This window comes from Musa acuminata, chromosome BXJ2-4 (genome assembly GCF_036884655.1).
Source record: "Musa acuminata AAA Group cultivar baxijiao chromosome BXJ2-4, Cavendish_Baxijiao_AAA, whole genome shotgun sequence".
NCBI classification, from domain to species: Eukaryota; Viridiplantae; Streptophyta; class Magnoliopsida; order Zingiberales; family Musaceae; genus Musa; species Musa acuminata.
In genome coordinates, this window is record NC_088341.1 from 37,177,444 (window position 1) to 37,243,545 (window position 66,102).

The following is a 66,102-nucleotide window of genomic DNA, read 5'->3' on the forward strand; positions in this document are numbered from 1 at the left end:
AAGAGGCAGTGAAGTGGCAGACGTACTTCACCTGTCCATCGAGGAAACGGAAGATCTCTTACCGTGGTGAGGTGACGTTGACGACGAGGAGATGGAGCGCACGGCCGCCTCGGAGAGCGTGGGCGCCATTGCCACAGTGGGTCAGCGGCCGGCCAACCCGCGAGGCCCCGCGACACGCCCATCTACGGTTCTACTGCAGCGTGGACGGGTTGGTGGCGCCGTGCAAGGCTCCCCCGTCCAGGAAAGCTTGTTTCTCGATTGGACAAAAAAGTGGGAACCACAATGGGACCCGCTGAATAAACCAACAGTGCTGCGAGTCCCGGTGTTGGCGCAACCACCACGAATACGGAAGCTGAGTGAGTCCCGGGACGCGTCGGCCGGCCCTCTCCGCTCGTGAGCTGTCGGACGGCTGTGATCGAGACATCACGTCGATAGTGGGGCCGTAATGGGGCCCGCACGCTGGTCAGACGCCGGGGACTACGACTTAGGACCCGGGTGCGATGTCCTCGAATGCCACATGTCGACGCCCCAGTCACCGATGCGTCCTCGAGATTCGATCCCCTTTCCCTCCTCCCCTCCTCTCCTGCTCTGTCACGACAGCCTCTGACCTCGCTGGAAATATTTCTCCACATGGAAGAGAGAGACACACATGCACCCTCACTAGATTCTCTTACCCCTTGTACGTGGCTCCATGTTTCTCGACCCGTTCTCTCTTACCCGTTTCGAATCTAACCTGTGATTTGCAATGCGGGTGATAGCAGTGGGACCCTACGTGTGCGAAATCTCTCACGTGGCAGGTAGTCAAGCGAGTACGTAATCAACGCGTGGGCGTGCTATTGCCCCCAACTGTGTCATGCGTGATGGATTCCATAACGTGGGAGCCACGCTGTTCCTCCAAAGTCCAAATCGAGGTGGTAATCACTATAGTGTCGGATCCGGTGTCCCGCTACACGCGCGGTCCAGCTAACTCAACCGATCAGCATCACGATCCCGTTCGATGATGGGCGATGGTTGGTGGGATTCAGCGCACTGCGTCCGTCGTTTCCAGTGAATCTGTGCAGAGTGTAATCACAAGGATAACTACGAAGGTAGTGTCTTCTGTAGCAACTACATCTAAATTTAAGCTGACCTTGACTAAGAGAGCTCTGAGAGAGAAGCATAATTAATGCCGTGGTTCGATCCACTGCAACAAACAATACAGAGGGAAGATCAGATCGAGAAATGAAGAGAGAGAGAGAGAGAGCGAGAGAGAGAGAGAGAGAGAGAGAGGAGGCAGCGGATATGGATGGGGAGAGCTGTTGACGGAGAGATTAATGAGGAGAAGAAATGGAGTGAGGAGATGAGTTCAAGAACGTGGGGAGGGGACAAAGGGGAAACAAAAAAGAATAGCATATCAAGAGTTGAGGCCCACCCACCGCCAACACCAAACCCCGGCCACAGCCATCCCTTCCCCCCACTCTCTCCTTCCTTCCTTCCTCCCTCCCTCCCCTTGACTTGGCCAAACCCTAATCCAAGCGCCTCCTAAAGCAATCCCTTCCGCCCCTTCCTCCTCCCCAAAACAACCCCCTCCCCTCCGCAGGAAAGATGAATCGGTTGATGGAGCTCTTCACTTCCATTTTTGCAGCTTTCGATTCCTAGAAAGATTGGTATTAGAAAAGCAAGGAAGGAGAGACAGACCGCCGCCTTCCTTTTCCCGTCTAGAGTACCTTTTTCTACTCCTCATCAAAGCGTCCACCTTCGATCTTGGTTTCAAGAACTAGATCTCCTATTTGTTTGATCCGCACAGTTGCACTTCCTGAGGGTGCACACCAGCTAGTTTCGTTTTTTATAAGCAAAGGATAAAAAAAGAGAGAGGAACGGCGTTTAAGGAATTGATGGATCCAATTTCAGCATCCACGCATGGCCACCATCTCCCTCCTCCCTTCCATGGCCAAGAGTTCCATCCCCTCCACTTTCAGCACCTTCAGCAACAGCAGCAGCTCAAGGTCGAGGAAGAACACAGCGGCCTCCGCCGTGGCACGAAGCGCGACCATGACGACAGTAACAACGACGAGAATAACAATTCCAGCGGCGGCGACGGCAAGGAGCTGGCTCCAGCAACTTTCTCCGCCGGCGGAGAGGGGGAGATCATGCGCCGGCCGCGCGGCCGCCCAGCCGGGTCCAAGAACAAGCCGAAGCCGCCGATCATCATCACCAGGGACAGCGCCAACGCGCTGCGGTCGCACGTGATGGAGATCGCGAGCGGGTGCGATATCGTCGAGAGCGTCGCCAGCTTTGCCTGCCGCCGGCAGCGCGGCGTCTGCATCCTCAGCGGCAACGGCACCGTCACCAACGTCAACCTGCGCCAGCCTGCCTCTTCCAGCGCTGTCGTCAACCTTCGTGGCCGCTTCGAGATTCTTTCTCTCTCCGGATCTTTTCTTCCGCCGCCTGCACCACCTGCCGCCAGTGGCCTCACCATATACTTAGCCGGCGGGCAGGGCCAGATTGTCGGGGGTAGCGTCGTCGGGGCTCTAATAGCATCAGGACCAGTAATTATAATGGCCGCTTCCTTCGGAAACGCAGCCTACGAGAGGCTGCCCCTCGACGAGGAGGAACCTCTACAAGCTCAGCAGGGTGCTCTCGGGTCGCCTGGACTGGTAGGACAGTCGACTCCACCGCAGCAGCCCCAGCAGCAGCAGCTACTCGACCCCAACAATCCGCTCCTCCACGGCATCCCGCCAAACCTCCTCAATAATCTCCAGTTGCCAGCCGAGGCATACAGCTGGGCCACCGGCGCAGGAGGGCGCGCCTCCTTCTGATCCTAACAGCAATTCACCACCCACTTTGTGAAGAAACCCCGCAGGAGCTCATGCTGATGCCAGCTTTAGCCTCAATTCGGAAGATTCAGGAATTCTTCTCTCTCTTCTTTCTCTCAACTTAATCTTCTTTTGCTGCTTTCTTCGTTTCCTTATTTCGGTTCGGCATAGGATCATCATCCTCATCTTTCTTCTGATTTGGAGAAGCGTTGTACAAAACCATGAGTTCTCGGAGTTTCGACTTCGATGGCAGAAGATAAGCTTATGTGCAAAAGGCATGCATGCACGGTGGAAGAAGAGACCGAAAGAGTGATGCGCCGTCGCTTCTTATCTAGTATGCTTGCAAGGGAAAGGGAAGGAAGGAGGAGATCTGCAAGTTAACCCCGGAAAAAGAGGTTCAGCAATGTACTTCCACTCTTATTGTCAATTTGAAGTCTTCGAATCATAATTATGCTGCTGCATAGGTTTCTTGTATGCTACTCCAATATGAGTATCTTCTTGAAAGCTACTAATTCTATTACTCGATTCGAGTCCTCCATCATCACGCACACATGCTCTTGCCAAATTCTTAGTCTTTCTTTCAGAAAAGGAACACTGAATCTTACTACTTTGTGCACTTCTTTCTTTCTGGTTAGTCTGTCTGTTTGTGCTGTTGTGACGAAGAAGGCGGTCGTGGCGCAGACAGAAGCCTGTAGTTACGGGTCTGTAAGCTCTTTAAGCAGACAGTCGGAGGAATCGGAGCTGAGTCCCGAAGAGAGGGAGTAAATGAGGGGTGTCGTCCTGTTCTGAGGAAGCTGTTTCCCGAGGCCAACAGCTTCACAGTGCAGCGAAAACTACGACAGGCGTTATGCGTCTTGAGCTTCTCATCACCCGGAAGGAAATGTAGGAGGAATGAGTGGAGAGAGAGAAGGAAAAGCTGATGATCTCGTAGTTTAACTACTCTTCTTGTCCTCATCAAGTCCCAGTGGCAGCCTCTTTCTTCGTGCCGTTTCCTTGGAGGCTTTTACTCCATTTTGGATCTCGTTTTCCTCTCTTTTGGTTGCATCCATGACTAAGAGGTCTTCTTCATCATCATTTGCGTTCAGGTGCAACTTGTGTTGAATTTAGATAATTTTTTATCCTTTTTTAAGTCCCCATCTGATATGACAACTTCACATTTTAAGATTTTCTCGAGTCAAAAGTTGGGGGATTTATTTGTGTATAATGGACTTTGAAATTTCCATGAATGATTTGAAGGACAGGATACAGTGCAAGAGAGATAGGAGTTGGATCTATTAGGGGGTTTAGCTTAATGAAGTTTCCATATCAAACTGTTCTACAACTTGGATCAGATTAAGATTTGGATACTACTCTCTTGAGTATGGGATTTTGAGGATGAATGATTCTTAGGTGGGTGTTGACTTCAACTAAACTCCTTGGTCTTCACAAGAAAACATCTTTTATGACTTTCTTAGGTGGAAGCTTTAAGGGTTGCATATGATCTTAGGACATTTTAGGGTTTAATAGTCAACCTGAGCAAAAGCTTCATCTTCTTCAATGGGACACCAAATGCAAGTAAAACTGAATTCTCACATGTTCTGATCTGTAGTGCTTATATACTTCATTTGCTATTTGGTTGACTGATATTACTTTGAGGTTATGTTCATAACATTTACAAAATCAAACTCATCACCATTACCTGACAGAACAACATATACTATTAGAACTGAGAGTAAGAGAAAGTAGAAACCCTAAAAATTAAGAGATTGTTACACCAGAAGAGCAAAGGATTAAATATGCCACTTGAAGCTGTATATGAAGTCAAATATTTTGGATTCTAAAGGGGAGGAAAATTAAGAGAAAATGTCAGTTGGAAAGTAAGATGAAGAATTATCAACTATCAAGTTCAGTGTTTTAAGGATATTATGTTGTGGATTATCTAAAAAAGATGAGATCATGAACATAAGTTAGGACTATTTTGGGGAGTCTTTGATGTGAAACCAATTTAGTTTATATCTCAGTGAATAAATTTAATTAGTTTAGAGGTATTTTGCATATATCACAAGTTGTGATGTAACAATATTTACTAAGAAGGAAACAAATGCAGAAAGAAAAAGTCAGATTTGATCTTTCATTGATCATTGTAAATTTTGATTGGAAATATTAAATTTTCATCCATGGAAGCTTATCAATCAAAAAAATCATTATAAGAGGAAGATTATTTTTCAAATTAAGACTGAAATATAATTATATTTTTTTCGTATACTCGAGCCTATATAAAAGGGTCATACTGCATAAAAAAATTAATAAATGAATTAAGTTTATGGACATAATTTGAAACTATTTGGAGAGTTTTTTTGATTAAAAAATATAAATGCATAAGAATACAATATGGTTAGAATTAATTATCCTCAGATACAAATGACATAAGTGAATTAACAAAAGTGGTAAAAGGAATTTGTCTAAAATGTAATCTATGAAAAGGAAGCTTTTATATGTAATTTTGAACATTATAAGACAGAATCTAATTCAACTCCAAACACAATAAATAACCTTCAAATGATGAATGAAAGTTGGAAGATATATTGTCTTTATCTAAATAGATATTTATGAATGCTACTGGAAAACTTGAAATATGTTAGAATTATGACACTGTAATGGATTGGAAGTTTAGCTATTTAGGATCAAACAGTCAACAAAACAGTAGACAACTTTATCCTGGAGAATTGACAAATTAATTGGTAAAGATGTGTTACAATTGCAGGAACGATGAATATATTTATATAGAGTGTAAAAACAAATCATTCTGTCATTAACATAAGACTATGTTATTGGATGTATCTCCTACATCTGGAGAAGGTTTGGATTACAAACTAAATTTAGACCATGAGAAGATACTTTATAGTCACTCTTTTTTATGATTGAGAATGTGATATTTTTTATTTTATTTGGTTTTTGAAGGTTTTAACAAAAAAAAAACCTGTTTATCACTTTGAAATTAGAAGCCTCATACGATTTTGGAAGCAAAATGTTCCACTCTTACCTATTTCTGATTGCTGTGGAGATCATATTCCCTTGGAATCAAGATTGTTAGAGTCTCCCCAGCAATACCTTGGAACACAGTTGGTGTGAAGGAGGCTGAGGCTCGGCAGATGTTGTTATCCATGAGAACCCTACTGGGAGAGGCTCCATCGACAAGGGATGTTTTTGGCCGCTGTCTACTTGGTCAATTGTGACTAGAGAAATCTTTTGATGAGGCAAAACAAAGACTAATACCAAACGAGGTTCCATCAGAATTCTGTGTCATCCTTTTGAATCGATTGGATCAATCTCAGGTATGCCAATGAGAAGCAGCTGAGTCTTGGTTGCGATCATCCTTCGGTAGTTCTGTCCATCGTTTCATTAACATCAGTCACAAGCCTCGTTCCGATGGATTCTGATTCAACCGGGCCCCACATTTTCTTTGGCTGTGGAAGTGGGTCCGGTTCTGGGAGCGTCGCAGTAATTATGCAGGCTTGCTTCGACGCCTTACCGTTGACGTCGCTACGGCAGTCTCATTCTCCTACACGCACGCCCGAAGTCTCCCATCTCCCGGTAGCGTAGCTGTCCGTGAGAAGATTGGTGGGTCCCATCGTTGTGGGCCTTGGCTCACCTGTGTTGACCGAGACACCGTCCAGGAAACGTAGCCATCCCATCGGTCCACGGTCACGGGCACCCGAGATCACAGCACGCACGCGCGCCCGGTTCTGACGTCGGTAGACCAGTCGCTACGTAACTCGTGGCCAGGGGGGCCGCGCCACGTCCTTTCTCCGCGAACTGCCCGCCGTGGGTCCTAGTGATTGCGGGCCGCCTCAGATCTGGACCGTCCACTCCTGATGTTATAATACACGATGCTGTGGGTCCCTTTTGCATCAGACGTCGATTATCCAATCAACACATGGGTATATTCAACCGGGTTCACCGCACCGCACAAAAGCGATTCCTTTTCCATCTAACCCAACCTACGCGCGCCATCTACCTCTCCGTTCCTCCGCCTAAACTAGTTCGTGGGCTCCACAGATGGGACTCTAATCTCCAATAATATCGCCGGTAGGGAACGGGGTAGTTAGGGTAGAAATACTGCTGGGAGGGCCGAGAGCGTGTTGCCCTGCCTTCGCCCGCACGCTCTCCCCTCGCACGATACTTTTCGTTTCCTGAGTCAATGGTTCAATTCGTCCGCTGTTTTCTCCGATGCGCCCCGATCTCAAGATCCTAATCGCTTGACGCGGACAGATTGCAGATCTAGGAGAGCGGTTGTTTAGGCTTCGCCTTCGTCTCCGTCTCCTCCATCTGGGCTATATTTGTTTCTTATGAGACACAGGGCCGCCTCCTCTCCTCATGGGACCTCCTCCTTGACTTCTCGAGGCAAAATGAGGTAAGCTTCTCTAAATCTTCTCCATCTGCTCTTATTTTTCCGATTCAGTTTGTTTATGATGCTCTATTGTTATCATTATATATTCTTTTGCGCTGAGGCTTTGGTTGGCGTTCGAAACATTAGAATGTTTAATTGATTCGGGGCTTTCCTTGATATGACAAGCTTGTGGTAATTTCTCTGATAAAATTTGGTAACTACTGCTGAAATATTATTCTTTGATGCCATCTACAGCTTGATTATTTTCCTATATTGCTCTTTCCTTCTTTGCGGTCTGAGGAAGGGAAGCAAATGCATACTGGGACAATTGAGATAGAAGAACCAACTGGGCTGGTTTTAACCGTATATCCGATCCCATAACAAAGCAAATTCGAATGGCTGGAATTTTGTGAGTGTTTTCGTCGGTTTTCTTTATTGTAGGAGTAGACTCTGATGGTACTAACAATTGGTTCTCTTTCTGATCTTGATTCTGATCAAATATTCCATGATGACTAGAATAAGATCTGAACTACCCGACCTTGATCACATTTATCTTGGAATACATAGAAATGTGTAACGAGGTTGCCCATATTATAACCATGATATGAGTTAAACATCTGGGTGAACTCAACAATATGGCTGGCTAGGTAGGACAACCTATAAAGGTGTTGCGGGGATATCTTACTGTATCGGAAGTGTCTGAGAACTAACTGGTGCATCAGTATGGTAATTGGACATTCATCCAATCCCAAAGTTTTAAGATGATAAGTTATTGGTTAACACCAGTATATCTAGCCATATTCTTTAATCTTTTCACTTTGTAGTGCTAACACCTCTCACATGTCTTAATAATCTCAGCCTTATACAAGAGTTCCACAGCGCATCCAATAACTAGTCTTCCTCCATGAATCGACCATGCTATTACACGATTAACCACACAGACCAACATGGCATCAATTAAATCTTGCAAACTTGGATCGAGAATCAAACACATCTTCTCGCTAGTCCACGCTAGCCTTTTAAATTGCAGGTTATCCAGCATTAGCAAGCATTGCATTGAGGTTTAACTGCATAACGTGACTAAAACATATCAAACCTATATATTCATGGTAGTCTGCCACTCATCAAATCAGCCCATCCCTGTGCTCTAATACCTCTGGCAGGTAGATTTATATTTAAAAATGAGGAATGCGCCAATTAAGTTAGGGCATCAATATGGAAGTGAACATGATTACAACTTAAGAGCTTAAGCTAATATGTTACAAATATATCTGGGCCCATTTAATCTTTTCACCATGTGGAACTAATCCCTCTTATATGTTCTAACTGTCACTGGACAAGGGAACATGAGATTTAATTGGTATATGGAAAATGAATAAGTTGGACGGAACAAAACATAATCGAATTTGTTTCAAGAATGCCTGACTTGTAGGAGAACATTTACAAGATATCGAAGTACATTTAAAGCCTAATCAAAATATAGAAGTACCTGGAATTTGAATGGTTTCTATAGCTACTCCATTTGCATCTAATGTAGTAGAAGTTGTACTTGTTCTACAAACTGTTAAAAGAAGTTGAGGCATATATTAAAAAAATGAGTGTAAGTGAAGTTGAATAATAAAATGAAATAAGTTGTACTCTAAGTTTATGGAGCTTAGATGTTTGTAAAAGAGCAGAAAAGGGAAGCTAGAGTATGATGGATGAAGAAGTAGGTGAGAAGAATGGATATCTTAGACTCATTCCAAGTCCTCCGAACTTACTATCATCGAAAGAAAATGGATCCACACCTCTCACCAGCTGATTTAAGATGAAATGAAGTCAGCAACGACTCGTCTCTCTCTCTGGTGGATGTAACTTGGAAGTCTTGAATAATTTAGACTAGATTTTATACAGTAGATAAGTTGGTTAGCGGAAGATGATATACTAGTTGTGATGTGAATATCATATCTTGCTACTTAAATTTATTGTAAAAGAATTCATGTTTGCAGGTCTATGATTGGTGTAATCCTGTTTTTGGAACTATGATTGTGTGTTTTCTAGCAGGCTTCTATTTGCATTTTAATGACTGAATTTGTCTGCTAGTGGTTTCAAAAGATCATACTTTTATTGGTTTTATTGAACTCAAAGTTGAATTGCTTGAGGCTTTTTAGAATTGCAGGGATGAGTGGTTGACGCAATTGACTACTGTCCTGATAGCTGGTTCACCAATTCTGCTTAGTAGTTTGATATTGAGTTGCTGCCTTTACCACAAACATGTACTTTGTCATAACATGCCTACTTCCTACCAGTACAAGAATCAGATTATGAATTAATATTTCTAAATATCATCCATTGTGAATAATTTATATAGATCCATATTCAAACTTCAGAGTGTATTTAATGGACATGTCATCTCGATTCATCTCAGTGTCACACCAATCCCTTGCTGTACATGTATGCTTCAGTATCCAGCATCATATTGCAACTTTTGGCATCATATTCCATTTGTGCTATATAATGGTCTATCTATATAGGACAGAGTCATTTAATCTGACTCCTGGCTATTGTGTTAGTACCTTTTAGAAGCATTATTTCAACATGAGAAAGTCCAGGGTTTGGTAGTTTATGTTTTTTCATGTGTCATTTATTTACACAGTAAGTTTAAGAGGCATTGTAGCCATCCATAGTAGTGATATACCTGATAGAAGATGGTTGTAGTGACTTTCTTTTCTTTGACGATCGTTCATACTCAGAGGTATATCTTATTGCACTTTATTGTTAAAATGCCATTTCAGGGGAAAATATTTTGTTGCATGACTTTCAAAAATGAATTTGTGCAAACCATTCATGTTATTCTTGTTCCTTGTATCGACTGTTTCTTGATGTCATATGCATGTCACAAGATTAATATAGAATGACATTAACAGTTTTTTGAGCCTAGTTATTATTGTTTCTTTTGACAGATCAAGGAGAATATTTGGGTTCTCTCTATCTCTTATTCTCATCAACATGGCTTCTATAATGGAGCGTGCTGATGAGAATCTCTTACCAGCTGTTTATAAAGAAGTTAGCGAGGCCTTTGATGCTGGACCCATCGAACTTGGATATCTTACCTTTATACGTAACTTTGTGCAATCAGTATCATCACCCATGGCAGGTGTTCTAGCCCTTCATCATGACCGTCCTGTAGTTCTTGCTATGGGTACTGCATGCTGGGCTTTATCAACAGCTGCAGTTGGTGTAAGCCAGCATTTTAATCAGGTTGCTTTCTGGAGAGCAATAAATGGCTTGGGTTTGGCCATTGTCATCCCTGCACTCCAATCGTTCATTGCAGATAGTTACATGGATGGTTTGCGTGGTACGGGATTTGGATTACTAAATCTTATTGGTTCTGTCGGGGGCATTGGAGGTGGTGTTTTGGCTACAATCATGGCAGGACATGAGTACTGGGGAATACCAGGGTGGCGTTGTGCTTTCATCATGATGGCATCATTGAGCTTGCTAATTGGAGTTCTTGTGTTTCTTTTTGTTGTTGACCCTAGGAGAGACCCTTTAGTTGCTGTCGGTGCTGATGATGACACCGAAAGGTAACTATCATTTTTCAGGCTTCAATATTGTGTTTAGATATTGTTATTCTGATTCCTCTAGACTTGAAATTTTGTTGTGGTTTACACTTCACTATCTGATTTTATTATGTCCAATCATATATTAGAATTTAGAATTGCAATTCATTATGTGCAATGCAAGTCAAGGCATGATTATAATACAGCAGATAAGTTTAGTCAGTTAAGGATCTTTGTTGAAGCTTTCTCTGCACACTGTCACTAATGAGATTTTTGTTTGGGTGCTTGGATTTTAAAACATGAGCCAACTTTAGAGACCTTAATCATGGCATGAAGCCAGCTTGAATAGCATCTAATTTTTTTGGCATATTTTAACTAGATATAAAGTGACTGCTGTGAGTTAACCTAAAGATCTGATAAATCAATATGTGGATAAAGGATAAAGTCTGCAACCAAAACATGGTGTTTCAGTCCTGTGCTAATACAGTTAATGCTGCCTGGACAGCCTAAGAAATATCTCATGTTTAAGGAGGGCAAAGTCTGTTAAAATGGTGTAAAGTGAAAAGGTTAAAACAAACAGGGTGTTATTACTTTTATTTATATTCCCATTTATAGGAGGGGCTACTACTACTTCAATAACTAACCTAAATTTAAATATGACCTTTTCTGATCCTGAAACAGGTGATTTGCCTTAATATTTAAACATGGTTCATATATATTTTTCTGTTCTTCTGCCTGGTTCCTAAGACATTTGAGAACATAATTCTTGTTGATCCATCTTTTGACCCATTCTCTGATAATATTCATATATTGTTCACACTTGGAGTATTAATAATCAATTTTATGATTAGTTTATGTCTCCTTGTCATTTGAATCTAAGATTGTAGTGATTATTTTCTGAATGATCTGCATATATTTCACACCAATTCTACCAACATTTTGATGATTACTAGTGATTCTAAATACACTGGACTTAACTAGTGCATCAAACTGGTTTACTAGTTGATCTTCTAATTGTGTGTAATCTATGCTCGTTTTTCCAGGGCTAACCTGATAATGAAAAGTACTGTACCTCCATCCTCGATCTGGAGCAGTTCCTGGTTGGCAATGAGATCTGTAATGAAAGTCAAGACATTTCAAATCATTGTCTTGCAGGGAATTGTTGGTTCACTACCTTGGACAGCAATGGTTTTCTTCACAATGTGGTTTGAACTGATAGGTATAATAAAATATTTACATATGATCTGTTATTCTAAGTATCCTTTAGAACTTTGTTGAGTATATGAATTTTGAATTTTTGACAAGATAACTTGTTACTTTCTAATCCGATACATCTTAATCTTATCTTTCAGGGTTTGATAATAACAGCTCAGCTGCCTTAAACAGTCTTTTCGCCATTGGATGTGCTATGGGTTCCTTCCTTGGGGGGATGATAGCTGATCGATTGTCAAAGTACTATCCAGACTCAGGCCGAGTTATGTGTGCTCAGTTCAGTGCCTTCATGGGTATTCCCTTTTCATGGATTCTTCTTACTGGGATCCGGCCATCTGTGAACAACTGGAACGCTTTTGCTGCCACCCTACTCCTCATGGGCCTCACAATCAGCTGGTGTGCTTCCTGTGCCAACAACCCCATGTTTGCCGAGGTTGTCCCCCCGAAGCACCGTACCATGATTTATGCTTTCGACCGTGCATTTGAAGGATCATTCTCCTCATTCGCAGCACCAGCAGTAGGTATCCTTACTGAGAAGATTTATGGCTACGATTCAAAGTCGCTCAAGTCAGTTGGTGGCTCTGCTGAAGGAGCATTGGCACTCTCGAGGGGTCTATTTATGATGACCATCGTTCCTTTTGGTTTGTGCAGCTTGTTTTACAGTCCCCTTTACATTGTATTTAGGCGAGACCGAGAAAGCGCCAAACTGGTTTCTTCAAAGGAGCAACAACTATCATCAGAAATTGATTTTGTAGGCAGGTGATAGCCACAACTTATCGCATAGTGGCAAGTAGAACGCATAGCGTCTGGCATATCGGTAGGGGGTTTATTTGATATGAAGAATATCCGACCTAGCAACTTATGTATGTTCTCTGCTTGTCTTCGGATCAACTTATTAAACATATAGAGATTGTTGTTGAAGAAAGCTGCCCTTATCGGTGAACTCATTTAAATGTTGTGGGAATTCTTCAGTTGGATCCATTGTCAATGTATGTAATCATGCATTCATCTGAGTTGCAGGTTCTCATGCATGCATCAGAAATTTTAAACAACAACCATCTAAAGCACCATGTTTGGCCCTCATTTCCAACAAATGAGCGAGAGTGCCGGCTACTAGTTGCTTCATATCTTGAGAGTCGTAAAAGACGGTTAATTCAACGGTTGGTTCTTGTATTTATTTGTTCATCCTGTGTTGTATTACTGAATCCAGACCAGCATAAATGTTGCACGCAACATTTTTGATCCTCTTCTAAGCAGGTTGATCATCTTGGCATGATGACTTAGGACAGCCTCAGCTGGGCAATAATATTCTTTAGTTGTAATTGTATAACAGAGGCTGTATGTTTATGGATTACGCCCTACACATTGCTGTTCCGTTTCTTCTTCCATGCCGATACAGATAGATACATCAATGAAAGTGAAACTCTCAACTTTTGAATTGAATCTGTGTGCATTTTGTTGCAGGATGAAGTCCAAATGAGTATGAAATTTTCATGTTTGCAAGGAAATCCATGGCCTGAGATTGAATCCGAGCCCAAAACTTCTCTGATACGTACAGAATTCCACCAGTTTCTTCATCACTACGGAGAGAGAGAAAGGGAGAGAGAGAGAGAAAACCTTATCATCAACACTGTTGTTTCATGTTCGGCTTCTTAAGTCTCCTCCTATAATACATCACTATCGAGCTGGTCACCATCTTCTTCGCAACAGTCGTCGTCGTCGTCGCGGCCGTGTCGCGCGCTCCACCCCAAATCCTGCCGCTGATCTCGAACACGGCCGCGTCGCCAACTCCGACGGCCATCCCGCTCCGGATCACGGAGCAGCTCTCCTCGTAGCTCCTCCTCAGCTGCTTGACCTTCGCGAGGATCTCGTCGTCGGTGAACGACCTCTTCACCGCCCGCCTGATCCTCCCCACTAACGAAACCGAGGGGTCGAAGGACTCCACCGGCTCCTCCGCGATCTCCAGCGCCGCCCGCAGCAGCCGCACCTCCTCCTCCAGTGTCCATGCCATGACCAGCTGCAGAGATCGGAGCCTGAGTTTCTCCACGAAATGGAAGGCTTATATCTTGCGCTTGCGATAAGCAAGGCATCAATGTACGTATGAATCAAAGGAATAAACTATTCTATGGATTCCCAGTGGATTCTTCCCTGATATGGTGACGATGGTGGTACGATGAATGATTTGCTTCCGAATCCACGCTTCTGCAGTCAAATCTTGAGTCAACTCATTCCATCAATTGTCGTGTGCTGTCGATGCCTTATCGCAAGCGCTTCATACATTGCTGCGTATTCGCACCAATAAGGGCTGAGTGCACTGCTGTCCGATCAACACGAGAAAAGGGAACAAATTGCACTGCCGTCCAATCAAAGTAATTCTTATCTATTCCGATGTTAATCCGAGCGATGGGCAGTAAGTTTTCATAGTCCTCTCCTGAATCTGAATCTTTGGATTCGCAGATCTATTTTTGGATTTTTTTGGAACTTAATGGTTCTTTTTTCCATGGGATGTAAGATTGCATTGAATGAGTGATATCCTTCCTCTCGTGTGGTCGATTTTGATCCAACCTAATCCACTTTCCAAGTAAGATATATCATTGTAGTTTACCGGACTCATCTCGTCAAGCTTGAGGGAGATCTTATTGAGACTGGTCGTCTGAAACTACTTCTTCTTCTTCTGAATCAATCTTCTCTAGAATCTGAATCTTGGATTCGCAGATTCATTTTTGCACTGGGATTTTATTGGGTGGACGATATCCTTTCTCGTGAGGTCAATCTTATGTCGATTTTGATTTGACCTATTCCGCTTTTCAAGTAAGATATATCATCGTAGTTCATGATCTTGCTTCACCATACATACTCAAAGAAAGTCTTACCAAGACAGATAGATAATTCGAAGTCAAAATATAAGATAAGAAAATATTTGTTCAATCCCCCTAAAAATAGACAAAACAGATTCTTTTAGGTTACTTCAAATATAGATATGTAGGAGAAGAAATATGTCATGAATTAACTGAGAAGCTTTGGGCAGTGTGGAGAAGAGAAGAATGAGATGTCAATGATGAAGAAAAGAAATCATGGTGATGGACGACCATACCACTGGCGTCGACGATGGCAGACAACGTCGATGTCGATATAGTTGCATAACCGCCTCCGATAATGATAAAGTTTGCTCTCACCGTGATGCCATTTGCATTCATAAGGAGCATGTCGTTGACCTCATCGTTGCCCGTGTCGCGCTGCTCTTCATCTGCATTGGCACTGACGCATTTGTCGAGCGACAATTATATCGATGTCGACACAGATGGTGATGGCCACCACGACGTTTACAACGAAGATGGTGGCTACCTTGCCGCTAACCTATTGGATAGATTCCAACCTCGACCCCTCCCTCTTTGCATCTGCGTCGATGTCGATGCATATGCTGAGCGACGCTTTCATTGATGTAATTACTGAACAGCAAAAGGATCGCTTGGTATCTGCATCAACATCGACGTAGATGTAGAGCGACATCACTCGACATCTACATCTGCATTAGCACTTCATTTGTGTCGACGCTGGTGTAGTTGCCAAGTGGTATTGTTCTGCATTTGTGTCGATGTTGATGCAAATTTCAAACTACCCTTTCGTCGCTCGACAACTGCACCGACACAGATGCAAAACAACGAAAGAGTCGCTCGGTGAGAGGTGGTACTAAAACTGATGTAATGAAGCTCCAACGATCCCAACTTTAGGTCAAGGCTGGGATCTGCCTAACGAGTCAACAATGATGCAACCACCATCTGCGTTGGCGTCAACGACACCATCGTCCACCACCACCTCCAACACCGTCCGTCACTGAACATTAAAATTATCTTTTTACCCTCTATTTTCATATTTTCATCGATAAAACTAATGTCGTTACGATTAATGTACATAGATGTTTCACTTTCGTAATTATAAAGATGCGAATGTAATTTTTTAAATTATAAGAATCAAAATACTAGTGGTAGCTAACTACAAGAGATAAAATATAATTAGACCTCAAAAAGATATTACTATAGATTTTATAACCATAATATATATATATATTATTGCAATAACACAAAACACAACAATAAATGTTTTTCCCTGTAAATGAAAATCACAACAATAATTCATATATCACCTTGATTACTAAGCATAGTAATAAAAATTACAGTAATAATTCAATTATTAATATAATTATTCAATATTTTTATCCTGTAAAAGACAACCATAGTAGTAGTCCATGTATTGCTGCTGTTATTCAACCACAGTAATAACATACATATTACCGGGATTGAGTAACCATAGCAATGCTTTTACCCTATGAAAGTAAATAACATTAATAACTTTTTATAGTATAGACAATATACAAGATAATTTACCAATTGATAACAAAACTGGTAACAAAAATTGATTGTTACCAGTTTCAGAATTGTTGCAGTAATTTTGATTGCTTATCCAAATGTTACCTGATCGAAATAAAGTTACAGAATTAAACATAATGAGTTGTATAACTACCGTTATTTGACTGTAAAAAACAATAGAAAGTACGACACGAGAGAAACCACTGTTACAAGCTCATATTTCATAATTCCATGTGCTCTCAGCCATTAATTTTGGATACTTCTGTTGCTCTGCCAAATTGAATGATGCTGAAATCTGCAGGAAAAAAAATGATAGTGAAATATTGCATCAAAGAAAAATATTACTCAAACATAAATAAGAAAAAGAAAAACCCTTGCATGATGCAATTCTAATGCATTCAACCAATATAGATTACTTGGACGAGTCTCAAGAAGCTGATCGTCTCACCATGAGTCAACTAGAAATCTTAGCAAGTTGAGTTTCAAGTCAACTGAATGATTTTCTGAATTATGACCATAGCTATACCCATCTCTGATCCTATTACTATTGCCATAAACAAATGCTTAGCTACCAGTAATACAAGATAAAAAAAAGTGAAAAAAAATACTGATGCGAGACCATTTTAATTTATTTTTTCTTTAATAAATTTAACTAATTTAACTTATCTTTTGCAAATGTGACAAGTTGCTGATTGGAAACAACTTCTTGATTTTGCATTTGCTACCGTGATTGCCTATGGAGAAGAAAAAAGAAGATAAACAAAAAAAGGAGACAAATCCTAGGCTTAATTGGAGATCACAAAGGTTGTTTAAAGGTTCCATCCATAAAATAAAGTCTTATCATAATTGAAGAACTTGCAAAGAATGAAGGCTACCAATCAAATATCTTATCAATAAGAAAGATTAATTAAAAAGACAAATCTGAAAATATATCATCCCAGAAAAGGATGTAAGAAATAATTAATATACTTAATATATCAATAAGAAAGATCACATTCCTGATAGTGTGAGCTCATCATACACGTGTAACGTATGAAGGTGCAATACCTTTAACCCATGAGATTTAATCCTTGAGCTAGAATGGATCTAATAGTTATTTTTTTATCTCACCAAAATCTTTTATCGTCAACTATCATTGTCATCTATGCTTTCCTCCTACATCATATCAGTATCAGAGTGATTATCCTACATCATAGACACATACAGAGCAATATACAGAGTCTTCTATGACCATAAGATTTTGAATTCAGAACTGCCTCAAGACTCAAAATACAAGAGAGAACACAATTCATGTTATAAAGTAATAACATAAAGAACTATACTAAGTTTTAAAGTTTACCATCCAACAACATGTGTCAGAATCAACCAAAGGTTGATCAGTGTTGGTGTCAAGACTAAGACCAAGGTTAGGATCAAGGACAAGGGACCATGATAAGGTACAATATAACAAATTAGCTGGGGCACTATTGGCTAACACCAACAGCAAAATGGGGAAATCTATGGAGGTCAATGTGTTTCGAGGACAATTAGCATCTTACTGTAATTAATATTTCCTTTAGTGCTTAAACAGGGTTTCAAGTCATAAACATCTATCTTTGTGGAGACATGAATGCAAAGTTCCATCCTGATCAAATAGCAACCTACAGAACCTTCTTGCTTGATATGTTTAACAGATTAGGCATTCATTTTATTGAGGCAAAAACTGACCGAAGCAGGCCATAATTTAGTGAAGCAAATTGCAAGAAACAAAGTCAAGGTCATGTTGTAATGCAGTGTTGACATGAAAAAATATTTGAGGAATTGATCATTACCAGTTTGGCTATAAAGACACTTCTATTTTTTTGACCATTTGTTATAACAAAGAGGTGATATATAATATAGCCTAGTTGAGAAGATCTTCAAGTTGACACTTAATTGAGAACATATGAAGCTAATTATATCGCATCAAGGTACTGAGCATAGGTGAAATTATACATTTAAAATGAATTGGTGAAACAAACATATGAATGGTGGACCAGATCAATCACAAAGCATTAAGACTGGCGACAAATTGGATAGAAGAAAAGCTAAGTTAAGTTGAGCCAAAAAGTATGCAGCAGTATAACTGAAATGAAAACCATGAATATTTTAGAACATGCCACTAAAAGCCCTTGAAGAACCATTGTCTAATTATAAAGCTTGCCAATTTTACCTATGTTGAACTGAAACAAGAAGTCATAACCAATGGTTGCAATTAGCACCTCCCTCAGGACCTCAACTAAAGACAAATCTGTTGTTACTATCAATCTAGATTCCCTCAGGGATTCTTTGATGTAAAACCCTTCAGAATATCAAATTGTTTAAGTGTTAATCAACATATCACCCATATTTTTTCTTTAAGGAAAGGAGCCCTTAAGAAGGAAACTACAATCATCCATGTTAGACAAGGTGCAAAAGGTCAAATGCTTAAATTAGCAGATGTAAAAACAAAGCAAGGAAGACCAAACACCCACATAAAGGGATGAGAATTATGATGATGGGAACCAAAGATTGAAACGAGCATGATGACAACTTTGTTGAAATAAGACAGAGTGGATCTATAAGTAGGCTCTGAAGCTAATGAATCCTATTGATAAAGCTGAAAAACAAGTCAATTCACAAGGAAACAATTAAATGCACCAAAGAAATATAAAGGAATTAGTTTAAATTTTACTGGATTAAAAAAAGAGCTCCATTTGATAATCTTGGTTAGTCTTTTCAACGAGTAAAATCAAATTTCAAATCCAGTATTAACTGAAGCACTGAATTCAGGTTTCGATTAGTCTTTTCAACAAGTAAAATAAAATTTCAAATCCAGTATTAACTGAATTACTGAATTCAGGTTTGAAAGGGAGCTTGGCACAAGCAAAGAAGCTGCTAAAGCTTTAGTGACGATAAAGGACATCAACAATGATCAAACAACGCAGATATAATGTGTCATAGAAGTATGGTCTATAATTCAGATAATATGGCAACATTTGAATCATACAAATTAGTTTATGCAAAGATCAAATGTATTTATCAATTCCACTTCAAGAACAACTAAACCAGCATAAAAACTTGGTAAGTTGGTCATAGATTACCTTGAATGAGCTGTCCTTGGAGTCCCTATTCCACTCCAATCCGAGATTCTTAGTCGTGGTCTGGTAGGTCGCCTTGAGGGAATCACCACCCTCGAACTTCCTGGTCAAGGCGAAATCCCACGCGTTCTTCGACACATCATAGCACGGCTCCAACACCAAGCGTCTCAGCTCGCCGTGCGCGTACCAATATTTCACCTTGCAGTTCCCCGACCCGAACGCATAGTTCATCGATACCTTGTTCGCCGGATCGAACACCAGCGACCCGTCCAGCGCCGTCCGGTTAGCCGCTCTCGCATGCGTGTAGGTCAAGTTCACCGTCTTGTCGACCGCCTTGAACGAGTTCATGAACTGAAACCTCACATCCTGATCGGGGAAAGCAACAAAAATCCGGTCAATAGGTTCAAGAAATGGCGATCTTAAATCGTCGGAGGGGGCGAGAGTCGTTGCCTTGTTGGGGACGTTGTAGTCGAGGATGAAGGCGCCGGGCTTCTCGACGGAGAGGACGAGGCCTTCGAGGGAGGGGCCGCCGGCGAAGGTGGCGTCGGTGAAGGAGGTCTTGAGGCGGGCGTCGCCGGCATGCACGGCGAGGGTGGCGGTGGCGACGCTCTTGTCGACCTCGTACCGGCCCTTCACCGTCGCCTTCATCTTTGCCCTATCTATTGCTGGAACTGGAAATCGGGATTGCGAGATGTAAGGAGAAGAATTAGGAGGCGACGGCGGCGGCGGCGGCGGGGCTCTCCCCTCAACACATTGGTTGGTGGGGCTTGCATGTCTCGTGCAGGTCAGGCGCCAGGATATTTTCCCGCTCCCCAACAAAATCCACGTCACACTCCAGTGCAGGAGTCGAAATTTAGATGCACGCGTCCAACCACGGTAGTCGAAAACATTGTTTCCCGACTTGACTGAGACAGGTGATCTCTACGACCATTACCACACAGTGGATACCACGAGGTCGTATACAATATTTCTTTGAAATTGAATATAATTAATTTGTGTTCATTAAGATTTTACCGTTCTTTCTATAAGGTTTTTACCGATTAAATTATTTAACATCTTAAAATATATATATAGGCGCATAGATATTGTCCTTTTAAGTGTATTCTCTTTGAAAACTATCCAAGGAACAATAGAGATTATCTCAATCGACAATGGACCATTATGCACCAATTCATCCAACTTTAGGCTCTAATAAATCGATCTTTTTTAAAAAAGTTGTTTTGGATTTTTTAATATTTTTTTTACATGATTAGTAATACTTCTTTAATTAATCACTCATGTCATTCTCAATTTGTATGCTATTGAAAATATTTTTATCTTCATTAACTTTAAAAGTTTAACATCATCTTAAACTCATGCTCATAAACTATATCTCTTGGTATACTTAATTTTATTCTCTTTTAATCGATTATAATCTTATGGGTTATATAGATGATACCATCACTTATCCTTCATAAATATTCAAAGAGAATAATCTTAAAATTATCAATCCTAAACGTGTTTTTTTGGATCCATCAAGATCATTTTCTTAGAAGTATTATCATTACCTTGCTCTCCTCAAATCATTTCCTACTTAACCTCTATGAAAGCCTCTCATAAGATGTGATGCAAGTTTAAAAATTTCTAAGGGTATACAATTTATTTTTGACTATATGCAGATTATTAAAACTCAAATAGATATATTTGCTATGGTTGATGGATATCTTGATAATAAAAATATTATTTTTATATATTAAAATGGTCTTGATTCATATTACAAGAAGATCTTGAATGTAATTCATGTTTATGATAGTCCTATATCTTTTGAACAACTTAATAATAAGCTTTATGAATCTTAATCTTAAGTGAAAGTCATCACATTCTATTAACAAAACTAATTCTAACAACAAAAACAAAATCTACAACTAGTAAAACAATCATCTAAACAATAATTATGGAGATGATATGAACAATATCATAATTAAATAATAAAATTAATTATCAAATATGTAACATGTAAGGCCATGTTACTAAGAAATATCATCGTTTGTAAGCTTCTATTCAATTAATGTTTCAACCTTTACACCTATCATATTCTATATATCCTACCATACTATATACTCAGTTTTTATTACCATTGTCATTTGCTCAGCTGTTCAATCATTTCAACCTTCATCAAACTAGCCAGTTGATTATGAGGTTTCTTATCATGTCATACTGATTGACTTAATAATCTTTCTTCTCTTTTAGATTACGATGGTTTAAATGATATCATGATAGGTGACGGAAAATATCTCAAAATAACTCATATTGATTCTACAAACCTTTTTATCAAAATCTTTTTTACTCTATGATATTATTTGTGTTCCTAATATGAAGAAAAATCTAATATTTATCTTAAAATTATATTATTCTAATAATATTTTTATTAAATTCTTATCCTCTTTATTTACTGTAAAAGATATCAACACGGGAGCACATCTCATGGAGGGATTTGAAAATAATAGGACCGTGGAATGTCATCATTAGCACATCATCCAAACTAATCATACACTCCTTACTCAAGCTTCATTAACTCTTCAATTTTAGTCTTATACATTTTAATCACAGCCTACTCTAATTCTCCATATAGTTTTATAATTTAAAAAATTATTTAGATTCACTTATAATTATCTATAGTTAAAACCTTATACCCATAATGAATTGAATGCTCGATCAAAATTATATGTTTTTATTAGATATTCTAGTAATCAAAGTGTCTTTGAATATTTTGATCCATTAACCAAAAGAATTTTTATTTCTCATTATATTAATTTTGTAAGGGTCCTTCCTTAACGGTGTATAATGAACAACATATTATCTTATCCATCCGGTTGTCTCCTAAGAGTGTCACATATCAAGAAAATTCATAGCAAGGTTTGATTTTAATTTCCCCTATTTTATGTTCTTATTGTCCAACACATCCTAAAGATGTCATTGGCCTTATATCAATTAATTTGATGATTATTAGATCCAAAAATTAAATCTTTAAATCAAATATATATTTTTTATTTTCATAAAATTACCTCAAAATATTATTTTTGAGCCTTATACAATCAACCAAGCTTTAAAAATTTTAAAATAGTGAGCAATAATGGTTGAAAAATATAATGCTTTATTACGAAATGATATATGAGACTTAATCTCATCTCATCAAAGTCAAAATTTTATATCGTGCAAATGAGTTTTTCGTATCAAACGAAATCTTAATGGGTCTATTAATAAATATAAAATAAGACTTATTATAAATTTTTTTTATTAATATCTAAAGGCTTGGATTACAATGATACTTTTAGTTCAAACAACAATTTGTATCATCATCATATTTTCAAGGATATATTTATTAGGTAACCTTTAGACTTTATTGATTAGAATATTCCTCAACATGTATGTAAGTTACGCAAGGCTCTTTATAGTCTCAAGTAGACACCTCGTGCTTGATATCATAAACTTTGAACATATTTAGTCTCATATCTAGTCTTAATTGGATTTTATTTCTTAATCTAATAATTTGTTATTCATTTATTTTTATGAGAGTATAATCATATTTTTATTAGTTTATGCAGATGACTTAATTATTACTAGTAATAAACTAATAATAATTTAAAAATAAGTTTTTTTTTTATCAAAGATCTTGGATCTCTCATCTATTTTCTTGGTGTTCAAGTCATCCACATGACAAATGATCTTTTTTTTTTTTCCAACGAAAGTATATTTGCCCCAAAATGCTAAAGCCAATAGTATTTCTATACTAATCTTTACAAGAATTCCTCTTATCTTATAGTGTTAATCTCAATGACGACTAAGTATCGTCAAATTATTGGTAGTCTATAATATTTGATATTCACTCATTCTAACATTACATATGTAGTAAATAAATTATCTTAATTTATATACAAGCATATTGTCAATTATTGGACAACCGTTAAACATCTTCTCCGGTACTTAAAAGAGTATCATTGATCATGACTTATTTCTTTGAAAGACTCTTTTGTTACTTCATGCATTTTTATATACAGATTTGGCAGGTACTAAGGTTAACATAACATCAACTAGTGCTTATGTTATACTTCTTAATCATAATCTAATCTTTTTGAGTTTTAATAAATAATGCTTTATTACAAGACCTTCCTGGAAGGTTAAATATATAGCGATTGCTCTTATAATCGATGAATTTTGTTGGATTCAATCATTGCCATATGAATTATTTGTTATATTCTATAATCCTCTATCTATATATTGTGATAATATCATGACAACATATCTATATGCTACTCATGTATTTCACTTTCGAATGAAGCATATAACTATCGATTTTCACTTTATTCATGATAAAATTAAAAAATGATGAGTTACGTATCTCTCATGTCTCATCTTTTGATCAAATTGTAAATGCTCTTATCAAGTCTTTATCTCACTAGCAATTCCTTCTATTTGGTCCAAAATCGATTTCTCAGAACACAATCTTGCGGGAGCATAATAAGAAGGATATTTTTGAGGAAAATAAATCATACTAAGATTATCATGACCCTCTTAATATTTTAATAATATATTATAATAAATTTAAATCATAAAAAATATGATAAAATGTTATCATGATTATATCAATAATAAGGATCATGATCTCAACGTGATATCTTCCATTATGTGAAATGATTTAGATAAATATTTTATATTTATCATTAATTTAAAATTATATAATTATCATATAATTTCTTTCATCCTTCACTTAATTTATATTTATAAATTCATATAGAAATCCACTAGACAACTAAGAACTCCATCTGTTCTAAAATTAACACTTTTTTCACATTCAGTGCCACATTCTCCGAGGAACATATTCCTGAGGACCGAAGTGGTCACACAAGTATTTTTAGTGAGATCACTCCTGCAAACCCAGTAGTAAGTACTATTACTCCTTACAGCGGCACCCATTGTTTCATCCAACTTTGGTACATGGTTTGGCCATGTAAGTAAAGAATCCGAGACCAACACAACTCACGTTTTGAAGCCCAACCACACATATCTTGCTGCCACAGAGTCTTCAATCAAATCAAATCAACTGACCACTTCCACTAATTTGGTTGCGTCGGGTAACCTAATTCATCATTCATCTGACCACTTCCACTAATTTGCCATGCACATTTTTTGGTTATGTATATTATTAGTTTGATACACCCATCTCCCTTAGAAGGTATTTATTGACTGCATGTTTTGAGAGCAATTGATCATTCCCTATCTATGTATTGCTACCTATATGCACCATGAGAGGCATGGATACTTATGAAATGATATATATATATATATATATATATAAATATAGTGAATAAACAAAGAGGAGAGGAAAAGGGCGAAAATAAAAGAGGAGATGAGATATGTGATGACTTGGTCCAAGAAGCTCTTGTTATGGATCTCAGAACATGTGCACCATGTTACCCTCTCTTTTTCATTAATAATAATTATAAAAACAATAAAATTAAATATATCTATGTATCCCTTCCAAATTACTGAATTTTACATTATATATATAATAATTTAAAAAATTAAAAATTGAGACTTTGGTTACTACAATTAAATAATATTTTAGTGTTATGCTATTAAAATCCAAATTATTTAAATGACAATTAAACTTCACCAGTTGATAAGAGACTTTGGTTAATACTATTAAAGAATATTTTAGTATTGTACTAGGAAAATTCAAATTATTTAAATAACCTTAATTTTATATAATTAAATAATTATAACATTCTGACTTATAATAATAATAATAATTTTTATTATAGTATTAAAAATCAAATTACTTAATTATGATGGGTTGGTATTTACATGAGATATTTTTTAATGTTAATATTACAAGTTACAGTTACAGGGCAGATATGGTATTTCAAGGCTTGTGGGAGGATAGAAATGGAAAAGGGGGGTTTGAACCGGCGACTGGTGTTTGGGTTGGCATAAGGCATCGGTACTTTATGGCCGCGTATGTGTTGGAGCATATGCCGCTTGCAGTTCCCTCCCACCCCAAACTATTCGCGTGATTCCCAAACCGGACGCCCTCTCGTTCCCACCGCCTCTCCTCCTCCGTCTCCATCTCCGTTCCCTTCTCTCTGGTATTCTTCCCTGCCCCCGCTCTCAAAAATTAGAATATGTCCCTTTTCTCGCTTTTTTTGGGGTCATTCTTGTATTCTCGATCGGTTTCCGTTTAGGATTCTTGATCAAGCGTGTAGATGACGCATTCCGCATGCATTTTTCTTTTTATGGATGAGACGATGCAAGGCGTCGCGCTTCTTTATAGGGATTTGTTATTATTGGATGAGTTTTGGCATTACGTTCAACAAGAGAGTCATGATTGATTTTCCTTTATCTTGGTGGTTGGTTCTTTTCTTGCCAAAATTCAATTAGATCATCTAGTTAAGCAGTTTTTAACGTGTTTAGCGTCAGGAGGCAGAATGCTCTTTCTATTTTGGAGATCGAGGAGCATGTTAAAAATTTTGTGTTCTTTTTTATGCATCTCACTTGGATTGGTTGAGCTTGGAGTGTGCTTGCTTATTGCTGATGCAAGTTAGTCATTGTTCTGGTAGTCTAGGAGGCTAGAATAATATATTTAGTGGCAGATGGTCTTTGAAGAATTGTGCATCTTGGATTCGATTGCAGGCCATTTTTCTCTTTGACGATTTTGGTGTATGTCCAAAACTCCCAAGTAAAGAGAAGCTTCCTTTAGTTCTCCGAAGCACCTGGCATGGAAAACCTTCAATTGGAAGCTTTCCTTAAATCATAGTTTTGTTGCATACTTCATGGTTGTAAGGGTGTCTATTGATCTTAGAACATGAGTGTAAGGCACTCGATTGAGCATGCCACAGGAGTTGAAAGCTCTATCTCCCTCAGTAAGATCGTGACGAAATCAAAACTGATGCTCTCTAAGTACAATCAACAGTTTCCTCATCAGTGTTTGATTCTGTAATTCATACTTTACTTTCCTTTTTATAGCTTGAGTTCTGTGCTCCTTAGGACATGTTATTCTGCAGTTTTGTCAGTTTCTGGCAAATGTGGTTTCATCTATCCGTCAAAGGCGGTTTTGCTTGCTGTTTATTGCTGACTGAACCACTGTCATTTCCGAAACGTGTTATGACCAGTATAACAGTGGAATATGAAACATTCTGAAGCTGCTTATTGTGCAGGTCTTACGAACAGTCTGACATGCATCAAGAAATTAGGATTTTATTTCTTTAATAATTCACCTTCTATGACATAAATGCTTATGCATTTGTTATTATTTGGAATAGTATTTTGTTGGTAAAATTATATTTTCTGGAGGAAATATATAGAGTTTATACTTCTTGTTTATTTCCTTGTTGCCATGTATTTATCATTCATTTGGGTATTCTCTGTACAGGACTAAACTTGCTGTTTGGTGATTATGTGGAAGATGTTGCATTCTCTTTATTTGTTGGCAAATGTATGAAGTGTTTGGAGAAATTTGAAGTGCAAAATGATTATCTGATGGGAAATAATAAGCAATCTATGAGCCCATTGCTGGATACACTTAAAATGGAGAGAGTTAGTACAATCTTGAATCCAGCATATCCTTATCCACATGAACATTCAAGGCATACTATTATGGCAGTAGTTGTGGGATGTCTATTCTTCATCTCGTCCGATAACATGCATACCCTCATACAGAAACTGGATAGTAATGTTAAGTGGTGGTCTATGTACCTCTGTTTGATTGGGTTCTTCTATTTCTTTTCATCCCCATTTATTGGGAAGACAATTAAACCAAGTTACTCCAACTTTAGCCGTTGGTATGTAGTTTTTTCTTCTTGGGCAAAATTTGCTTTTCATCTTTCGATTGATTTGTAACATAGCTTTATATATTCGAGTGTCTTACACTTTAGCAATCTAATCATGCTGCAGGTATGTTGTTTGGACATTTGTTGCAGCTCTTTACCATCTTCCTAGTTTTCAGTCTATGGGGGTGGATTTGAGAATGAATCTCTCTTTATTTCTCACAATATATGTTTCATCAGTTGTATTCCTTACTGCCTTCCATATTATTTTTCTTGGCCTTTGGTATGTTGGGATTGTTGCTCGTGTAGCAGGAAAGAGACCTGAATTTTTCACCATTATCCAAAACTGTGCCGTATGTACTTTTCATATTCTAGTCAGCAACTTGTGAAGTGTTCTATTTAAAATTCTGCATGACATAAACTTGGTTGGTGTTGCCTCTTTCCCTAGTACAGGTTATAAGTATCGCGTGCTGTGTTTTTTATAGCCATTGTGGTAATCGTGCTATTCAAAGAGACAAATATTTGGACCAAAGAAATTCTTTGTATTCCATGTTATTTATGAAAAGTGAAGATGGGAACAGCTGGCTTTCAAACTTTCTCCATATATATGAGTTAAAAGATCAAATATGCTCATCTTGGTTTGCTCCAGTTGGATCTGCCAGTGATTACCCTCTTCTATCGAAGTGGGTAATTTATGGGGAGGTATAATGATTTTATGTGAAAAATATGCTCAACTTTTAGTTCAAACTTCAAATATTTCTGTTGTTTCAACTTCCAATTGCACTAATCATGCATTTCTCCAGTTAGTTTGCAGTGGATCATGTGCTGGTCCCTCAGATGAAATTTCCCCTTTATATTCTTTATGGGCAACATTCATTGGCCTCTACATAGCTAACTATGTTGTGGAGCGATCAACTGGGTATGTCTTAATGTATCTGTTATCTCTAGAAAGTTCTGGAGGAACAAATTTAGTCTACAGGATCTTGGCCTTGCATTAATAGAACCTTTCTCAGATTAGGTCTACTTTTGATCCAGAAATATATGAATTGCCTAACGAGTATATTGAAACTTGCTTGACTCCTTGATCTCCATTAGTCATTGTGCTCATTGACCCATATTTATCAAACTATCTTAAGCTGGTGGTTGTCATGGCCATTTGATGCTGGACAACTTTTGTTACTTACGTGTTGATGCTACTTTTTTGGTTTCACTATTCTTTCTTAGCTTATACTAACACAACGTCCATGCTTAACAGATGGGCTTTAACTCATCCTCTGTCACTTTCGGAGTATGAAAGGTTGAAAAAACAGATGAAACCTGATTTCTTGGATATGGTTCCTTGGTATTCAGGGTGAGATTTTCTTAAATATGAAGGATTTTCCGATTTGAGATCCTAACAAAGATGTTACCTTGGTTATTGATGCATTTTACAGGACATCAGCAGATTTATTCAAGACAATGTTTGATCTATTGGTATCTGTAACCCTTTTTGTTGGTCGATTTGATATGCGCATGATGCAGGTTAGCTTACAAGTGATATGATTTCACAGTATCTGTTTTCTGCCAAATTTATTAGATACAGATGAGACTTGGCCTTTACTGTTTCTCCCAAATGTGGTATGCTATACTTCACTAAGTTTACTTTGTACCACAGGCTGAAAATTGAGAAAAGAAACTTTGGAGCACATGTGGTTGTATTGACTTATTTGAAGCCATCATTTCCAAGAAAAATGTTAAATGATATGCAAAGCAGTATTTGTCGTACCTCAGCATACCGCTCGGTATGGGCGGTATGTACTGGTCCGATAAGAGATTGGTACGAGCATTACATATCAGTGTCATATATCGGTATATCGGTACGGCATTTACCATATCGATGGCTGGTTGATACACTAGTACGGACCGGTAAGGTGAACTATGATGCAAATATCCACTGCTAGCTGGGTGGCCAAAGTTTGAAATTGCGGAAGAAACCTCGGCTAAATGCATTGGTGAAAGCCATGTGCATCGATTCATCTATTTTTTTTAAATGTGTAGCAGTGGCACATAGATTGGGTAACATAATGCATAAAACTATGTCAGAAAAATTATTTCGGCAAACAACAAATTTGATATCATTGTTTAAACCTTTGCAGATAGATTAAATGACAGAGGTGACCAAGTAAGTGATTGGAAACCAAATTACTAGAATATAATCGAGCAGTATACTCTCATATCCATTAATTTGAATTATCAGTCTTCATTTTAAGGTTTGACTTTTGAGAAATTTATAACTCTTCAACTTTCAAATTGATGTGACGTCAAGTGCATTATTTTATGTTTTGCAGTTGACTGCTACTCCTGGGATCAATGTTTATAGTATAATGCAAAGACTGATTGGGTTGGTAATGAGTCCAATGGGATATACTCATATGAATCAACTAATTGGGTCAACTTGACCAAGTTTCAAGTAAACTACAACTTCTATAACAGATTATGACATCACAAATTTTTTGTTCTTGTCTTAATCTACTTCTCATGATTAGTTCATTATTTTTTAATTTAGTATGTATGCAATTTTCCCTTTAAAAATGTTCTTCTTGAATCTGAGCTCCGTGCTTGTTAAAACTCTTTTCTTTCTCACAAGTTTATGCATTATGATGGAACCAGGCTGCAATGAACAAAGTTCCTGATGAGGCTAAAGATGGTGATCTGCTGTACGACCACCTTAATGAAAGAGATGAGCTATGGTTTGATTTTGTTGCAGACACAGGGGATGGTGGAAATTCGTCATATGCAGTGGCTCGATTATTAGCCCAACCTTCCATTCAGCTTAAGACTGATAGTCCCATGTATGCTCTTCCACGTGGAGACTTGCTTCTTATTGGAGGAGATTTAGCGTAAGCTGGTCTAATCTTTGTCTTATGATCTTTAAGTCAAAAAATTTCCATTTATCGGAAGAGATCCACTTATTAAGTGAAACCATCTGAATATCAACTGAAGACAAATTTTAGAGATTATGACTTTAGTATTATGAACCCCGAAAGCCTGTCAGAAATTCTATATCAAATACCCAAACTTATGTTGTTCATTTGCACTCTTCGAATTGTAGCAGGATTTTCTACTTGAAAGCAATAGGCAAACATTATGGTCTGATATTGGCCTCAAAAGTTAAGCAATTGAAGTGTCAAAGTTTTTTTGAATATTGATATATTATTCATACTTGTAATGATTTGTGTTTCTTCAGTGACTCGAATTAACTTCTGATGCTGAATACAAATCAGTTTGTGTGGCTAAAAACTGACTGTTAAAACATCTATAATAGATGTGTTACACAGTGATGAATAAAATTAAGGTTAGTCAGCAACAACAACTTTTGCATCGATTATCCTGGGTGACTTTTTTAACTAGAAATGAGACACGAGTTGCAGAGTATAAGGGAGTAGCAGATGAAGCGGACCATTTCACCACATCGAAATGAATTGTCAAGTTAGAAAAACTAACAGTGGAAAACTTTTCTATTTTAGCTATAATTGCCACCTTTATTGTCTTTTAAGTTTTAAGTACAATTAGTGGTACACCCACACCATTCCACACAAGTTAATAACAACTTTTATGTCAATGTTCTTGGTCCTGAGTATGCAGTTTTAACGGTGGTTAAACTGTTATTGGTCATGATACCATGGATGAAGAATATTATAAGAATTAATGGTTAAAAGATTTAAATTGCAGCCTCAGTCCAAGATTGGTGCTATTGTGATAATCAAACTTGAGCCACTCATTGCTTCAGACTTGGAAGCTTCATGCTGCTGTAAATAGACTCATCTTGAGAGATGTTGCGTATGATTTTTTAAACTACATTGCATGTAGTGATGTGCATAAAATTTCCTTTTGTTTATCACAATTGTAGAGTAAAAAAACTATAAGCATTAAACCAATACTGAATCCAAAGTTATAATCATTCTGTTGAGCTAAGGTGGATGCTTGATGCTAATTTCTCTGATTTGGAAAATATATCCATTTTCTGTGCATGAAAAGCACATAGAATGTTGGTTGTCCAACTTTTCATGATAGAACAAGAATGTCTCCATACTTATTGTCTTTATAATTGTCGCATTTGCATTGATAAATATTTCTCATGCCAGTGAGTAAATATTAGAGCCGTATCTGAGATAAAAAAAAAGCTGAAAGGTAGATCACTTAATTGGTTGGAATCTTTGAAAATATTTAGTTCCTACTAATGGTTTCAGTTTTCAAGAATTTTTTAAGTTTCTCAAGCTTTGTGTAATTAATTTGGTTATTGTACAGGTACCCTAACCCTTCCATGTTTACATATGAGAAGCGTTTTTTCTGTCCATTCGAGAGTGCTCTGCAGCCTCCACCCTGGTATAAGGCTGATCATATAGCACTAATTAAGCCAGAGATTCCTTTTGGAATAACAGACTTGCATCAGTATGATGGACCTCAGTGCTTCATAATTCCTGGAAATCATGGTACTTTTTAAATAAAACCATATATCACATGAGTTCCAAAAAAATTGCTAAACATCATTCACATCTGGCATTTTGTTATTTCATAAGAAAACATATAGGAATGTTATTTTATTTCCACATGAGGTTTTTGATTTAGCTACCAAAAATGCATCTTATTTAGCACTATGTCGTCTTGCCAAGGGACACCAAAATTGATGTTAGATTTACATTTCTTTTTACAGACTGGTTTGATGGTCTGCATACTTTCATGAGATACATATGTCACAAGAGCTGGTTAGGTGGGTGGCTTTTGCCTCAGAAGAAAAGTTATTTTGCCTTGCAACTTCCAAAGGGATGGTGGATATTTGGTCTTGATCTGGCTCTCCATTGTGACATTGATGTGTACCAATTCAAGTTTTTTGCAGAGCTGTGTAAAGACAAGGTGCATTTTTCTTCCAATTTTCACCTATGGGATACTTTTTATTGTTGTCATTTCTGTTATGATATCTTACATGTGGGACTTAATGGTTTATATAAAATCACTAAAGGGTTTGATGTATGATTTGCTTGCAGAAACTCCAATTGAAGTTAGTTAGCTAACAATTTTTTTAGTTTTAAGAAATTACTCATTGTTCCTACCTCAAGAGCTACCAATGACAAACACGAGATTGTGTGGGTGGAAACCTAAGGATAATGTGCTACCTTAATCTTACATTTTGTCCTGTGTCCCTGGGCTCATACTATTAGGTGTGTAAATATACAAATTTTTCCTATTTTGACTTAGGGGTTAATCTAATCTAGGTTGCAACCAGCCAAGTCCAATGAAAGCTATCTGTAGTGTAATGGACTAAACATGGAACTGCTAGTCCAATAGTACTAGTTAACTTATATACATATGTTTTTATGCTGATTTTGTCATGACTCGGCTCTGATAGGCTAACTGGCTTATCAACTCTGATAGGCTAGCTGAAGTTGATAGTAGTATACTCATCAGACCCTTATAAGCCAATCTTAATCTTGCCCACTTTCGATATGGGATTAATCGGGGTATTATAATCTCTCTCACTCAAGAGCTTGATGTCCCCGTCAAGGACCAATATAGCCCATATCAAGACCTAGCATGGTGCATGTGAGGCGTAGCCTAGTGGTGGCTCCATACTGTGGTGAGCCCTCTGACTCCATGCATGAGTAGCCCTTTCTTACTCGAGCCTCCTCACCATGCTCAAATACAGGTTGGCTCTGATACCAAATGTCACGACTTGTGCCTGATGGGCTAACTAGCCTAGCAATTTTGTTTGGCCTAAACCACTGGTCAAAATACTTAAGCTGAGGTTAATAGTAGTACACTCATCAGACCTTTATAAGTCAATCTTAGTCTTGCCCATTTCCGATGTGGGACTAATCAAGGGTGTTACAATCCCCCCACTCAAGGGCTTGATGTCCTCGTTAAGGCCCAACATAGCCCAGATCAAATCTTATCATGGCGCATGTGAGGCGTAGCCCAATAGCGGCTCCACATTGTGATGAGTCATCTGAATCGATCCACCGGTAGCCCTTTCCTATTTGATTCCCTTACCATGCCTAATCGGCTCTGACATCAAATGTCATGACCCGGACTTGATGGGCTAATTGGCCAACTTTATTTAGCTTAAACTACTGGCCAAAATGCCTAAACTGAAATTGATAGTAGTACACTCATCAGACCCTTATAAGCCAATCTTAATCTTGCCCACTTTTGATATAGAACTAATTGACGTGTTATAATCTCCCCTACTCAAGAACTTGACGTCCTCGTCAAGCCCAACATCCCAGATCAAACCCTAGCATGAAGTATGTGAGGTGTAGCCCAATGGTGGCTCTATGTCGTAACGAGTTCTCTGACTCCATCCATGGGTAGCCCTTTTCTACTCGAGCTCCCTCACCATGCCCAAATATTAGGTCGACTTTGATATCAAATGTCACAACTCGAGTCTCACTGGCTAACTGGCCTATCAACTTTGTTTGACTTTAACCACTGACCAAATTGTTTAAGCTGAAGTTGATAATGGTACACTCATTAGACCTTTATAAGTCAATCTTAATCTTACCCACTTCCGATATGGGACTAATCAGGGTGTTATAGATTTGTTCCTCTTTTTATTGATACATTTAATAATCTTCTTTTGACATGCTGAAGTCACCTTGAATAGTTTTATAAATGCTTAACCTGTTTTTATCATGCAAACAAAAACCATATTACAAATTTGCCTACTTGTGTTCCTGATGAAGTGCTGCTTTAAGATCTTTCTATAATTTGTTTTATGAACATGAAACATTTTCTGCATATTAAAGTTGATTTATTATTTTTGATCTTCTATTTCTGCCAAGGTCTCCATAGATTGGTGAGAATGACTCTGTTATTGTCATGACACATGAACCAAATTGGCTCCTTGATTGGTACTGGAATGAGACTACTGGGAATAATGCTTCTCATTTAATATGCGACTACCTGAAGGGAAGATGTAAACTTCGAATAGCAGGAGACTTGCATCATTACATGCGCCATTCTATCGTGCCATCAGAGAAGCCTGTTCATGTGCAACACCTTCTTGTAAATGGTTGTGGTGGGGCCTTTTTGCATCCTACACATGTTTTTAAAAATTTCAGCAAATTTCATGGTGCAGCGTATGACAGCAAGGCTACATACCCATCTTTCGATGATTCCAGTAAGGTAAAACAAAAATTTTCTTTTAGCTTTTACATTTATTTTGTCAAAAGAATTTCAACCTTCCCCTCCTTATACAATTGCCACTTTGCCAGTATGTTGTCTCTTGTTGTGCTGCAGTCTTTTTTGAACATTATGTTATTTCTTTGGAACTGTATTGTGTGATTTACTTGACTATCTGTTTTCAGATAGCACTGGGTAACATTTTAAAATTCCGCAAGAAGAATTGGCAATTTGATATAATTGGTGGTGTTATCTATTTCGTATTGGTCTTCTCCATGTTCCCACAGGTGTTGTTGTCTCGCTATCTTTTTTTTAATTTGAGCAATATTGAATTGTAAATCTTGTTATCATTGTTATTCCAAACAGCATATTTCACACAACTAGGTCTCTGTTGATTGCATAAAGTAACCTGTACACCGAATGAGACAGTGGCATCTTTAAGACATGTGCGATTTTCTTTAAAAAATATCTTACGGCATTTGAATAAGCAATATGACCAAGTGATTTATCTTCTTAATGGAAGATGCTTGGTGCAGGTACTGAATTTATGGTAATCAACAGCATGAAAATAATTAGTCTTCCATTTCTGTTGAATAATCAGAACATGTTTTACTCTACAAAGTACCATCAGTTTCATCATCTCAGCAGATAGTCGGTATACTTGAGTGAAGAAATCAACAATTCGAATTTCATAATGAGTAGTTGTCATCAAATATTTGTTTCTTTAGTCGGTTCAGCTTCATGTAATTTCAATAATATCTAGCAGTTGGTATGCTCATAATAGTTTATGATTATTTTTCTTGGACTTGGAGTTAAAATATTTCTTTTTGTACCATAGACTATCTTTCTAAAATTTATAGCAACTTGTTACTGATTAAAGATATGGGACTATATGTCACTAATATATTTTGACATCTAAGCTCATCCCACACTGTGGCAGGTAACCTGAAAAAAAGTTATGATGAAACATTAAAAAGTTGTGGTTGCACAGTTATATGCCTATCGTAGAAAGTTAAATCTAGTCAGATTTATTTAGTTCCATGTACCAAAGGCAAGTATGCAAAATTCTTAAACAGGTTTTAGAAAATCTTATGTTGTGAGGTTCCTGAAGAAATTTTGGAGAGCTATGAATGATATATCCGTATTCATCACATGATCTTCTAGTCTATTTATATGTACAGATCTTTGCAGTTGTATTTTCCAGATTCAGCATTTTTTACTGACCATATCAACATAGTAGCTACATGAGATCTTTTGAACTCATCGTTCAATGTTTCACATTGCAGTGTAATGTCATCCGGATCTTGCAAGAAGATTCTTGGCTGGGTCGCCTGAAAAGCTTCTTGACTACACTGTGCAATGCTTTTGTTTACATGTTGCAATATTCATATGTTTCTTCAGCAGGAACTTTGATATTGATGATGTCATCATATTCATTTGTTCCTTCAAAATTGTCACGAAAGAGACGTGCTCTAATTGGGGTTCTTCATGTTCTTGCACATATGGTTGCTTCATTTATCCTAATGTTGCTGTTAGAGTTGGGAATCGAGATATGTATTCGTAATAATCTTCTAGCGACTTCAGGTGCCGAAATATTCTTTCCTTTTCTTTGCGAGTAGCATCATCCATATATAAATCATTTGATTGACAAAAATTAAGTGTATATATGAAATGAACATAGTGTTGATGGGAAGCCATATTGTTATAAAAACAGTGGCCTATAAATTAATGCGTGATGATTTGAAGATCTACAAGTTGTAACCAGTTGCCAGACGGAAGCACTTGCTCCTTTCAGTACATTCATTATGGCCTTCAGATTGCAAAATATAATGTCCCTGAATGCTGTTATTACAAATAAAACATAGTTATTAATTATTTCTCTGCCTAAAGATTAACTATGGTAATTTTGGCAAGCTCTCAAAATCAGTGTGCATAGTGGTCTCTATCATAATAACCATTCAAGTAATCAGGCAGCCAATGTAGGATGAGAGAAATGACATGTAATGCAATTCTTTGAGTTGTCTATTTAACTATCGGCTTTTCTGAACATCCTTCTTGTAGGTTATCACACACTTTATGAATGGTATCGGGCTATGGAAATTGAGCACTTTCCAGATCCCACTGGACTTCGTGCTCGCATGGAGAAATGGACATTTGGTTTGTATCCTGCATGCATAAAGTACCTTATGTCTGCCTTTGATATTCCGGAGGTAATATCAATTATTTACTAGGGCACCTTTCATGCTTCATCATTATAATTTTGCTGTCCATTTTTACAGGTTATGGCTGTCACTAGAGGTAACATATGCAATAGTGGTATGGAATCCTTGTCCCGTGGCAGTGCCATCATCTACTATGCTTCTGTATTCCTTTATTTCTGGGTATTTTCAACTCCCGTCGTATCTCTTATATTTGGGAGCTATTTGTACATCTGTATCAATTGGTTCCACATACACTTTGATGAAGCCTTTTCTTCACTTCGGATAGCAAATTACAAGGCATTCACCCGCTTTCACATTACTGTTGATGGCGATCTTGAGGTCTTCACCCTTGCAGTTGACAAGGTATTTAAATCAGGCTCTCATATAACATAGAATGAAGGTGTTGGCTAGCTATGGTAATAAAAATATCAAGTGTAGGAAGTCCTGGGATCAAATCTTGCCTTGATTCTTAAATTACTTTTGCTAAACTCAACCAACACACACAAAAGAATAAAACATTGAAATATAAAAAAGGAAATTACCTCTCAGATTTTTTGAGAAAGTAATTTATGGTGTGTTCAGGTCAAGATAGTAAGATTCTGGACATCTGATTTCTGCTTTCCAAGAGATCTTTTCTATCATATCAAAATTTGCATTATCTGCGTATTGCAGCATGTAGTGGGCCTGCAGTTGCAACTAGTGTTTCTAGCTAGATGATGATAAAGATTCGCAATCATTTTACATCGGTGTTCTCATGAGACTTTTCTTCCCTATGAGATTACCACGCTCTGAATAGTTCTTTATTATAATCAAATTTTGGTTACATTCCACATTACCATATCTGCAGTTAGCATACTTCTATATGTTCCTAAAGAAATTATTTCAATTCCCTATTTTCTAGATGGGCATGAAGAGCCACCATCCAATGTGCATTTCAGAATGACATATGACCATATTTTGGATTATTAGGTTCCGAAAAGTTGGAAGCTGGATCCTGAATGGGACGCAGAAGTGAGACTGCCGCAGCAACTCAGCCATCACAGGCGGTTTCCTAGCAAATGGAAAGCTGCCTCAGGCCCAGAACCCATCAACTCAGTGAGGGTGGTTGATCATTTTGTCATCGAAAGAACCAAGCCAAATCAATCTCCTCGGCGGCCTACGTAACTTGTTGATCTTCTCAATTAGTTGTTCGCTGATACCCCTGCATATTGGCAACTGTATAGTAAATTTCCAGATAGGTTGGAGCTCACATGATTCAGGGTTTTACACCACTTGTTCCATTCTTTTCTATTCTTGTTGTGTGAGCGTGATTGCTCCATGGGCAGACTGAATTCCTCCCTGTCAAATTGATTTCTGTTTTTTGGAAGTGCAAACATTAAGCCAGCTGACCTAGTAAGTAGGCATTAGGATACAAGAAGTCTTTATAGATAATTCTTGTTGCTGATTATTGAACTCGGAAATGTTTTAGATGCAAATTCGATTTCCTCGCTGCTGCTTGAGACTCCTTTGTACTTGATTTATTGTTCGTGATGGGGAATACTACTCGTTGACAACTTCCAAGTGGAGCATGATTTATTGTTATTGAACTATTTGTTATTGAAAATAAGGTAGAAAGGATATTTTCATAACTTTAATATTATAAAAATATAAATTATAAATTTTTGAAAAGATAATTTTATCGCTTCTAATAGTTAAATAATAACTAGATGGAAGGTATTTTGAATTTTTTTTTAAAAAAATACTTTTTAAATATTTTATTTTTCTGTTTAAAAACAAAGTAGCTAGTAAAATTTGTTTCCATTGAATATCTCCCTTTCAATTTTGGTAAAAAAAAATTATGTTTAGTTTATTATTATCAAAATAATTTAAATCTTACTTGGAAACATGTTCCCTAACTTCCCACCCACGCACTGTTCAAAAGTTCTTTTAAAAAAGCTAAAATTAATTTGGTCTTTTGAGGAATATATTACTATTTGTGGGCTAAGTGGACTAATTAGTATCTTGGAATCCCTATAGTTATGAAAATGAAATATCTAAATCCATTTACCCTAGTGTTGTTAGTTTTACCGACGGAAACACGAAAACAATAGACAAAAAGATATTTTCAACATTCTAGTTGGTGGTGTCAAACAACGTCTGTGTTGATGGATGGCAACGTTGTTGGAGCCACGGGTGGCTTCTGTAGATGAGAAAAGTTACGATAAGAGAAGATCGATGTAGTTGCTAAGTGGCGAAAGAGCTGCTCAACATTTGCATCGACACTGACTCATATATAAAGTAGTGTTGCTCGGTAACTACATCGGCACCGATGCAAATGCTGAGCGGCCCTTTCGTCGCTCGACAACTACGTCGACACTGATACAGATGCAGAGTGACATCGCTCGGTAGGTACGTTGACATCGACGTAGATATAGAGTAGCATCGCTCGACAACTACGTCAATGCTAACATAAATAAAAAGCAATGAAAGAATCGCTTACCACATCATCGTCGATACGGTCGTCGAGCAGCGAAAGAGCTACTCGGCATCTATATCAGCGCTTTCGTTGACACTAACATAATGAGTGGCCCTTTCGTCGCTTGGCAACTGCGTCGACGTTGACAGTTGCCAAGCGACAAAAGGGTTACTTTACATTTGCATTAGCACCAATACAGTTGTCGAGTAATACTTTCATCGCTCCATAATGAGTTAAATTATTAAGGTAACGAAGAATACCTATTTATTTTAAAATGTTTAAAATAAATAATTCTACCTGTTTATTTATCTCCCTATTTTAAATTGACTATTAGGGTAATGAAGAATATGAAACTTAACTATTTTAAATTTATTCTACCTATTTATCTTGTTTGTTTCTATTTTTGATATTCGTAGATAGTTTACACGATTAATTGGGTACTTATGATTATTTATATTTAAACATTGATATTAGTGAAAAATGAGAAACATTAGAAAAACATTCATTAACTAATATGATCATTATAGTACCGTTTATAATAGGCGATCTGACCCCAATTCTTAATTTATGAATTAAGTTGATGAATGTTATCGAATTAATAGAGGACAATAATTATTGTTACAAGGACAAAGGACCCAAGCGATCGCTCGAACTCCAATCTTAATCATTTCTTTTGGTCTGTCTTATTTTTTGGATATATATTGGATGAAACCAATTCATGTATAACTCCAAAACCAATTGAGATCCATTTATTGATGATTGAATCAAATCAGAACAAATGAACAAACGGAAGGTAATAAAAATTTATTTGGTTTTACATAAACTTTGATGGAAATTAAAAATTCAATATTAAATATTAATAAAAAACAAAAAAAAAACAATCAATTCCAATTAGGAACCAGAACTATCGAACCAACAGTTAAATAACTGAAACCAAAACCACCTCGAGTCAATCTAGTTCCAATTCCAACTTCCGCAAATACCGGCTCGAGTTGATCTAGTTCGGATTCCATCTTCCCCAGAATTTTACTGTCATTGGATGAAGCAGACACAAAGTACAGATAGAATTTTCTGTCAAGACATCATGTTGGCAATTATACAGAAAAAAATAATGTAAAAGCTGAAGGACCAATATATCTCGATGAAATTGCATCAACCAATGAAAATTTAACCATTCATCCAAATTTCAATTTTGCTAGAAATGTAGGTAAGAATGAGAAACAATAATCTAAGTCAGAAGCGATGATTACTCAAATAGGGCTGGTTACAGAGATTTATGCAGTAGTGATACCAGTGTCTTCCAGTCTGAGACTACCAGCCTTGTTCTTTCTGGCAATTTTTCCCTGTGGCAGCAGTGTTACAGAGATTTATACAGCATTTTAAATAAAACAAACAGGACACACGATATGTTGTCACACGGAAATTAACACCCAGGTCTTTCGCAATGCAAAGACAACATCAGAGTGCCTCCCTTATGGACCAGAACAATGCATCGATAGCATGATGTGTATGAAACAAATTAACTTGTTGCTCAACTACAAATATCATTACAGAAAGTTCCAATGGCAGAAAACATTAGCGACTGTGCAAAACGCGTGAAGTAAACTACTTGAGAAGGATCCACTGAAATTTGAAGAATAAGGAGCCTGTCAATCCCATATATACAGATGCCCAGTCAACCTACAGCAGAATTTGACAAATGTGTAAGAACTAAAATACAGTATAGCTCCGGTCGTCATCCCATGATCATAGTCACATCAGCAAATAGCATTAGATTAAATATATATCCTCGTGGGAAGGACCTAATTATACATGGACTCTAAATAATTCACTGTTTCCATAAGATGTGCTTGCATGTTGTGAGAAACAGTATATCTGATAGGAACACACAATAATGCATATGAGAGAAAAGAGGGTACCGCTAACAACATTCGTAGTGTCATTTAAAATGATGTAATCAAGCATGAACGGGAAGATATAGCCACGATATAATAATTTGCGACTTAAGAGTACAGCACTGTGCAATCCTATATAATCAATCACAGAAAAGTCAGATGCTTGTCCCATACACTCAATATAAATAAATTTTGTTTCTTAACAGGGGAACCGCCACAAATTTGCAATGGTTTACACGATAGAGAATATGAAACCATAGGCAGTTACCTGAAGCTTCATGCAGTATTGATGTGATAAAAGTCCCTCTTTTTTGTCTCTACTCTTTGAGAGAAAAAGAGAGAAGAAAAGGAGATGAAAAAAACTAGGGCTGTAGAAAGTTACCTTGGAGGAAAACACATTATATGTTCGGTCAGTCACTTCGTAAGCCATCATAACTAACCCCTTCAGATATAGTGTCTAGTTTTCTAGTGTCCTCTAAACAAGTGTAAGAAAAATATAGAAATCTCAATTCAACATGGAAAAATTCAATAAATATGGCAAAGAGACAGATAAAAGAACAGCAAAGTAATACCTTTAAATTCTGTTGCTGGAGAGTCCAGAAAGTTATTTGAATCAGGTGGAAGATAAGGAGATTTATCATAATTCTCTAGTATATCTTTGAACAAAAGAATACAACATTAATATATACCTTTAGAAAAACAAAGCACAAAAAAGGGCAAAAAGATTGCACTTAGAAGTCAGGTGACTGAAACAGACCAGCACAGTGAGTAAAGTCATCTGATAAATCTGAAAAGCTGAAATTTCGGGGAATATGACTAAATCCAAGCGAAGGTGTATCAACATCCGGGAGAGTGCTGTTTGCCGGTTGTCCAGTCAATTCTGAGTTACTAAAGGATCCACCTGAAGCATCTCCAATTGGTCGGTGTGCTTCCAAGATGATGTTATCACTAACGAATGGAAACTCAGAATTGTTTAGATAGTTAGGCTCTGACTTTATTATTGTCTCACTCAGTCCAGAAATCCTTCCCATGTTGGAGTTATGTGCAGATAACACACTTGTCGAAGCATGCATAATTCCAGCAACAATTGATGAATCACTTTCAAGATAGTTCCCCTGATGTTCTGATGACCTACCATTTACAAGATCACTTGAAAAATCTCCATTATAAAACATGCCATCTGGCCGTGAAGATGTGGACGCATGTTGAGACATATAGCATGATGGAGTTTGAAGCACTGGAACAGGTGATAGCAGTAAGATATATCTATAGGAATATAATATCATGACACTGATGGTTCGATACTCATCAACAAAACCAAATGATTTAACAAATTAGGTAAATTTTGTAAGAGGATAGAAAAATCTCTTCAAGTCAGATTATAATCTAACTTCTGTTCTGTATATGATCCCCTTATACACAGCCGCATTGCACTTGTTTCTCATGCCACATTGTAGCATTAGTCATCCTTTAGAAATCACGTTTGTATCAAATCGAGTTGGATAGTTATTGTCACATGTTCATATTTGAATCAGCGTTTGCTATCTGGAATAACAATGGCTATGGATATGAATATTGGATAAGATTCACTATGGAAACTTGATACATGAGTATTATCATACACTCAGTGTACATGGTTGCTGTTTAAACTCCAAAGTCCAAAGTATGTGAGGTAGGATCTTTCATATTCTAAAATATCTGGTACATGCATATTAGTTCACACACACAGTTTAAAAAATAATCTTCTTGTCCTTTTTGGTCCTTATTTTTTGCAAAACCTAATTTCACTTCCAAACCCACCCTAAATCATTAATTCCCTTGTAATTCTTCAGACCATGATGAAGTTTCAATCTTATTCTTCTACTAAATAATCTTGTTTCATTCATCAGACAAGTACTTTCAAGATGTAATTTGAAGAGTTTGAAGAGACAACTGCTTTAAAATGTAAAAGTTTGGATGATGAATTACTGAAAACTTTTCAAAATGGATTGGTAGACAGATCAACATTCATGAAAGGAAGAAGATCACAAACAAAGAAAAAACCTCAGGTATAAATCTTTGGATTTAAAAGTTTTGGAGGAAAGGTATTATACTAACATAAATGTCAATGGTGTGTAATGTTGGGGAAGTCAGGGAAATTGCGAGAGGGAGCCTGATATCGGTGATTTAGTTGGTTCGATTGAACCAACTAAAGCATAGGAAACCAACCAGGCCCAAAAATCTGGTTCGGTCACCTAGTTTAACCTAGGCGCTCGCCCAAAGCGCTCGGCGCCCGGGCTCGGGCGAGCGCCCCGGCGACGCGGCGCCTCTTTGAAGCAAGGCGCTCGGGCCTTGCCTCGCCTCACCCGAGCGCCTATGCGAGCGCCCGAGCGCCTAGGCGAGCGCCCAAGCGCCTATTGAAATCACTGTTTTCTATGACAATGGCAACACAATTTTTCAAGGCACCTCTTTGCTATGATAACACCTCTACTCCATTCCTCCATCAGTCTTTATTGTAGCACCTGTCCGCTAACCTGCATCTCATAGTGAGGCAATTCCAATGACCAATGACAATTCATGACGCCAACATCTTCTAGAGTAGCCCAAATTGATGAAGAATACATACCTAGAAGAGATACATGGAACATCATAAAGAAGACTCAATTAATTGGAAAAATCAACGAGCAGCTTGAGAAGCTCAAGATAGCCTGATGCATCATTGCTACCATGCAATAATCTTCAATCGATTTGCTCAATCAGCAAACTGCCCTTTCTGCATCATTCAAACAAGCATCAATGCCCATTCATCTACCTTCTCCTTGCTCTTAATTATATCCTGAAGCCCCCAACAACCCCTAGATCAATCTGAAGAATTCTCAAGTATGATGAAAATTTTAGCTTAGTGAAGAATAGCCTTTAAAACAGCATTTTGTTCAACTGTATCGGCATCTCACTAAAATATCTTCAACAGTTGAAATATTTTCATTAGACCGACTACACAAAAAAGACATTGATTTGTCGATTTTCATCCCTATATGAACCACTTTGTAGACTTGGATTTGATAATTTATGCACCAAAGATGATTTCATCAATTTTAAAGCCATGATTGTGAATATGCACACTACCTCAGCGTGCACAGAAGAAAAGACAGATTATGAGAATTACAGAACTAATCCCCAGCCCTTGTCATAAAGGCCCCACCTTGACTAACACTAGACAAGGATCTTTCAGTTGGATTTTCAATTTTCTAATGATTTTGGTCCATATTTTCTTTTCATTTTATCTTGTTTTTCTAAATGTTGTTTTAGAGTTACATTGTTCTACTTACGGTGATACTAATAAATAGCATTAAATAAGACATTAGGCTACTAGGAGTTGTTTTGAAACTTCCAGAGGTATTTTTAGATATAATTTTATGAAGTAACAAGATTTCTCAACAAAAAAACAGAATTCCTCCACAAGGCTTCTTAAAAGTCTTATAAATATATGAGACCGTAAGTCCCAGAGACTATACTCAAGATTGATTATCCTACTTGATATAACTAATAAATCAGACTAGATTAGATAGTCCCTCATTCTCTTTTGTTCTTCCTTGGGAGGTCCTTTTCCTCAGAATGGAGAACATGCTGATGGAAGGGTCATATCTTATACTTGTTTTGGGAAAAATTACGAGGGTAATCTCCCACCTAGACAATTTGATGGGTCATATAGTGGGTCATAAACCTCCATATTACTGGACCATAGTACCCATTCAAGATGGAGAGGGTAACCAACCAATAAATCTGGTTGGTCAGCACCATCTGGGATATGCTATTAATGAGTGAGTTGGTGCAATAAAAGATTATTAATAGAGTAATGACCACAAACATATTTTGCTAGTAAAATAAATGTCTACTGCAATATCTATTCTGTTTTGGAAGATACAAACATAACTAACAACAGATGGAAATCTACATCAAATTCCAATCTGGTAATGGATATTTTGCTATTCATATCGATATATGTTCATAAAATCAGTGTTTTCAAAAGATGCTCGGATGAAGAGAGACCTGAGCGCCTTTCAACACCTCAGGACAAGACATTTCAATAAAGCTTCACCTGGGCATGCGCCCGAGCCAACTCGGGTCAACTTTGAGCCTAGGTTCAACTAAAACATATATAAGACGCAATAAAGAAACCCTATCACTCGTCTGCCGCCATCTGCAAGTTAGTTTGCCGCTAAACCTTCATCGCCCACCTTCCTCCACAGCCTTGTCGGTTACTTCTCCATCTCCTCAATCCTCTCTTTCTCATTTTATAAGGAATAGTCTTTCATCGATTAAGTTGCTACACCAACTTGAGGTGGTGCACTTTTAAGAGATAGTTCATCTAGGTAGGAACATTACATTAATATGAAAACGATGCTTAGAATATAACGATGGTTAAAAAACACTACTTGGCAGTTATCACCCACCTCAAATTTCACACCCTTTTAAAACGTTGCTTAGAACATAACAGTATATATATATATATTATTTTTAATATTTGGGAGCGTCTCGCTTCACTTAGGCAGGCGCCTAGTGTCTCGAGCGTTTTGGGAACCTAGCGCATAATGTTTTTAAAAACACTGCATAAAATAATTCTTTTTCCTAAATATTATTATAAACAGTACCATTTTACCTAGTATCAAATTGTTTTCTAGGCCTCGAGGTTACAAAGTATGTTATTAAAGTTACATATTGGCTTTCAACATGTATTTAAAAAGTTATATAATCTAATTGCATATAGCGATGATACCTATGAAATATAAGCAAAATCCAGACAATAATTAATAGAATTGAAGGACAATAATAAAATGAAGGTAATGGCAGCAAAATTTTAAAATGCACATACAAGGAGAATGGGAGGCATTTGGAATTGGTAAGATAGCAACTCCAGATGGACATGCTTTCTGCATAAGCTCAACCTGTTTCTCAAGGAGCTTATTAAAAAGCAGTATTTGGTTTTTAAGGATCAGTCTAATATGATATGCTTTGAAAAATTCCCGGTTCTCCTCCTCAAGTTTTTGCCAAACTGTAAAACAACCAAAGATGACAATCATTAGAAGGAATAACTATTAAAATTTGAATAGAATGTAAATAAGATTTTTGAATACAGATCCATAGGCTTCCTGGGTGTAATTTCAAAATTCTTCTTACCAGCAGTTTGGTATGCAAATTTTGAGGAATATCTACAGAACACGTATAACATAGTGGTCACTTCATAAATTAGTTAATTCTGATTAGGCATATTAATCTAGTCATATAAGATTAAGAGATACTAGCATATACCAGCATGCAAATGCATCAAATGTGCTATCAACTAACAATGTCAAAAAAAAAAAAAGACTCATCAAAATAAGCAGTTTCAAAGTCATGAGAATTTATTCCATTAGTTCGCGGTTAAAAATCTGTATGATGAAATGCGATCAGCATGCAGAATTATATTATAGGACTTAAAAGTTTCCTTGCATTGAAAGAAAAGACTTGCAATACAATGAAAAATCAGAAAATATAATATTACAACTAACTGTTGCAGTTAATCTGATTAGTTTTTCTGCAGCCACATCCAACCCCCTAACAATGGTCATGGTTTTCTGTTAAGCATCCAAATTTCTACTTCTTGTTCAAAGATTGTAGATTGGTCCTAACAAGAATCAGTCAACTTATTGACCCATGGCATAAACTATAAAATATTGACCCACGATATAAAATAGAGCATATAACTCAAAAATCTTGCTATACATTTTCTTTATCATGTCATCCAGTGATATGAGGTGGTAACTATAACCCTCCTGGTATGCTGCTCATTATCTTAGTACCGTACTGGTCCAATATCAGTATTTAAAACCTTGATTCAACCATATTGGCATCTTGCTATGCATGCAAAATTATAGTTTTCCAAGAAACATATATTCACATGCCACCATTTTTGGTATATATCATTGAGTCGGTACAATTTTTTCAACATTCTACTCTAGATATATTCCAATCAAGAGAAATAGTCACAGTTTCAAGTTTCAATTTGAGTCCCATACCAGTCCTCGGTATGCTTCTTATAGATACCAACACATAGACACAGGATTATATCAGTGAACCAGTCAGCAAGGACCAAAAAGAAAGAGGGAAAGAAGGGGGGAAGAGCAGGAGGAAGAGAAGGCGAAGGATAAAAAGAGAAGCGGAGGAGAAAGCAGAGTAGGCAGTCAACCAGTAAATACTGGTCAGTATGACTGGTTTTTTCTAACCCTGAATAAAGTAGAACTTTAATGAAAAATAAGCAACATTGAGTGTGATCTAATGCACCTGAAATGTCTAGAGATATATATTCAACTCATTTCATGATTTTCTTGTTGATGTAGTTAACATGAACAATAAAAAGGAGAGAAGCTTAGAGCTTAATGCATCCAACAAGAGCCAAAAGGGCAATCTAATACACAATCATGCAACTTTACAAGATTTAAATATTAGAAACACCGATCTTAATATAAAATCATGAGACATGTAGAATGTAAATTAATGTCTTATGAGCATATGTATGATAAGTCTGCATGGACATAAAATGTCAATATATATTGGATTGCTTGTGGGTCAGTCAACTGACTTCTACGGCATACTTGTATATTCAATATATTGTTTTGAATCCACATTAAAGAATTTGGATTAGATAAAGATGATTTAATAAGAAATTATCAACGTGGTGAATCTCAATAGATAGAGATGATATGCTGTGAAATTACCAAGTTCAGTGAAACTAGGCTCTATCTTTGCCTGGAAAGACAAAGTGTCAACTACTTCTTTCTGGTTCATATACAGCTGCAGGCACCTTTCAATAAGATTCTGAACCTGAAAATTTATAAAAACATTGGAAAGAATATTATGTCCCTGTTTCAGTAAAAAATAAACAGGCAATAGATTATCTAGCATAATAACCCTTAAAAGGGTATGTTGGCATTCCTTTTGTAATTAAAGCAGATATTTCTATAAGGAGCTAAATGCCCTTATCATCTTAAAAAACAGAAAAGAAGAAATGCAACACGAACTTAAAAAACCAACAAAACAAAGTTAAAAGATTATGACACTCATGCATTTGGGCATCAAGTATATGAACTAACACTAGAAAAGATGGATAAGAGTCACATATGGCATCATAGCAGTCCAGCAAAATCACATTTGCTGGTGATGATTAATAGAGAAGCATAAAATTCTATTCAGAATCTCAGGTTAATGGTGGTTTTGAATGTTTCTGGAGAAGATATGCTAGTGCACCGATATGATGAGAGGCATTAATTAGAAGTCGTGATGTCAGTGATGCTCGGAGAGATGGAGCACAGCCAAGGCTTGGTTAAAATAACCTTTTTACATCAACCACAGTATATTAGCAAGACATGTTCCTGGCCCCAGATAATAGCAAATATTGCTCGAGGCAGTCAAATTCCAACATAGTGAGTCAAGCATGAATAGGTAATGGCAAATTCCACATGAAACATGTAGCATAACCAAGAATATGAGACACTGATGATCTCTTAGATCTTTTGTGCTTTAGGTCAACATTAATACAGATTTTTTAATGGGAAAAAAAAATAGAGAACAACTTGGTATTTAGCATTCCAAAGCATGTGTAACATTGAACAAGGGTATGTGATATGTGTTGTTCTACCAATATAAACTCTGAACACACGCCAACAAGAGCAAACTGACAACGCATTCTCTTTCACACTCTGGCCTAGAGTCAAAAGATCAACATTTTAGAAACATAGTTCTCTGAAGAAGTATCCTAAAGCATCTCCAAATATCTTAAGAGTATCATTTTTAACAATATCAGGATAGTTTGAGAAGTATCCCACATATTTCCTACCATTATCTTATGAGTACCATGTCCAACAACACATTCAATAAAAATACAACAAGCAACTCAAAAGGATCTTTTTACATAGACCACTTGTTCGCACCAAACAATCCCTCGAAGCTCCAAACTTGTATGGCTTTAAAAAGATATAACAATGCTGAACCATCAAGACAAATTGACTGCAATCATATATCTTAAGCTTTATCAAGTTTACATGGTCTTAAAGAACTCGAGTGCTTGGCTGCTAATACCAAAGAAGTGTTTCGCCCTAGTCTACTGTACTAGTCCAGAGACAGCGGATACAAAGTTCTGCTCCAAATGTTAATTACTGTTGATGGATTCACTAATCCTAAGTATTTGAGAGCTCCTGCAATCCACAAATGAAAAAATAATTTAAACTGAAACATTGCGTAGAAATTTAGTACAATAACAAACCAAAGGTGAAACACACACATTTTACGTTTGTCCTACATCAAGTCATCTGACCTAACACATCTATAATTCAGATGATAAGAAGAATGCGATGAAAAGCAGTACTTCAGCACACAATCAATAATCTGCTGTTTAAATGAAACCGCAGTTCACATAGCACCAGGTTATAAAATTAGGATTATTATTCAGATGGAGCAATTTAAATACCGTATAACCAAATAATGCTCGAATAAGCATTAACAGCTACAAACTAAGATAACAGGAAACCGAGAACTCCATATTAGAAGATGAACAAAATCAAGAATAGCTTCCTTACCAGTTGTATATCCTGACGGGAGACCTTCCTGACTTCTCCACTCGACATATCCCCTCCCCTACGCAGAAAAATCCAACTGCTTCAGGAATTCAAAACCTCCTAACTTAACACTATCCCACTATGCGCACGATCGCTAACTCGGATGATCGTTCATGAAGGACAACCTAATGAAAGAATCAAGCGGGAACATGATCAGATAGCAGATGAAACACACCATGGTGCGTGATCCATGAGGGATCATCCCCTTACCTCTGGGCGAAAGAGCGGAATTCTACATGAGAACGCGGCCAATTTGCGGCTTCGAATTCATGGCGAGGATATATGCGTCGGAATCGGAAATGTGTAGGGCTTCTAGCAGCGGTGGAACGAAGAGGGGGAATGGCGGAGGCGAGAAAGTGGGACGAAGCTTCCCGAGTCGGGAGTGCCCATCCAAAAGAGGAAGATGATAAACACTGCGGTTTTGATCGACGGCTGATGATGTAAGCAACTTAGGTACCTGAAAACATATTATCCCCTTTCGTGAATTCCCCCCGTCATTACCCACTTTGCCATTGCTAAGAACAATGGCATCCGCAGGTAAGTCCCACAGAAAGTTTCCACTAAGAGAGTAGGTAGCGAAACGGGTAACGTATGAACGGTCAAATAATGGCTTGTGATAATCTCGTATTTTCATCTAAGAATTGACCATGTTTGTTGTTTAAGTTAGTAATTATAGTTTTTGTTGACGTTTTTGTTAGTTTTATATTATGCTATTTTATTTAACAAATTTATAATAAAATCAATTAAACGATTATATTTTTAAAATTTTTTATATTTATATTATTTGTATGTTTTTTTAGTGTTTATTTAACATAATACATAATTTTATTCTATTTTTAAATTTTTATCTCCGATTTGATTCTGATAACTATGTTTTTATCATATATTTATATTATGTTATGTTTATTAATCTCTTTATTACTTGATTTAGATTAAAAGTATTTTAGATATTTTATATTCATATATAGATTTTAAACTCAAATAAATTATTGGTAGCTATAAGGATCTTAATATTTAGATAAACATATATGCTAACACGCTGCAGCACGCTGCCTCGGCTCCTCGGCCCCGTGCGCAGCAACACGCTGCCTCGGCCCCTCGGCCTCATGCGCAGCAACACGCTGCGGCCAGCACGCTGTCTCGGCTCCTCGGCCCCGTGCGCAGCAACACGCTGCCTCGACCCCATGTGCAGCAACACGCTGCAGCCAGCACGCTGCCTCGACCCCTCGGCCCCATGCGTAGCCAAGACGCTGCAGCCAGCACGCTGCCTCGGCCCCTCAGCCCCGTGCGCAGCCAACACGCTGCCTCGGCCCCTCGGCCCCATGCGCAGCAAGCAGCCCGCCTGCGTCGTGCTCCTCGGCTCTTCGGCTTTACGCCGCCCGAGACCACACCCGCGCGACCAGCCCACCTGCGTCACGCTCCTCGGCCCATCGACTCCATATTCCCCGAGACCTCGTCCGCGCGGCCAGCCCGCCTGAAGACAGAAGCCATGCATCGGGCTCCTTTCGGGGGGGGGGGGGAATATGATAAGGGTAAAAATGACAGTCAGCCTTAGGACAATGTCAACTGCTCCAGATGACGTCACGCACCTTGGAATTGATCAGAACACTGACCGAGACACATTAATATCCTGCAAAAGCCAAGTCCAACACGCTACACCATGGCTACTGTCAGCCTGCCCCTGCAAGCGGGTAGGGAGCAGAATGCTTCCCTACAAATACCCTCTCGTTCATTAGAAGAGAGGGGGGGACACACTCCAAAAGACTACTTCTCTCGAATCCCCCTCCACATCTTCCTCTAACTTGATCGTCGGAGGGGTCGGGTCGAGCACCCCGACCCGACCTTTGTGCAGGTGCGAAGCCTTCGGAGATCCCCGCCTTCGGAGATTCAGCGGGCTCGAGGAGCGCCCCCGCGGAGTTCCCCGCCTTCCGGACCCGAATCAAGCCGCGACGGCCCCGAGGCCACGGCTTAAAAAGTTACTTACCGTAACACATTCTATAAGAAAAATACGTTGTTTTAAGAGAGGTATATGTAAAAGCATCTAATAAAAATAATAACATAATTTACTGATTTCATTATTATCTATCAATTACAATTATAAAATACCATCCATTATATTCATTGCAAATAGAGGTCAAAACACCTGTATCTTATGGCTACTATGATTGGTTACAATGATCCCACATTGTATTCAGCTAAAGCTTGATGTGTAAGGAAGGGTATGGAGTATTTGACTCATGATCTACATTGCCTCACCGGCGACACAACGTCGGTCCACCAGCACGGTGCAGAAGATACAGGGACTGTCGACATGTTCTCGGCGATAAGATCAACAACCAGAACATGATTTTGGAATCCTTCCAATTGCACTTGAACTTGCAGTCACACTTCCAATTGCATGAGAAAGAAATATAAAGGTACTGCTTAATCATGTTCTTTTTAGGTCACAGTGGGAATTACCCAAGCGGGAGGAGGCCATATCCACTGGAAATTATAGCCACCACAAGGCTTGAGGCTCTTCTCCTTCAGGTCGAACACCCCCACATCTGGAACCACTTCATGGCACTTCTCATACGACCACGAGCCATCGTCCGTGAGATAGATGCAGTTCCCTCTCAGCTCAGGGCACTCCCTCACCTTGACGCACATCGAGCTGTTCTTCCCCAAGAACAACGCGAATTCCTGCAAATTCTCGCCCTCGTTCTCAACCCAGACGCATCCCTTGGCATCGTCTACCTTCAACCTGAACACCTTCACCCTGGTAGTGACGCACTCCACGTAGAGCGGGCGAGGCTCCCACTTGCAATTGGACTGCACCGGGTCCTTCCATCGGTAGACCTGCAACAGCTGCCCCCGCGGCAGCTCCACCAGGTACTTGGAGCAGTCGTAGATGCCCAACCTGGGGGCGACCAGGGTGGAAGCGGGGAGGGGTCCGCCGTCCAGCTCCCAAGTCTCGACCCTGCCCATGGACTCCAGCGTCAGGAACTGCCCGCTGGAAGAACAGATGGCGTCTACCCAGTATAGCGACGGGGTGTCGATGAGCGTCCACGACTCGTCGCCGGCCCTCGCAAAGGCCAGCCCGAACAGGGGGTTGTGAATTAGCATCACGGTGTAGCCTCCCCAAGAAGAGGAGCAAGAGGAGCGAGACGGAGGTGAGGAGACGACGGCTTTCTCGTAGAAGAAGTACCTCAGCCTGTCCGGCTCGAACGGCTCGGGCGGAATGTCGTCCCCGAAGCAGAGTGAGTAGCGGGTGACACGGCCGCGCTCGTCACGGACGGCGTCGACGAAGGGGAAGGTGGTGATGGAAGGGAGCCGGACTTGCTCTCCCATCAATGGGTTCAGGAGCTGGAGCTCGGAGTCTGCGTCGGCGGTGACGAGCCAACCGTGGGAGGAGCCGACGACGAGGCGGTCGGAGACGGGCGGGTCAGGGAGGGGGAGTCTGTAGGCCTTTCGGTCAGCGAGGCTGAAGAAGGCGGCGGCGGAGCCGGTGGGGGTGAAGGTGGGGTTGAAGGGGAGCATGAGCCAGGGGGACTGTGGCGGGGACGGGCAGCCGAGGTGGGCGCCGGAGGCGGAGCGCCAAGAGGAGCAGACGGCAGCGAAGCGGATTCGGTCTGCAACGGGGAGGCGTTCGAGGATGGAGCCGAGAAGCTCCATCGGGAGGTCGGACCAAGCATTCATGGGCCAGCAGAAAGCAAGCAGAAGACAACGACAGGTTGTCTTGTTGAGATGGCGGAGTTGGCGGAAGCTGGAAGACAACGAGCTGTTGTCTGTGGAAGCCGGTGCGGGTGTCGCCGACTTGTGAGGTTTATAAAGGAGGTAACGGGGGCGAAGCAGCTGCGGCCCACATGTTTTGCAGTGTGGACCCGTGTGCGGCTTACTGTTGCGGGGGAAAGGAGGCGACGTGCTCGGCGGGGCAGTGCCATTTCAGGGGCGGCGGAGCGCGACACAGGATGCGGGTCGCCAGCGGAATAGGGAAAAGCGGAGTAGATTGCGACCACGTCCCGCGAGCGCGGCCGCAACCCACCGTCGGATGTTGCGGCTCGCCTTACTCTCTTCAAACGCGACAGCAGAGGTGGCATCACCTAAATCGATCTAGATGTCGATTCGATGTGGAAGATATCTCCTTCAAGGAGTAGTCAATCGCAGCACGCATTCGCGGCCGAACCATAAAAGATGAACCGGTGTGAACCGTTGATGCCGCCAAGACTACCAAACCGGAGTCCAACAGAACCGTCCATTTACGCCCGGGGAATTATTTTTCGCCACCCCGTCTCAAACTTCGATGGGCAACGCTATGACCCACGTACCTCATCCAATAAAATCGCGGGTAGATCGTCTCGAACAAGTGGGAAAAAGGGTTTCGTCCCTAAAAGGACGACCATCAATATGAACCGGTTAAAAGTAAACGTGTCACTTACCACAAATTACTCGTCTACTTACCTTGAAGAATATAGATGGTGTACATCGGGGCTCACAATGACCCGTACTATCCATCGAATAAGCTTGTGGGTATGATATGGGCCAAAATTTAGTGAAAGTATCGCTCTTTTGGGGGCTTCGAGTTCCTCGAGCCCGTCTAATTCGTTCTTTCGTGTGATGTGAGGAGTAGAGAACCAAAAATGGCGAACCTTGTCTCGCTCACCCATACCGCCCTCTGCAGCTACACCTCGCGTCCGATTAGAGCTTCCTCCAATGGTTCCCTCTCTGCCCTTGCAGCTCCTTTGATCGAGAGCGTTGCCTATTGTTTCGCTTCTTGTGAACCGTTATTTTTCTTTTAAGCGTGCTCCTGTATGGATTTCATTTCAGGGGTTCCATTCTCGAAGCCTAAATCTGGAGGACCGGCGATTCTGGAGCTACCTCTTAACAAGATTCGGCGGCCGCTGATGCGGACGCGGGCGAACGACCCCGAAAAGGTGAAGGAGCTCATGGAGAGCATTAGACAAATTGGGCTCCAGGAACCTGTAAGGAAACTTCCTTCGGTTCTTATAGATATGTATTTCTTCAAAAGCACTGTTTTAGGATTATCAATTGTTGTTCTTTTGCTACGTGATGCAAATTGGTAAAGCATATAAGGAACCTCTAAATTGCTTTACTTTCCAAAGGTCTAGACTGAATTCAACTTGTAGGTATAGCCATTTTGTTGGGGGAGAGAAGACTTCGGAACCAAAATAGAAATCTCAGATACCAATAAATAAATAAATAAATAATCATAAAGCTATCAAAATATTTATATGGCTCGACACTCTAGACCTACATACACGGAGAAAATCAAATTCTTTACTACTACAACAACAACTATAATAAAACTGTAAGTCCCAACAAAATCAAATTCTTTACTATATGAGAAAAATAAATATAAGAAATATGTGTCTTGAGTTAACCCAAATCCAATCCTTGGATCTCTTGTACATCATCACGTTTATCTCAATCTCCTATATCCACTAGAGAAAATCCCGAGACACTCAAATTGTTTTCTCTATGTTTCTTCCTCTCGGTCTTTAGATACATAGCATATTTATATCAATAAACCTTAATTCATTAATGACTCTTTCTCCTACTTGAATTCCTAGTCCGAATCCTAATCCTCTAAGAAGTTCGCATCTAATTAGTACTTCTAAAATACTTACTAATCCTAACACATTTTGTTTGTCGTCATCTGAGGATATGAAGTAGAAGGCCGAGATGCTTGAATGATAGGCTTTGGGTAGGCTTTGTGTGGTGCTACCAATGATCTTTGCAATCATTTCACCTTTGGTGAAGTTGGAATCACTGTAGAAAAAAGTCCTTTTGGCTAAGTTTATCTTTAGTCCAGTTAGGAGTACCTTGAGCCTAACCATTTATGCCTTATCTGTTTATCCTGAATAGTAAATACTATGCCATTAGCATACTGGAAAATTTGGATGCTTCATTACTTTTGAATCAATCCTTTGATGCAATGGTTGCTACTTCATGCTTAAAGATCCATTCGAGCATACCCTTGATGTGCCTACTATGAAATTAATAGTCAGGATATGATTTTATAGCATCACAGATCATGTGTTTGACCCAGATCATCCATTTAAGTCCAAAATCTTGATGTTTTAGCATGTCCAATAAGGTTTTCCCACTCAATAACATGAAATCTCTTTCCAAAATCAAGCTTAAGAATGGCTCCGTGTTTATCATTCTTATGTCACTATTTAGGACATTATTTACACCCATGTAATACTTCAGGATGAGACTTTTATGATAAAAACTGTTTTGACTGCCATTAATGACCTCAGGTAGAATGGCCTTGATTTTGTTTGCAAGGATTTAGGAGATCGATATGATAGGACGTACCAAGCAATCAGACTAAAAATTATTTGTGGTAGCTTTCTCCTCCTTGGGGTATAAATTTAATAGAAGTGCATTTGATCTTTTGCAAATTAGTATCCTCTACAAAGAAAAAGTTAAACAGAAATATGAAACTGTTATTAAAAATAGGCTAAGCTGGTTGGAAGGGTGCAAGTGTGAATGCATCTGGTCCAGGATTTTATGTTTTCTCAAGCAAGAAAACGGTGAATTTGATTTCGGTTTAGGAGAGGATATAGTGTTGCTTATAACTTATTACTAAATAATCTAGTTTTTTGGGGGATTTACATTGAGTATATTTAATCTAATCAAACAGGACTTTGAGTACGATTTCACTGAAGTTAAGTCTCCTAAGAGTGGAAAACTAAAAGAGAGATTAAAAATGAAGTGGATGGACAGCTCAATTACTTTTCTCCAAGATTTGTATGACGCCATACATGAGGTCTGAATTTCTATGCTAGTGATGTCTCTTGAAGCATAGAGGATTCTTCTTGTTTGTTAAAGTCCCAAGTTTCAAAATAGAAAGTGTTTATCATAAGAAGTTTTTATACAATCTTGACCTATGCTCTTGTAGCATCATTTTCTCTATAGTGGGTTCCAGTAACTTCCTGGACTGAACATAAGACACCATCAAGGTTTACCCAATTTATGGACAAAAGAGGTTCAATGGTCCCAAACGAAAAAAAATGGCTCTAAAATAACATGGAATCAGGAATCAGCCTATGATTGATTGTTAGCATATGGTTCTAGTGGGGAAAATTCTAGATATAAAAGAATGGCTGTAAAAAGTAGTTAATAGTGCTCCAAAATTTTGGGTGCGAACCAATACCTTATGATGTTGTACTTCATAAACGAAATGCAAATGTCAAAATTTTCGTATCATTGTGCTAGCACAACCTTTTGTAGATCTTATAACTTTTATCTACAATACAGCTTTTTTTAAATGGTTTCTGATTCATGATTACAATATGCTTGTGACAATGTCGTTAGGAATTTGTAATCCCTTGTGATTATATGCCAAAGAATTCAGCCGAGTGATAATGAAATTAGCGCTAGCATGGGTGATAAGGAAAATAGCTATGTAACCCCAGTTCAAGTGGTGTCTCATATATATCTATTACATATCTGGACATATGCATATATTTCCGTATACATAAGTATATATAGATAAATTTACATATCCGTGTATGCATTTCAATATAAATAATCTGAGACAGACCTATATTTGATTAAAAGTTTTTTGAGTTTGGCTCATTCTTTCAAAAATCTTCAGAAAGGATGGGAAGAAAAAATAAAAAAATATTTAATCTAAAAAAAGAATTTAGTAGATGAAATGATCCATTAAGGACAAGAGCCTCTTTTTGGGTGAGATGCATATACTGACAAATGGCAAATAGCTAGCATTACTTTGAAGATTCCATACGTAAGGCAAAGGTGGTCTACTATAATTCAATATGTAGATTCCATATATGTGGCATCCTGAAAATTTCTTAAGGGGCAAACGTGGTCGTTATCACGAATAGTCCTATATTTTTCAAGAATGTGCTATGATGTTGACACAACAATATGTTCAACTCCAAAGTTTGTCAGCTATAAACGCTAACACAACTCAGCATAGGTTTGTTGCTTGCACAATCATATTCAGTAGGCTTAGAATTGTAAAAGAAATTTCCTTCTCGTGGCCCTTTATATCCAATTTATATATACTTCTAAAAAGATTGTAACATTATGGTTGTTAAAATGATTATGAAGTTCCTAGTGATGTTTGGTTTAAGATTCCAAAGAATAAATGAACTTGCAAATTGGATCAACCTCCTTTGGATTTTGGAGCTATATAGTGTGACAATTCTCCTTGGAATGGTAAGATGAATCATCTAGTTTCTGAATGTTCAATGCACAGATATTGATCCAATGTCAGATGGTGCTTTACACAAAATGAATCCTCTTGTTCAATTTTCTTTCAGTTTTTGTAGACAAATAATTCAACTATCACATATGCTTAAATGCTCGCTTATCGAATTCATGAAAACTTGCAGATTGATGTGCTGGAGGTGGATGGAGTTTACTATGGTACTCATACTACCAAGAGATATACTGATCTTCCTATAACTCCAGCATATCTAAAAGAGATAATCTGTTTGTAGGTTTTTCTGGATGTCACCGTTTCGAGGCTCATCAGCGCCTCGGTCTCCCAACAATTCGCTGTAAAGTCCGACGAGGAACAAAGGAAACATTAAGGTTAGTTGCTCCTTCACGATCACGCTATGTCTCAGTATTCATGCCCCCCGATGACAATTTGAACTGGATTGCATTTGCCTTTCTCTTTCAGGCATCACATGCGATGAACTAGAATCTGTGGCAAATCACCGCTTTTCTCTTTATTTTTCAAGATAAGTCATAAACTACTCCTTCAATGTACTTGAATCATCAAATCTACAGATATTGATCTACACAAAGCTCAATGACTGAAAAAAATTCATATTATTGGCCTCAAATTGTTGGAATATTACAACTTGTTATTGTTGTATATATCAATATTTACATAGTCAATCTTTGTGCTACTATATTGCTTATGAAGGTGAATCTCTGAGCAAAACTCTGAATTCAATTGATATGTTCTTCAACATTGTTCTTTGTCGAGAGGTTGCATAAAATTATTATGGTTGTGTTGTGGTAACTACTGACCATGGCAATCTAGGCTTTACGGGATGAGAAGCTGCAACTATCAGCACAATGTTGTGCCCTCTCCATGTGAGATGCTGCGACTGTGATGGTGATTCTATACCATGCGACAAAAGCAGGTTTAGACCTGTGAGTAGATACTTGGTCGTACTTCCCATGTAGATATAACTACTAGTACACATTTGTATAAAGTTGACTTCATTTGTTTGGATAGTCTTTGGCATCAGCTATCTTTCTTTATATTCATGTTGATGTGCTTAAAGGAGTTGACCAACCCAGCGGCATGATTCAGACCGTCTGTAACGTTAGAGAGGCTTGAAGTCAGCTCTTTGATTCTGGTGTTGATGGATATGGTAGGAACAGTATACTTCAATGTTGATGAGAAGTATTCTACAGGCAGAAGCATTCACTGGAACCTGAAACAGAGAGTTACGTAATTGGTCCAGATAAGTTAAGTCTGCTAGCTTTTTGTTAAACAAGCTTACTGGTTGGTTCTTGAAATGTAGTCTTTTTGCATGGAGGTTTAGAGATCATGCATGGTGTGTAATCTTTTAACAAGTGTTCGATCATTGAGTTCACTATAAGCCAAAGAATAGCTTCTAACAAACCAAAAAGCAATCCAGAGACAAAACCTGGCTTGTTCGATACGCAGTAAAAGCTAAAAGTGAGTGATAGAATCTTCTCGAAAGTGACATTGGCTACTTCTCTTGATTGGACTACAGGACATGGAACATAATCCATCCGTGTTAGGAATGAATCTACTGTGAAGCAAAGTGAGATTAGCACTCTTGTTTTTTTTCAGACAAACAGTAGCAAAATGTTTAATTCTAAAGCAAAATGTTTCAACAAAATATAATAGCCTGTGTGTTATTTCAGAATCACGCAAGAATGTTGTTGCAGTCTTGATTGGTCACAAGCCACCAACCATTCTTCTTCATCACAAATGCATGATGGTTACAAAGAGACTTCTGATAGATGAATTCAAATGCCTTCTGTCACAGCTTAGACAAGTAAGGCTTATTAGGATGCAAGACTTCACACGAGACTTCAAACTCACACCACACATAAAACGATCAGCAAGCCATAGGCGGAAGATCGCCCTTGCCGGCGCAAGCCGGCTGCAGCGGCGTCCTCCGACACGCCGCGCTGCCAAAGAGCAGGAACCCGAGGGCGTGCCCGGTGACGGCGACGATCAGCACGCCGCCGTTGAACGACATGACCGCGAGCATCACGAGGTAGGCGAGGCCGACGCGCAGCGCGTGCAGCGCCGTCTGGGCGAGACCCGTGGCGATGCGGCCGGCTCCCGGCCTGACGAGGCGGCAGTGGTGGAGCCACTCGAGGAGGAAGGAGAAGGCGAAGACGACGACGAGAGCGAGGGCGTACATGCCGCCCCTGGTGCCGGGCCAGCCCGTGAAGAGGATCTCCGAGTTCTTGCCCCAGAAGAAGGTCATGTGGGTGTAGTGCGTCTCGGCCATGGAGGAGGCGTTCATGCCCGTCTCGCTCATCAAGCCGTGATCCATCTCCGAGTTCCTGTCTTGGGAAGTATCAGGGTTTGAGGAGAAGCGGAGGAGGAAGGGAAGACTTTGTGCACTCTTGGGAAGACGAGAGAAGAGTACTTTGCATGCGGTACAGATAAAGACCGGGGGTTGATAGTACATTGCCGCAAAGAATGGCTACTTTCGTATCATTCTACGTGTGGAAGATTTATAACAAGATGATGTGAAATAATTTGTCGAGTCTTTTCAATACAATTTAGTTCAAGAAAATGGCAAGCTGAAATTTTCTTTGTCAACCAATAAAAACTTATAACATATTTAATAATTTACTTAAACATTCCTAAAGAGATTCAATTAATACCTAGCTAATAGAATATGGTTGTGATAGGAATATGTTGTTAGTATAAAAAATTATAATTGTGTTATTATTATATGAAAAATTTTAATATCATAATCAAAATAAAAAAACAATAGATTAATATGAAGATCGTATATCTTTGGATGCTATTTTAAAAATATTTATCTAATTTACAAATATACCGTCGGTCGGATCCAAAGGTTACAGTGATATCGGTATGTAAGGATAATTAGACTTGTATTATCCTTTTTTTCTATCTTTCACGAGATCACTGTAAGCGATGAAATATGAATTAAGGAAGATCATACCCTTTTATAAGCGAGAGCAAATGATTTAGAATGATAATTAAAAGAATTCCTCCCAAAGGTCATTTTCTAAGAAATTTTATTATAATTAGATATTTTTTCTATTGATTGATAATCATATTTAGAATCCATTCAAATATATAATATATCTTACTTAATTAAATAAGGTTATATAATTTAATATTCTCTCACTTGGCCCATTAATTAGTAAGATATAAAAGAAATTTAAAATTAAAATAAATAAAATAAAACTTTCTTTAAAAATAATTTTACTTAATTAGATTTTAATTTTTTAAAAAAAGTATTATATATGGATTTTAAAAATAAGTTAATAAGTATAATAATACTATATTAAGTCTAAGTACCAATGTAAGCCACAACGGTTGTATGTTATACTCCCTTTTATATACTACAACACTATTAGTTTTTTCTAATATAGTTCATAACGATCTTTATAATTTATCTTGTTAAGATATTTCGATTATCACATTCAACTATAATATGTATACATTATAAATGATAAAATATTTATTATAATTTATATTCCATAAGCATATAATACTAGTTGCAATTACTAGTCAGATAAAATATAAGAATATAAATTATAAATAATATTCACTAAATATATTTTAATCTAATTTATATAGAAATAATTTAATAATAATAAAAATAATAACCATGATAATCATTAGTATTAATTAGTATAAAAGAAAAAAACTCATATGATAACTATAATCATAATAAAATATAAATAATAACTTTATGTTAAAATAAAAATTATTTTATAGTTTTAAACATAAACATGTAAATAACTAAACAAATATCTGAGAACAATAATTAAAATTTAATTATCACATATAAAAATTTTATCAATATGTCATATATGAAATTTATAAAAAAATCATAATTTATATTTTTTAATTTCGTATGGAACCTAAATTAGATTAGTCAATCTTATTTAATTAAGTAAGTTTAAAATTATGCTAAACATTGACCCAATTAGATTAATCAAAATTAATGTTGACCAAAGTAAAAAAAAATAATCAAAATTTGATTTTTTCTAAATTTGATCAAAACATTATTGATCAAATATAAATCCAGTCAAGCAATCAAAATACAATCATGATCAAGTCTGATCAAAATATCTAATTAAAATAAATTAAATTAGTTAATCGATGACCCTATCAGTCGTCGCATCGTGCCGTTGCACCCACATGTGACTATTCTCACTGTGCACGGGTTTCTCACTAGGGAACACCTCCATGGCCATGGCTCATCGACCAACTCTAATGGTTATCACGGTGTGTGATTGTGCTGTTCTTGTCTGTCACAACTATTGGGAACCATGACCTTCAGCATCTAGTCGATGCTAATCATGACCAGTAAACACCACCACAACGACATTGTTACAATCATTTGTCAAAGGTAGTGTCTCAGCCATAGTCGATGCTAATCATGACCAGTAAACACAACCACAATGACATTATTACAACCATTTGTCAAAGGCAGTGTCTCAGCAGTGGCACTACTGTATGTGTTGTTGCATGCGACCAATGTAGGTTGGTTGTTATAGGGTTGCGACACACAAGCAATCATGCATATGATCGTCGTCGACTATTGCATCCCATTGTACTTTCGTCGTGTATAGCAGCACTTGTACATAGTTGTTGCCTACGATAGGGTTGACGATCATCGGAGGTTGTCATCCTCAATAATGCTATCATTAATAGTAAGTTGTTGACGGTAGTCCATTGATTAAAAATAAGAAACCTCACATCGCTATGATGGACGAGATATAGTAAACCAGATCGACAACACATATGGATCGTTTAAGCATCATACAATCAAAATTGGATAACACCATTTCGCTAGTGAAGAGTGCTAATAAATAAATCTATATACAAAATAGATTTTATGATATAAGGTATTTGATTCCTAAACATAAAACATTATAATTATGCTATTGTTATATGAAAAAATTTAATATAGAATCAAAATCAAATAGCAATAGATAAGATAAAGATTACATACCTTTAGATAGATACCATTCAAAAAAATATTTATCTATTGTCAAATTCGAAAACTAAAGTGATACTGATCTTTTATGTTCGAGATCGTATCCTTTTATAATAATAGATGAGAACAGAGAGTTTAAAAAGATAATTAGGAGTGTCTATTATCAAATTTATCTCCTAAAAAAATTCTATCATAATTAAACTTTTTATTAATTAATAAAGAATAAGATTAAAATTTAATCAAATCTATAACATATTTTTGCCTAACTATATTAAGCCATAAAATCTAACACACGTGTCTTAGAGGTATACAACTTGATTTGGACACTTGCGGTTCTGAACCTTCTCCATTCACCGGAATGTTTTGTTTCGATTCAGGATTACACACGTGGCATTTAAAAGCAACACGTTAGTGCCAATTATCATATTAAATAATATAATTAGCCATCTTCAGTTTGGCCAATCACTCACATTTCATGTCCGGAATGGTTCGATGTCACGCGGTGATGCACAAACCAAGCCCAACCAGCGTTCACAGAACCTGCTACAGTCGAACCGAGACGATCCACTACATAGAAACCACACATTAAATAAGATTAAGGCTGGTCGTGGCTGCTTGGAATCACTTCATCGATCTAAAGAAGAAACCATATGAGCCGACCTAATGGATGCACACACTCAGGGAGTGTCCGACGATGCGTTCTGCTTCACTTCTTCTTCCTCCATGGTGTCGCATATGCTTCTCCCTCTGGTCTCCGGCAGGCTGACAATGAACAGGCCGCAGCAGCCGATGACGAACCCGAACACGCCGAACGACAGGAAGCTCCGCTTCCGCCCCTCGGCCACCAGCACGGGGGCGAAGACCCCGCCGAGGACGAGCGCCTGCCTGACCATCGAGATCGCTGAGTTCCTCACGCACGTCGGGAACAGCTCGATGGTGTAGATCAGCAGGACGTTGAAGGCGGTGCAGGCGCTGAAGAAGGAGACCACCTCCGACGCCATCTGCCACAGCTTGGAGGTCACGAGCACGCACAGCACGCTGAACGCCCCGCCCATCGTGGTGAACGTGAGCGTCGAGCACCGCCGGTTCAGCTTGCCGATGAGGAAGAGGGTGATCAGCGACGAGGGCAGCTCGGCCAACGCGTTGAATGTGACGCTCAGATAGAGGTTGGATCCCAAGTTCCCCACGTTCAGTGGCATCCCGTAGTAGACCATGCCGATCCCGAATCCGGCTATCATGGTCGCCATAAGCCGCCGTAACGCCCACTTTTTCTGCCAGAGGATCTTCATCGCCGAGAAGATGTCCACAATCCCTGTATCTTCTGCAACGATCAGTTTCGAGAAGCTTGAGTTGATCACGTCGTCGTTCGTCGATGCAATGCTCTTGAGCGTCTGAATGGCCTCATCCCGCCGGCCGCGCACCAGGAGCCACCTCGGGGATTCTTTGATCAGGAAGAAGAGGAGAACGGAGTAGCAGGCGGAAGGAACAGAGGTCCACAGATAGAGCGCCCTCCAAGATGATCCACGGTTGATGTAGGCCATGGCGGGCAAGGATAAGAATCCCATGGTGAAGCAAAAGAAGCCGACGATGCTTATCTTTTCCCGCCATCTCTTGCCGACGAGCTCGGTCGACAGGACGAGGGAGGAGGTGCCGACTGTGGCCCGACCGAACCCGCAGAGAAATCTCAAGGCCGAGTAGGCCCACAGGTTAGGGGACACCACCGTCAGGGTGGCGGAGAGAGACATGGTGAGGCAGGAGAGGAAGAGCATGTTCTTCCGGCCGAGCACGGAGTCCGCGAGCGTCGCGAGCAGCAACCCCCCGGCGAGGCAGCCGGCGAAGTAGGACGAGGCAGGCAGGCCGACGACGGCCGGGCCCGAGCACTGAAGGCTCCACTCCGACACCACCGAGGCGTGCATGGGGAGGTCCCAGGCCCAGGAGCCGGGAGCAAGGCCGCAGGGGCTGGAAGCCGTGGCGCACGCGGCGTCGTCGGTGCCGGTGCAGTGCCACGCGGGCTCTGCGTCCGTGAAGACGTTGATGAACGTCTGCTGCGCATCGAAACACCAAGCGAAGGAGACGAAGAATGCTTGTAGAAGCTGGAGCACGCAGTTGCCGCCGATGTAACTCTCGAGGGTGTCGCCGACCGACGTTGCCGGCGGCTTCCTTGCTGCTCCAGAAGGGCTATAGTGAGGAAGAAGTGGTGCGGGGTCAACCATCGTTCTGATGCAGCGAGGGATCGAGAAGAGTACTCAGAAGATGGGTAGGATAGGACTACTAAGAAGACGGGATTTATACAAGCGACATCTGCGGTAGATGGTGGTGGCAGAATCTCAATTCAACATTCACAGCTCATGAACAACCTTTTAACCCATCAACCATCTTCGCTTTAGTAAGAGGTCTCAAGATCCACTCTACTTCTCGTGGAGGCATCTGTGGTTCGATCTTTGTCGTAGATCTATCGTCAACTTTATCTCTCGTGGAAGGAAAGATTCCTTTTGTTCATCCCATCACATTAGGAACAGTGACAGCCATTCGATGGATTGATATATGACCTGATGCCTCATGAGGTCGTTGATTTGAAATGTCACGAGACTTGGCATATCCATGTCAGACTGACGCTGGACGGATGTGCGGTGATCGCGAGGGTATTTCCATCAACACGAATTTTAATGCATTTTTGTATGGTCCAGATGTGCTGCATATGTATAGTAGGCCGATTGTCACCTTATGTGTGGGGTTAATGCCTTTGCTTTCGAGTGATGCCAAATAAATTCCATGAATTAAATCAGTGTAAATTATAAATGGAAATACCATTCGATTCGATTCCTCGATTCCGATTGGGTTCTCAGACTCGAAGAAGAAAACAAAGTAGCACGAAGGAGATGAGAGTATGACAAGACAGGGTTTGAAGATGTCGACAAGGTAGATTTTGCGGATGGGATGGGATGCAAAACATGTCGTCACTGCCTGCGTATCACACACAGCTGGTGCCTTGGGAGATGATCGAGATGAGTTGCTTGGTTGTCAGTGAGATGCACATGAAGACTCGGCCATCGTTTTTACCATCCCGGTCTTTGGGAGGACATGCATTTACAGACATTAATGTATTCCTGCCAAGACGAAGAACACTGTGGCTGTTCTCCCACATGAACCAACGTACGACGCTGACTACTTTCCCGGTCGTATGCTGCTCAACAAAAAATGCATTAGGTGGGAGGAGGGACCATGCACGCGGACGCTCTCTCGTGATCCCATCCATTCTTTCCGCCGCATGCATCTATGGGCTCCCTCCCTCTCTCTCTCTCTCTCTCTCTCTCTCTCTCTCTCTACCTTCTTTGAGTCTGGGGGGTGTCCATGGATTCCAAAACCCAAAGTCCATGCCTGATAATGT

At 38.8% G+C, this 66,102-nt stretch overlaps 9 protein-coding genes across 16 annotated transcripts; 4 read left to right on the forward strand and 5 right to left on the reverse strand.

Annotated features, from left to right (window-relative positions):
* The first annotated feature begins 1,201 nt into the window (after positions 1-1,201).
* Positions 1,202-3,910, forward strand: LOC135610656 (AT-hook motif nuclear-localized protein 22-like). Of its 2 annotated transcripts, XR_010486275.1 has the most exons (2): positions 1,202-3,190; positions 3,431-3,910. XR_010486275.1 is itself a non-coding variant. In XM_065105435.1 (1 exon), the coding sequence occupies exon 1, from the start codon at positions 1,875-1,877 to the stop codon at positions 2,796-2,798; it is 924 nt and encodes a 307-aa protein (XP_064961507.1). In that variant the 5' UTR covers positions 1,202-1,874; the 3' UTR covers positions 2,799-3,315. The 2 variants fall into 2 exon arrangements, 1 of the variants encoding a protein (XP_064961507.1); XM_065105435.1 differs by lacking the exon at positions 3,431-3,910 and having other exon boundaries at positions 1,202-3,315.
* Positions 3,911-6,939: 3,029 nt separating this feature from the next.
* LOC135610658 (uncharacterized) lies at positions 6,940-12,889 on the forward strand. Of its 2 annotated transcripts, XM_065105437.1 has the most exons (5): positions 6,940-7,188; positions 7,420-7,573; positions 10,107-10,730; positions 11,750-11,925; positions 12,059-12,889. In XM_065105437.1, the coding sequence occupies exons 2-5, from the start codon at positions 7,560-7,562 to the stop codon at positions 12,679-12,681; spliced, it is 1,437 nt and encodes a 478-aa protein (XP_064961509.1). In that variant the 5' UTR covers positions 6,940-7,188; positions 7,420-7,559; the 3' UTR covers positions 12,682-12,889. The 2 variants fall into 2 exon arrangements, with proteins under 2 accessions (XP_064961509.1, XP_064961510.1); XM_065105438.1 differs by lacking the exon at positions 7,420-7,573.
* A 3,464-nt stretch (positions 12,890-16,353) lies between these two features.
* Positions 16,354-20,114, reverse strand: LOC135610659 (outer envelope pore protein 24, chloroplastic-like). The gene is made up of 3 exons (XM_065105439.1): positions 19,834-20,114; positions 19,387-19,749; positions 16,354-16,580 (listed from the first exon to the last, which is right to left on the reverse strand). The coding sequence occupies exons 1-3, from the start codon at positions 20,029-20,031 to the stop codon at positions 16,500-16,502; spliced, it is 642 nt and encodes a 213-aa protein (XP_064961511.1). The 5' UTR covers positions 20,032-20,114; the 3' UTR covers positions 16,354-16,499.
* Positions 20,115-25,358: 5,244 nt separating this feature from the next.
* On the forward strand, positions 25,359-38,030 carry LOC135586431 (uncharacterized). The gene is made up of 16 exons (XM_065105440.1): positions 25,359-25,508; positions 26,792-27,200; positions 27,313-27,538; positions 27,639-27,887; positions 27,989-28,104; positions 28,441-28,536; positions 28,619-28,706; positions 29,835-30,064; positions 31,473-31,657; positions 31,879-32,078; positions 34,014-34,346; positions 34,529-34,630; positions 35,630-35,927; positions 36,405-36,553; positions 36,623-36,907; positions 37,514-38,030. The coding sequence occupies exons 2-16, from the start codon at positions 26,857-26,859 to the stop codon at positions 37,706-37,708; spliced, it is 3,096 nt and encodes a 1,031-aa protein (XP_064961512.1). The 5' UTR covers positions 25,359-25,508; positions 26,792-26,856; the 3' UTR covers positions 37,709-38,030.
* A 2,193-nt stretch (positions 38,031-40,223) lies between these two features.
* On the reverse strand, positions 40,224-49,930 carry LOC135586433 (uncharacterized). 6 transcript variants are annotated; one of them, XR_010486277.1, is made up of 9 exons: positions 49,735-49,930; positions 49,486-49,649; positions 47,629-47,734; positions 45,747-45,926; positions 41,652-42,131; positions 41,467-41,550; positions 41,277-41,369; positions 40,919-41,026; positions 40,224-40,679 (listed from the first exon to the last, which is right to left on the reverse strand). XR_010486277.1 is itself a non-coding variant. In XM_065105444.1 (8 exons), exons 2-7 carry the CDS (start codon positions 49,531-49,533, stop codon positions 41,305-41,307), a joined length of 963 nt encoding a protein of 320 aa, XP_064961516.1. In that variant the 5' UTR covers positions 49,534-49,649; positions 49,735-49,930; the 3' UTR covers positions 40,224-40,679; positions 41,277-41,304. The 6 variants fall into 6 exon arrangements, 4 of the variants coding, with proteins under 4 accessions (XP_064961516.1, XP_064961515.1, XP_064961517.1 ...); XR_010486276.1 differs by having other exon boundaries at positions 40,919-41,369; XM_065105444.1 differs by lacking the exon at positions 40,919-41,026.
* Positions 49,931-51,963: 2,033 nt separating this feature from the next.
* LOC135608779 (F-box protein SKIP23-like) lies at positions 51,964-53,202 on the reverse strand. The gene has a single exon (XM_065101818.1). The coding sequence runs from the start codon at positions 53,200-53,202 to the stop codon at positions 51,964-51,966; it is 1,239 nt and encodes a 412-aa protein (XP_064957890.1).
* Positions 53,203-54,060: 858 nt separating this feature from the next.
* Positions 54,061-58,430, forward strand: LOC135610661 (sulfiredoxin, chloroplastic/mitochondrial-like). Its single transcript, XM_065105447.1, has 5 exons — positions 54,061-54,219; positions 54,331-54,485; positions 57,894-57,927; positions 58,002-58,095; positions 58,187-58,430. The coding sequence occupies exons 1-5, from the start codon at positions 54,144-54,146 to the stop codon at positions 58,200-58,202; spliced, it is 375 nt and encodes a 124-aa protein (XP_064961519.1). The 5' UTR covers positions 54,061-54,143; the 3' UTR covers positions 58,203-58,430.
* A 949-nt stretch (positions 58,431-59,379) lies between these two features.
* Positions 59,380-60,119, reverse strand: LOC103978715 (copper transporter 6-like). Its single transcript, XM_009394614.3, has one exon. The coding sequence runs from the start codon at positions 60,057-60,059 to the stop codon at positions 59,613-59,615; it is 447 nt and encodes a 148-aa protein (XP_009392889.2). The 5' UTR covers positions 60,060-60,119; the 3' UTR covers positions 59,380-59,612.
* A 3,003-nt stretch (positions 60,120-63,122) lies between these two features.
* Positions 63,123-64,991, reverse strand: LOC135610660 (organic cation/carnitine transporter 2-like). Its single transcript, XM_065105441.1, has 2 exons — positions 63,375-64,991; positions 63,123-63,281 (listed from the first exon to the last, which is right to left on the reverse strand). The coding sequence occupies exon 1, from the start codon at positions 64,925-64,927 to the stop codon at positions 63,392-63,394; it is 1,536 nt and encodes a 511-aa protein (XP_064961513.1). The 5' UTR covers positions 64,928-64,991; the 3' UTR covers positions 63,123-63,281; positions 63,375-63,391.
* Between the last annotated feature and the right edge of the window lie 1,111 nt (positions 64,992-66,102).

Excerpts from the sequence above, each read along its gene's own strand:
- LOC135610659 (XM_065105439.1), bottom strand. The coding sequence starts at position 20,031 with ATGAAGGCGACGGTGAAGGGCCGGTACGAGGTCGACAAGAGCGTCGCC. Across the intron at positions 19,750-19,833 it reads ACTACAACGTCCCCAACAAG|GATGTGAGGTTTCAGTTCAT; the intron begins GCAACGACTCTC and ends TTCCCCGATCAG. Across the intron at positions 16,581-19,386 it reads CCAAGGACAGCTCATTCAAG|ATTTCAGCATCATTCAATTT; the intron begins GTAATCTATGAC and ends TTTTTCCTGCAG.
- LOC135586431 (XM_065105440.1), top strand. The coding sequence starts at position 26,857 with ATGAAGTGTTTGGAGAAATTTGAAGTGCAAAATGATTATCTGATGGGA. Across the intron at positions 27,539-27,638 it reads CCATTATCCAAAACTGTGCC|GTTATAAGTATCGCGTGCTG; the intron begins GTATGTACTTTT and ends TCCCTAGTACAG. Across the intron at positions 30,065-31,472 it reads CTTATTGGAGGAGATTTAGC|GTACCCTAACCCTTCCATGT; the intron begins GTAAGCTGGTCT and ends GTTATTGTACAG.
- LOC135586433 (XM_065105445.1), bottom strand. The coding sequence starts at position 49,533 with ATGTCGAGTGGAGAAGTCAGGAAGGTCTCCCGTCAGGATATACAACTG. Across the intron at positions 42,132-45,746 it reads AAATGCCTCCCATTCTCCTT|TGCTTCAAACTCCATCATGC; the intron begins GTATGTGCATTT and ends CACCTGTTCCAG. Across the intron at positions 41,551-41,651 it reads TGACTTTACTCACTGTGCTG|ATATACTAGAGAATTATGAT; the intron begins GTCTGTTTCAGT and ends TTTTGTTCAAAG.
- LOC103978715 (XM_009394614.3), bottom strand. The coding sequence starts at position 60,059 with ATGGATCACGGCTTGATGAGCGAGACGGGCATGAACGCCTCCTCCATG.
- LOC135610660 (XM_065105441.1), bottom strand. The coding sequence starts at position 64,927 with ATGGTTGACCCCGCACCACTTCTTCCTCACTATAGCCCTTCTGGAGCA.
- LOC135608779 (XM_065101818.1), bottom strand. The coding sequence starts at position 53,202 with ATGAATGCTTGGTCCGACCTCCCGATGGAGCTTCTCGGCTCCATCCTC.
- LOC135610658 (XM_065105438.1), top strand. The coding sequence starts at position 7,124 with ATGAGACACAGGGCCGCCTCCTCTCCTCATGGGACCTCCTCCTTGACT. Across the intron at positions 7,189-10,106 it reads ACTTCTCGAGGCAAAATGAG|ATCAAGGAGAATATTTGGGT; the intron begins GTAAGCTTCTCT and ends TTCTTTTGACAG. Across the intron at positions 10,731-11,749 it reads GCTGATGATGACACCGAAAG|GGCTAACCTGATAATGAAAA; the intron begins GTAACTATCATT and ends TCGTTTTTCCAG.
- LOC135610661 (XM_065105447.1), top strand. The coding sequence starts at position 54,144 with ATGGCGAACCTTGTCTCGCTCACCCATACCGCCCTCTGCAGCTACACC. Across the intron at positions 54,486-57,893 it reads AAATTGGGCTCCAGGAACCT|ATTGATGTGCTGGAGGTGGA; the intron begins GTAAGGAAACTT and ends GAAAACTTGCAG. Across the intron at positions 57,928-58,001 it reads GGTGGATGGAGTTTACTATG|GTTTTTCTGGATGTCACCGT; the intron begins GTACTCATACTA and ends ATCTGTTTGTAG.
- LOC135610656 (XM_065105435.1), top strand. The coding sequence starts at position 1,875 with ATGGATCCAATTTCAGCATCCACGCATGGCCACCATCTCCCTCCTCCC.